The sequence below is a fragment of the Marmota marmota genome, unplaced genomic scaffold (assembly GCF_001458135.2).
Source record: "Marmota marmota marmota unplaced genomic scaffold, marMar, whole genome shotgun sequence".
Taxonomy (NCBI): Eukaryota; Metazoa; Chordata; class Mammalia; order Rodentia; family Sciuridae; genus Marmota; species Marmota marmota.
In genome coordinates, this window is record NW_026000080.1 from 2,339,335 (window position 1) to 2,404,939 (window position 65,605).

Below are 65,605 nucleotides of genomic sequence, written 5' to 3' on the forward strand. Positions count from 1 at the left end.
TGTAACTTTCATTCCAATGTCTCAAGATGCCTTTAAGCCATCACTTAATATTTTCAAGGAAGAAAGAAGATGAAGACTAAAGGCAAAGGTACATGCTTTCTCTTTTTTAAATCAAGATATCACTTTTTCCTAAGTCCCACTGAATAAATTTTTATTGATATCATACTAGCTAGCACTGGATCATTTAGTTTCCCATAAATGCAATAGTTTGGTAAACACAATCTGCCTTTTTAAGAGATAAGAGTATCTATAAGAGTATAATAACTCTTATTTTTTTTAAAAAACTATATATTGTCATTTTGAACAAACTGGGATTTCTTTTAGCAAGGAAGGACAGAAGAGTTACAGGTTAAGCAATATCAGCATCTGCCCTGCTACTGTAAAGCAAGAAATGAAAATGTCCCATGCTCACTGAAATTTCCTTTCAGTTTTTAGTCTGATAAACAGAATCAACTATATAAATTTGCAAGGACCAGTGCAAATGAAAATATGGAGCCCTTTGTAGGAAAAAAGTGCTGTTAAAAGGTGCTGAAATGTAAACAAACAAAAAAACCCAAAAAAAACCCCACTTTCATTTCTACTGTGATCTCAGAATTTATCATAGTATTTAAAAAATTTGCTATTTAATGCCATTCTAAGCAAAAAACAAAACAAAACAAAAGCAAAACCAAAAACTTAAATTATTAGCCTGGATTTTTACTACACATCTTCATATCACACAATGCCAGTTGTAATATGCCAATACAAGAATAGTTAATGTGTGTGTCTAATCACTGAAATACATAATGCTGTTTGTTTGTTTATTGGTATTGGGGATTGAATCCAGGGGTGCTTCACCATTGAGCTACATCCCCAGCTATCTTATTTTTTATTTTGTAACAGGGTCTTGCTAAGTTTCTGAGGCTTACCTCGAACTTGCTTTCCTCCTACCTTAGCCTCTCAAGTAGCTGGGATTTACATAATGTGTATTTCATACTGTATATGCATATGTGTCTTTTTCTTACCAACATAGTAGAAATGCTGCATAGAACTCACTTGATTTTTAAGTTTCATTTCTTGATATGTGCACATTCTACCAGTTATCTCAACCTTTGACTTGCTGATGATTAAGGTAAGATTGAAAGGAGGAGGAACTATGGACTTGCCCTTGTCTTCTAATATCAGTTCATTGTGTGACAGCTTCCATACAACACTTACCTTGTACTCTCATTGATCTGCTGAAATTCTTTACTCTTAAGTGTATTGCAAAAACTGTATGTGAATGGGGCCTCAAGGAATGGCAGCAGATATGTATCTTCTGTAAGTGTTGATGTAGAAAGATGTTTAAGACACCATATTTGCCAGCTGCAGTGGAACATACTTGTAATCCCAGCAACTAGGGAAGCTGATGCAGGATGATCGAGAGTTCAAAGCGAGCTTCAGCAACTTAATGAGGCCTGAAGCAACTTAACAAGACCCTGTCTCCAAAAAAAAGGGGGGGGGTGGATTGGGGTGGGGCTGGGGATGTGCCTCAGTGGTTAAGCACCCTGGGTTCAATCCCTAGTACCAAACAAACAAGTGAAAACAAACAAACAAATAAATACCATATATATATGAAAAAGCAAGGTGCAGAACAGTGTGTGTCCTTTTATGTAAGTAAAAAAGGGATATGATTATAAATATATTAAATCCACATATATCTGTATAAGCAGAACTTTTTAAATAAAAAGAATTTTAAGAAACTATATACAGTAGTTGCATTTGTGAAGAAGAGCTGTGGGGTAAGGAGTGGGAAGGGGAGGAGATTTTCACTTTCTATTTTATATTTTTCTATACAGCTTGGATTTTCAACCTGTGTGTGTTTGTGTATATATATAGATACACATATTAACACATTTTTTTATACTTTTATTTTTGGAGTTTAACATAAGAACTTAACTGATTTAGTAATCATATTGCATTATCATTAAAAGTATTCAAACACCATACAAATGAACAATGAAAGAAGCAACCAGCAATCCCAAGTACCACCACCCAGAAATAACCAGTGTTAACTTTTGGTGACTGTATTTCTGCACATAAATACAGACAAAGAATGAATGAGAGAGAACGCTCTACCACAGAAAACAAAAAGAAAGTCGTAAAAGATATAAATTAAATATACTTGAGTTTAACAAAAACAAAAAAACTAGAGTGAAAAGTGGATAGCTAAGTTTCATATTTCTTTCTGACAAGAGATTTTAGATCCTAAAAGACCCCTCTCAGAATCATTTTGTATGAAGTTTTCTTTTTAGCTCTCCTTTTCTAAACTATCTGTTTCAATCTTATACATCATCTGTTAACTGTTAAAGATGAGATAATGGGATCTTTTGTTTCTTGATCTTTCCTTTATCTCCCTACCAATTTGGTTTGATTTGATTATCTTTACTTTTGGTAGAAGGTTAAACAGGGAATCAGCAATTCTGTGTAATTAGAGGGTATTAAAAAAAAAAACAAGCATTCTCAAATGCTGTTGGAGGAGGTATATGCATTTACTAAGATATTTGGAAGGGTAATTTGGTATACTTATCAAAATTATAAAACATATAAGCTTATTTGACCCAGCAATTCTACTTGTCAGAATTTATCCAGAAGCAAGTTTGTACAAAGATAAGTATATAAATATATTTTTGTGACATTGTTTTTAAATTTTTTTTGGACATCAAGTCAGATTTTATTGTCCCTAAATAAAAATTTTTTGGAACATAGCCACACTGTTTTTTTTTCTTTTTCTTTTTATTTATTTATTTTAATTTTAATTTTAATTTTTTTAGTCATACATGACAGCAGAAAGTATTTTGACATATAATAAAATTTTTTAAATTTATTATTTTTACTTATACATGACAGTAGAATGTATTTTGACGTATTTTACACACATGGAGTATAAGTTCCTATTCTTTCGGTTGTACATGATGTGGAGTTAAACTGGTTGTATATTCACATAGTGACAGTGTTTTTAATACCAGAAAATTGGAAACATGTTAATCAGTAAGGAAATAATTTTATGACTTATAGCACACACACAATGTAAAATATCATGCAACTGTTAAAAGAATTATGGAGACAAATACATGTTGAAATGCAAAAATTGTGAATTTATAATGTTGTCTTTTTCTTTTTTTGTGAATTTATAAAGTTAAGAGAAAAATTCATTAACACACAGTGTAATTCCCTGGATTATAAAAGTGTGTGTGTGTGTGTGTGTGTGTGTGTGTGTTTTCATACATTTACATTGGCACAGAGTGGTGAACATAGAGAAAAACTGGGGAGAAGAAAAGGACTGGGGAGATAAACAAAAGTCATTTTCATATTAATCCTGTATACTTAAAAATCTGCTTTAGTATTTACAATGGAAATATATACACTGTATAAAAGAGGGAAAAAGAGGAGAAAGGGCAGGAAGAAGAGAAAGAGCCCTTCAGTCTCTTCTTCCTCAAAGTTTAATTTGTGAAAGTAAATCTAATTTTATCTTGTATTTCATGTTGAAAAATTGACATAATGATTAAGTCTGCAGTATTTTCAAATGTAAAGTAAAACAAAGCAACTTTGCCTTTAACACAATCCACACAACTTGCCATAGATATTAACCATCAAACCCCAATTTTTCCTTACCTCAAAATTACATAGTTCCCTTCCTATTATGCCTACGATCCTATAATAATTTAGTTCACCACATCCTTGATCCTGAACAAAAGTGCTAGGCTACTGGCAATGCTCTTTTCTTTCAAATGATTTCTAGAAATATCTTGTCCTTTATGTCCATGTTTTCACTGGAGTGATTGAATTTTCATTCCAGTATAGAATAGAGCTCCATTATAATTTTATTTTAAACTTTAGTTAGTGATATTATCTTGTGACTTAGAATAAAGACTAAAAAGAAGAGTAAAATAACAGGTTGGCCCACATTGTTGTAATTTAGGTTAATATGACTCATACTAGTAATAAGCTTCCTGTATTGAAGGGCACATATATTTTACTGGTGCTTTGAGTTATGGTAGTAAGGAAAAAATATCATCAAATAAAGTGGTATGTGTTTAAACTCTTAAGTTCTCAAGGAAAAGTTTAAAAAGACACAGTTATCAGTTGCTTACATATCCGATGAGCTAAAAAACACCTATTATGAGCAATCTCTACGCTAAATTCCATGGAAGACACCAATCAATATAAGATATGGTTCATTCTGCTGGGACTGGTGGCACAGGCCTGTAATCCTAGATACCAGGAAGGCTGAGGCACAAGGATAACAAGTTCAGGGCCAGCCTAGGCAACAGAGCAAGATCATTCTCATAGTAAACTAAAGGGGCTAGGATGTAGCTCAGTAGTAGAGCACTTGCCTAGCATGTGTAAAGTGCTAGGTTTAATCCTCAATTTAAAAAAATATAGTCTTTTCTGTCAAAGGACACCACATTATCAGATATTATGGAAATCTGAATCTAAGAAAATCAGGCTTGGAATACATTCATTCAAATTATTGTGGTAAAGTTAAAGTTAAGGATACTTAGAAGTCTTGCTAAGAAGGACAAACCATGACCCTGTGCTCAGAGCACATAAAGTTTTAGACACACACACACACACCCACACACAGACAACCTAAATGGTAAGGCTTGTAATGCCAAGGATTGATGGAGTTGAATGAATAAGTTACAGAAAGGACATATTATTTGGGTGGAGTAGTTAGATAAGCCTCATGAGATGAGACATTTAGTGTCCAATGTCTACAATGGAATTAGAAATATGTGATTAAAATTGGGGGAGACCACCAGGTTAAAGATATAGACTTTGGAGTCATTTGTGTAAATGTGGTAAATAAGATTCCCAGCAGGAGATAAACAGAATGAGAAGGTAAGAAAGACTAAAATCTGAAAAGATAGAAAGATACTGTGAAATTAAGGACAGATTAAAAAATTGAATATCTAGAAATTTAAAATAGTCATTATAATAAAAAATTTAATGGACTGACTAATAGCATGTTGGGTACAGATGAGATTATTAAATACAAAATAATACAGATGGCAGCATGGAAAAACAGAAAATGAAAAATATGGATCAAGAAAAATGAGAACAGAATGAGAATGCTAAATATACTATAAGATTTCCTGAAAAGAAGATATAAGAAGTTTTACAAAGGGACTAAGAGAGATCTGAGCTTGCACTCTTGCTCTGTCCTCTGTCAGTTATGATGTATCAGGAAGGTTCTTGCCAGATGCTGGTCTTCAGAACTGTAAGGAATAACTTTTTTATATGTAAATTATCCAGTCTCAGGTATTCAGTTAGAGCAACAGAAAATTTACTGATTTTTCCTCAGCTTCATGAACTTCTGGCTTCTACTTTTGTTTTTGAGAAATCTGTTGCTGCTCTATTGCTAATCTAATAGTTATTTTTTTCTTGTAGGTAGTCTGTCTTTTATATCTGATTCCTAGGCACATTGGAATCGTCGTTTATATCTATATGCCAGGTACACTGTAGTGAAATTATAGTATTGCAAAGACAAATTATAATTTTCACTACAATGTGCTTAGTGTATACTTCTTTTTATTTTGCTTTATAGAAATTTCTGACTCTTGACCTCTAGAGTGTCTAGTTTCTTTGCTTGTCCTCATCTTTCTAATTTTTAATTAAAGTTCCTCAAGGTATAATTCATTTTCACTATTCCTTTTACTCTATAACACAGATAATTGCCTCCACTCAAATATATCTATTTATATACAGATGACACCCAATTCTCTTTTATTTCATTCACTAATATTTTAACATCTACATATTTAAAAGATAAGAACTTTTTTGGTAACTATAACCACTATACCATTATTACACCTAAAAGAAAATTAATAATGATTTCTTAATGTTAGCATATAGTCAGTAGACAACTTTGTAATTCTTATAAATACCATAAAATTTACCAAATTTTAAAAATTAAGGTTTTAATTAAGTTCCTTTCTTGATTTCAGCTGTTTAGTGGTTTCTTTTTAGTGGTTTCTTAGGGTAAAGAACAAAAACTGTTACTGGTTTATAGGCCCTGCATGATCTCTCATTGCTTATCTTGTCACCCAGATAGATGGAATGCAATCAGCAGATCTTAGCTTATCTTGAGTTGATATATAAGTAATAATAATATATCAAAGAGCATCTGAAACCTTTATGGTGAAATTTGCATTTCTTGGAATTTGTTTTGACCAAAAAGGAGACAGTTAAATACTGATGTGGGAAATGGTGCAGGCCTGTCTCAGCTAAGGTGGATATGCTACTGAAAGGGTCTTGGTAGACATCAAACTTTGACAGCTCATCCCATAGTGCTCCCCAGCAAACTCTCAGGGTTTGGAAAGAACCCAATACAACTGAAATTGTTTTCTTTGTTACAGCAAGGACAAGCTTCCCAAGGACAGACTGCCTAGATTCACCTCTTGGCTGCCAGCTAGTCAATTTATTTTGAAAAATGTAGAAATGAGGATAAGTGTTCCCAGACTTTCTGTAGTTTTTATTTTCTCTCATAAGTATAATTTTTGCCCTTGTTTCTTTGTGTCTTTATATGTGAAAAAGTTTGTTTACAGGTAAATAACCACATGTCTTTGAGTTTTTCTTTGATATTAAAAGCTTGGTCTTACTCTTCAAATCCATCCTCTCTATTCTTTCTCATCTCCCTACTTCTATCCACTTTGTTGTTCAAGATACAAATTTGGGAGTGTTTTCAGTGTGTCCTTATCCCTCACCCCTAGCTCTTTTCCAATGTCCATTTCATCTTCAAGATCTGAATAGATTTTCAAGATACATCTTTTCTTTTTTTGTACTGGGGTTTGAATCCAGGGGTGCTTTACCACTGAGTTATCCTCACTCCTCTCACCCCCAACCCTGCCAGGCTTTTTTTTTTTTTTTTTGAGAGAGAGAGAGAGAGAGAGAATGAATTTTAATATTTATTTTTTAGTTATCGGCGGACACAACATCTTTGTTTGTATGTGGTGCTGTGGCACTCATGCCAGCGCGCTACCGCTTGAGCCACATCCCCAGCCCCCTGCCAGGCTTTTTTGAGACAGGTCTTGTGAAATTGCTGAGGCTGGCCTTGAACTTGCTATCCTCCTGCTTTAGTCTCATGTGTCACTGGGATTATGGGCGTGTGCCCTGTGCATGGCTCAAAATACAACTTAAGCCTAATTTTTCTCCCTACATTTAAACTTATTTTCCTCCATTTCATTTTATTTTAGGAGCTGCGATGTTCTTTTAAAACCATGTGTCTCATCATATATCTCTCCCTATTTAAGCATTTCAAATGATTTCCACAAAACCTTCAATGCTTAACGTGGCCAAATCTTGCACAGTTCTGTTTGTTCTGGCTCTTATCTACCTCTCTAAACTCATCAAGCACAATTGTTTTCCTTGCTTATAATCATAGCCACAAGGTGTTTCTTTCAATTCCTTCAGGCAACAAGCCTTTTACCACCTTAAGAACTTTAAGTATTCTATTCCCTTGGCCTAAAAACTCCTTTTTTACTTATTCTTTACAAGTTCTTCAGAGAGGCCTTCCAAAACTCCTACTAAACAAACTAAATTGAGGATTCTCTTATAAATCCATTATAGTTATAAACACAATTTATAATTATATTCATTTATATAATAATTTATTTAATAGCTTAATCCCTGCTAGTCTATAACTCCAAAAGTTATCTGCTTTAAAAAATTTTGTGTAATACATGCTTAGCACATAGTAGATAATACTTAATTTGAATGAATGATTGAGAGAAGTCATTTGTGGAAGATTTCAGTCTAGTGCCTAATACATAGACAATACTCAAATTGGTTTTTCTTTTCTATGTTAAACATATCTGCTATTAGTCTTTTACTTAATAGCATATTATTAGGTTTCTTTTCTTTTAAAGGGTGTATTTTAAATTTTTTGAATGATGTAGTTATTCCACTAGATGTCAGGCTAACCTAAAAATATATTAATTGCTATAAAATTAAAACCATGTGTCTCATCATATATCTCTCCCTATTTAAGCATTTCAAATGATTTCTGCGGTGTTCAGTTGAGCTAGTAGATGATTCTCATACTATAATTTAATGAAGAGAATGTTTTTGTAGATACCTTTGAAATTGAGATTGTGGATGCTCCATGATTGTATATTAAATAAGAAGAATGTATTTTTCCTGTGCTATAGAAGGTTATAGAGATTTTGAGTTTCTCATTAAAAACTTGAACTCTATCACTAATAATACTTTTATGAAATACAAAAAAATTAGCTTCTCATATTTTCATATTTTGCTTAATACAAACTATATGCCAGACACTTTGCTAAATGCTTTATCATATTTAATCATAATTAATGAGTTATATCAATAAATGTATCTCCATTAATAAAGCAATCCTGTGAGGTAAGCAGTATTAGTCTAGTGCACCTCACAGACCTAAAAGCTCTACCTCTGAAACTTGCTGCATTGGGAACCATGCTTCCAACTCATGAGCTTTTAGGAATATTCCAGATCCAAACCATAACATTCATATTTCTAAAAAGTAAAGATATTTTAATAGTCTTGTCAACATCCATGCCTCTTGGAACTCAGTTTTTTTTTTAATGAGCTAGCTAAATAATGATGTTGATTAGGAGAGGTTAAGACAGTCATGGAAAGAGCATAGGAGCTGGAATCAGAATTTGGTTTGCATCTCAGCATCATTGTTTTCTAGCTTTAGTCTGAGAGTTGGCAAGTTATTTCACATCTTCACTGAACCTCAGTTTCCTTATCAGTTAGGTGTGCATTCAGAATAATGTCTGTCTTGTAGTGATGAAATAAAGATTTATTTATTTTATTTATGTAATCGATTTTATTTTTTAAAACACACAACTGCGGAATGCATTACAATTCTTATTACACATATAGAGCACAATTTTTCATATCTCTGTTTGTATATAAATTGTGTTGACACCCAGTTCATGTCTTCATACACGTACTTTTGGATAATGATGTCCAAGAAATGAAGATTTAATGAGAAAATATGTGGCAAGTTTCTACCACAGTGCCTGCTGTCTAATAAGCTTACTTAGTTCAGTAATTTTTGTTTTTATTATAGTTACAAATTTCTCAGTCTGACAGCAAAAGATATTACTTTTGTAAGTACTATGGGTTAAAATCCCTCCTATTTGGGTCATGTATAAAATAGCAACATCACATTCATATCTAACTGACTTAAAATATCTATTGACAATGTAAATACAGAGGCTAATTAATTTTCAAAATGAGAATATATCCACTGAGGAGCTAAGAATTAAAATATCTTATACTTAGTCAACGTTTTTCAAGTACCTTTGATGCTTGGATGTGATAATAAAGCTAGAGAAATTTATTTATATTAATCTGTTCTTCTCTAGACTCTAATAGATCCCAAATTATCTCTCAATTTTAGCTTTCTTTACACGGGCTTTCAAGATGAATATTCCTAAAAGTATGGCTCAAACTGTATTACAACTTGCTCAGGCATCTGCAGGTTTCATTGCCTGTCAAAGTAAGTGTACAGTAATCTTGGTTAGTCATGTCATAGACTATTTCCCCCACTTTTTCTATATAGTATACCTCTGTATGCATGCAGAGCTAAACCAAGATACGTGGGTACAACACTTGATGTCCGTAATTCAAGTTTATATTTTGAAAATATCTGTAAATTTATTTAATGGGCCTGAAATTAGATTTTTATTTTACATTTTAAGAAATTTAAAAAATCTGGGAGAATACAAAGGACAGTATAACAAAACACTCTCATTCTCCTGATATAACAATTAAAAAAATCATATCAGTTTTTTTTCAAGGGCTAAAACATTATGGTTTAAACTTAAGACATAGGTAACAAAGTCAACACCCTCAGTCTCATTTACCTTTCTGTCCACCACCCAAATCTTCCTCTATGAAGTGTTTGATGTGCCTCCTGCCTAACCAATTTTTCAAATACTTATTTATGCTTACAAACAAATATAGTACAGTTTGTTTTAATTTATGTACATTATATCATTCTGAATTTTTCTTAATGTTATATATTTTAAATTTGTTTAATATAGATTAAATATTGATATTATTTCTTTTAGCTATTGTACAGAAGTCTACCCAGTCCCCTACTTCTGGATGCTTAGATTTTTCCAGTTTTCACTCTGAAAAACATTTCTACAGGGAATGTCTTTCTTTACATATCCTGGAACACAAACATATGTAGGAATATACCTGTAAGTAACATGCATGTTTTTAAATCTTACTAAATATAGCCAAGTTGCCTCCAGAAGAAAGTCCTATTTCCTCCCATTTTTACTAAGTAAAAGTTAATAGATATAATTTGGTGGAAATAGTATCTTTTTTATCTGCAGTTTTGGTACCTTCAAGATTGAGACATTTTTTTTCTACATTTTTTGGTCTTTTAATTTTTCCTCTATAAAATTGATTGTTTGTGTGCTTTTGCCCATTTCTTTGTTGTTGAGTTGTTGATATGTTTTTTTTCCCCTCTTTTTTTTTGGTCTGGAAAATACCTGCTTCTTACTGTCACAAACTTGTGTGTGATTTAAATTATTACTATTATTATTTTAAAAAATATTTTTTTTAGTGTTGATGGACCTTTATTTTATTTGCTTATTTATGTGTGGTGCTGGGAATTGAACCCAGTGCCTCACAAGTATGAGGCAAGTGCTGTATCACTGAGCTACAACTCTAGCCTGTAAATTATTTTTTAAAAAATATTTTTTAGTTGTCAATGGACCTATATTTTATTTATTTGTATGTGGTGCTGAGAATTGAACCCAGTGCTTCACACATGCTAGGCAAGTGCTCTATCACAGAGTCACTAGTCCAGTCCTTAAATTATTTTTTATTATGCTCTCATATGTATTAATAATCAAAATTCAAATACTTAAAAAAATTCAAAAGGCTAAAACATTATGGTTTAAAACATATTGGGTATTTTAATATATGAATATGATACGTTTCTCCTTCAGATCTTTTTGAATGGTCTTCAGTGATATTTCATAGTTTTTCTCTATCAATTATGCATTTTGAGTTAGATCTTTTTTTTTTTTAGGTACTTTATGTTTTGTTCCTAAGTGAATGTGAATTTTATAAATTATAATTTCTGGGCTGGGGTTGTGGCTCAGTGGTAGAGTGGTTGCCTAATATGCTTGAGGCACTGAGTTCCATCCTCAGTACCACATAAATATAAAATAAAGGTATTGTGTCCACTTAAAACTAAAAAATAAATATTAAAAAATTACAATTTCTAAAAGACTTACTTATAAATAAGGACACTATTAAGTTTCATACATGGAAATTTTCATATTCATATTGTTTGGTTGCATCTTTTAGTATTTTCTATGAAGATAATTATGGCTTCCAACTAATTGGATTTGTTACTCTATAATAGTCATACTTTTGATTTATTATCTTATCTTTTTATATTGGTTAAGGCCATCAGTGTAATACAGATTAATAATAGTGCTCCCCGCATCTTGTGGAATACCTAACTTTAATGGGAAATCTTCTAATGTTTCCTTGATATTATAATGCTTGGTATAGTATTGTCTTGGTAATCTGATTAAAATTCCTTTAAATATCCCAGTATGATAAGTTTTTCTTTTCTTAAAAAAATCATGGATTGATCTGGAGGAGTAGCTTATTCTGTAGAACACTTGTTTAGCATGCATAAGGCCCTAGATTTGATCCTCAGCACTGTTAAAAACAAAAACAAAACACACACACACAAACAAAACAAAACAAAACAAAAACAACTTTCAGGCTAATTAAACTAGGTACTGTGGTGCCGTTCTGTAGTCCCAGCTACTTGGGAATCTCCAAGTAGGAGGATTACTGGTTTGAGTACAGCCTAGGCAATTTAGCAAGATCTTGTCTCAAAACAAAATAGAAAGGAAATTTTCAGTTAGAAATATGGCTCAGTGAAGGTGCTTGCCTAACATGCATCAGGCCCCAGGTTCACACTCTAGTTCTAGGGAAAAAAATCATGAATGGGTAGTTCAAAATATCAAATGTCTTTCCTCTTTTATACTCATTACTTTATTTCTTAATCTGTTAATATGGCGAATTTCATTGATAGGTTTCCTTATTAGTAGTAGTAGTTTTTGTTTTTGTTTCTTTCATTTGAAATTCAGGTATAGAACTGAGTGAATAATTCTTCTCAATGGATAATACTCTATCATCATTGATCCTTGGCCTGCTATTGTACTATATTTTTATTTTTACTATCTATATTCTATTCCCTGTCTCTTAAATTCAAAAGCTTTTACTTTAACACATTTGTTATATATTCTGGTAAAATAATTTGTATGTCTGTGTGTGTGTGTAAAATATACATAAGTTTTGTGTATATTATAAAAAAGTTGTTTTTACAGATCTTACTTTGTTTCCTGCTTTTTAAATGGAGCACTATATTTTTAATATCTATTTTATTATGGTATACACATCTACTGTATTGTTTCTAACTGGATTATAATATTTCAAATTAAGCATTCATTGTATTAACTTTTCTGTTCTAGTGATTGACACCTAAAGTTGCTTTCAAATTTCTGTAACTACAAAATAACATTATCATAAATATCCTCATGTAAAGTTGGCTTTTGATTTGTGTGCTGGTTTCTCTGATACTTATGTCTGAGTATGTGATTGTTGGGAGGCCAAGGTAGGGTGTATATTGAATTCATTAAATACCACTATTTTTTTTCCCATAATGTTGTTTCAGTTATACTTCTGACAATAGAAGATAAGAATCATTATTTTTTCATTTTCTCACCTCCAGTTGGTATTATTTGTATTTTAATTTTTATCAACCTGATGAATGTTAAGGTATTATTGCAATTGATGTTTCCTCTAATTAATAGTGCATTTCCTTTGTTTCTACAGTTATTTGCCATTGGGCTTTTGCTGTGGTTTAAATATGGTTTGCCTTCTTTGAAACCTAAGTTGAAATTTGCCACTATGGTGGTGTTGGTAGGTGGGACCTTTAAGAGGTGATTAGATCATTAAGAGGGATCAATTCCTTTCTTACCAGAGTGGGTTATCACTCTTTCAGGTCTGGATTAGTTATTGTGAGAGTGGGTAGTCATAAATAAGGCTGTCCTCATGTTTTATTTCTTCCACATACAACCTCTTTCTCTTCTGTTTTCCATCTATCTGTATTTCTGTCAAGAGTTGAGGCAGCCTGAAACCTCAGTAGATGTGGCTGACTAATTTTTGGACTATGAGTCAAAATAAACCTTTATCTTTTATAAATTTCTCAGCCTCAGGTATTCTGTTATAGCTAAGATTTACTAATCTTCTTCAAAATTAGATCAATGTTTATAAACCTTTATTTCATATAATTTAGATTATTAGATAATTTAGTTATGTAGCAATAGATAACTAATTATGCCATGACTTAGTGGCTTAAAACAACATTTATTATCTCTCAACTTTTGTGAGTCAGGAATTCAGATGCACCTTAGCTTCCTTGTGCTGAGTTGAGGTCTCTCATGTGATTGCAGTAAAGATGTCAGTTGGGTCTACAGTCATTTGATGGCCTGACTGGAGCTGGAAGATCCTTCTCCAAGATGCTCACTCACATGGCTGGCAAAATGACACTGGCCATTGCAGTGTCATCACTTCTTACCACATGAATCTTTTGATAGAGAAACTAGTATTCTCACAACATGGCAGCTGACATTTCCTAGAGTAAGTGAGTAAGGTAGAGGCTGCAATGCCATTTATAACCTAGCCTTGGAAGTCACACTCCAACATTCCTGAAATAACCTAGTTGTACAAATAATCTTACCTAACTGTGGTAGAGGACTATATAAGTAAGTAAGTGTGATTGGGGGGCCCTCTTGGAGGCTGGTTATCTCAGTCAGTCCTCTGGCTACCAGTAATTACTGTTCTTCCCACATATATAATCTACTTATCCTTCTAACAAGGCTTCCCAAAGTTTCATTCCATTATAGCATTAGATTGAAGTATAGATTCTCATATAAATTATGTTTAGGGGCAGATGAGGCTCCTTGGGTGTAATTTCTCAAGTAAAGTTCTACTTGATCTGAAGACCTGTGAACTGAGAATAAGGTTCATACAATGGTATATATACCAGGAGGCAAGAGTCATGGGGGTATATCTTGAAGGATGCTACCACATTTCTTACAAAGCAGGTCTTCCAGAGAAAAATTTCCTTGATTGTTTTTCTAAAAAATTTTCTATTTCTCTTTTACTTTTGAATTTTTCTGGGAACAGATTTTTTTTAATTTATTATCTTTTATTTTTTATTTTTTTCCTTTAATTTTTATTGTTGGTTGTTCAAAACATTACATAGTTCTTGACATATCATATTTCACACTTTGATTCAAGTGGGTTATGAACTCCCATTTTTACCCCGTATACAGATTGCAGCATCACATCGGTTACACATCCACTGTTTTACATATTGCTATACTAGTGTCTGTTGTATTCTGCTGCCTTTCCTATCCTCTACTATCCCCCATCCCCTCCCCTCTGGGAACAGAATTTGATGGTGGTTTTTCTTTCAACCATTAAAAAAATTTATTGGTACTGGAGATTAAACACAGGGGTGCTTTACCACTGAACTACATCCCCATTCCTTTTTATTTTTTATTTTGAGATAAGGTCTCACTAAATCACTGAGAGTATCCCTAAGTTGCTGAAGCTGTCCTCTAGTTTGAAATCTTCCTGCTTCAGCCCTCGGCATCACTGGAATTACAGCCATATGCCACAACACTGGGCTGTCTTTCAGCATTTTAAGAGTTCACTTCAATATCATGTGCATATACAAATATATAACAACGAATTCCATCATTATGTACAACTATAATGTACCAATTAAAAAATGTGGGAAAAATGTCTACTTCATTCTCTTTTTGCTTCCATGGTTCCTGAAGAGAGTCTGATGTAATTCTTGTCCTTATTTTTCTATAGGTAATATTTTTTTAATTTATATTTTTTCAAGACCTTGTCTTTATCTTTACTTTCTCAAGTTTTAATGTGATATACCTATTTATAGTTCTTTATTGTGCTTGGTGTTCTTTGAGTTACTTGGATCCATGGTTTAATGTCTTTCATTCACTTGGGAAAATTTTTAGGTATTATTACTTTAAATATTTATTCTGTTCCTTTCTTCTTCTTATTCCCATTTCATGTATGTTATACATTTTTGTAATCATTCCACAGTTCCTGAAAATTCTTTTCAGTTTGTTTTTTTCTCCTTTTTTCAGTTTTAGAAGTTTATACTGATATATATTAAAGCTACTAATTATTTTTCAGCTGTGTTATGTCTACTGATTAGCTCACCAAAGGCATTTTTCATTACTGTTACAATATTTTATATTTATAGCATTTTTGATTCTCTCTTAGGATTTCTATGTCTCTCCTTCTTACGATTACCCATGTCTCATTCTTGCATATGGTCCCCTTTTCCATTAGAAGTTTTCTCACATTGACCACAGTTACTTAAATTCTTGGTTTGATAATTCCAAATTTTTCATTATATCTCAATCTGGTCATAATGTCCTTTTTCTCCCACTTTCTTTTCAGATTTTTTTCTTTAATATGCCTTGCAATTTTTCATCAAAAGTCAGACATGATGTTTTAGGTAAAATGAACTGTGGTAAACAGGCTATTGGTGTGAGGTTTTATATTACCTGGCTAGAAGTTAGATTGTGTTTATTGTTTGCCGTAGCTTTAGGTGTCAAAAATTTTCTTTAGGGTACTTTTGTTAACTCCCTGGTTATCTTTGAGTTTCCTTAGAGGCACTGTCTTAGATTGGGTTTTAGGTTTCTAGTTCTTTCATCCATAGTCTCCTTTTCATATATAGCAGCCTATTAATGTAGTGGTATGTTGTGTGTGGAGGACTATCATGTAGTCCTAAACCTAGGTCTCAGTCTTTTAGTGTGCTTGTCTCTCCAGGGCTGTGACTTTCACAAGTGCTTTTCAGCCTTTTATTCCCCTTTGATGAGAAGGAATACTAGAGGACTCTTAAATTGGGTATTTTCCTCTTTCATATGGAAGAATATAAGAGACTGGAGTTGAGTATTTTCCCTACTCCAACTTGGTTAGGCACTAACTAACCAACTAACCTAAGGCAGTTAGGCTTCCTTGAGGACAGGCTTTTGTTAAGGTGAACAGAATTCTCTAGGCATATCTCCAAATTGTTATTATTCTTCCTTCCTTCCTGAAAGTCTCTCATTTTTCCTTAGTGCTCACTCTAAGAATGTGGTGAGGCTCCTAGACATGTTTTAACTCTCAAGCTTATCCACTCAGAGTTGCTTGCAATTCATCATTTACAGTTTCATCATACCAGTTTCTACTGGTATTTTCACTGGCAGGTTTCTGTTCCTGATAATCTACGATTTTCTGTATTTGCCTGTCTCTCCAATTTTCTGGTAGCAGATTGCAGTGTGATTTCAGTTCTCTGATAGATCTAAGAAGAATTGGTGATTTTCAGTACACCTTTTTTCTTGTTTTAAAGATGAAAGTAATGACTGGGTGCTATTGATTTTTTTTTATAATTTATTTTGTGCCTGGCAGCTTTTCAGTTTAGTTTTGTTTAATTTAAATTTTTTATTCTATTGTATTTTTATGTCACCTGCAAAAATTAATATTTTTTTCAATTATTATATCTTCTATTCCTTTTTTTTCCTTATTGCATGGGAACTTTGCTTTTTTCAGTACCTGCTAAAGCTCTATCATTCAGTATACTGGTCAAGTATAGGAACATAAATTTACCATTTCCTGATTCTATAGGCTTTCATAATTTTATAATCTATAAGCTTTCATATAACATCGATAGAATTTTTTTATTTTCCTGGAATTTAGAATTATTACTTTTTGATGTCTAATTTCTTATCTCTACCTGAAGATTTAATGCCCTTTTTCTTTATTTTCAAATGATCAGAGTTTGGACTTTAAGGTTAAAATTTTAGCCTAATAATTTTCAAAAATTTCATTTTGAATGAAGAATGATGGTTGAATTATAATATACTTTTCTATGTGTATTTAGATGATAATCTAATTTTCCTTATAATCTGTTAATTTGGTAAAATATAGTAATCTTTTAACTTTTTTTAAAATCTTTTTTTTTTGTTGTAAGTTGACACAACAACTTTATTTTATTTATTTATTTATTTATTTATTTATTTATATGTGGTGCTGAGGATCGAACTCAGGGCCTCACACATGCTAGGTGAGCACTCTACCACTGAGCCACAACCCCAGCCCCATGATTTTCTAATATTAAGTTGTCTTTGATTTTTGGGATAAATTCAACTTGGTCATGATATATTATTATTTTTTATATTTTCTTAGGGGTTTGGTTTGCTAATATTTTATGATTTTTATATAACTTCTTCTTTGTATGTATTTGAAAGCTTTTTGAAATTTTGCCCATAAACAAAGGATTTTCCTTTGATATAAAACTCTCTCTCTGTCCCCCTCAGAAAAATCCCACCATTGCAATATTAATAGCTTAATTTATATTATTAGCTTATAAATTCCATTGAGGTGATATACAATTAATTTTATGAACTTTATATATTGGCTCAGACAATGTTAAGTGGCTAGAAAATTACATGAAGTCCTCACAATAAATAACTATGTGCATTGATATTATATGAGCATTTTTGATGTAATAGGATCAAATTTGTATTTCTTTTGAGAGGATGAAAATATTCATTAGCTTATTTAACAAGTATTATTGAATATCTACTACATATCAAGTACCATTCTGGATGCTAAGCACAAAAAATTTCCTGTCCTAGTGAACCATCTTGGTAATACTTTTAGGACCTCAGAATAAAAATAGAACTTTATTATGATGTTCCACAATTTATATGAAATAGTACTGTTGCCAGTTATTTCATGCTTAAGGCTGAAACTTTGATACACTACTTTTAATCAATGAAAAGAAAGTAAATTTTACCTCCTAAGGTCAAAGGATTTCTTTTTCTCTTTTGAATCAGAGTGTTTCCCAGGCTGACTTTGGATCATTTATCATTGAAAAATTATCTTTATAGTCATTTTGGATTATAGTTTATGTAAACATGAAGTATTCACTCATAATCAAGCATATATACATCGTTCTAAAAAATTCTATACTACTGTGTATACATAAATATTTTTTAAATAACTTGTAAAAATTTTGATTTTGTTAATATACTATATAAATTTGTGCATACTCTGAAAATGTTTCTTATGAAGCCCATAATTACAAATATGTATTTTCTTTAATATTAAAAAATATTGGATGGATTGTTTGAAGATAGGAATTATTAATTTTGATGTACATTTAGTAACTTGATTGGTATTAACTCAAATAATTAAGAAATTTATAATTTTTATACATATATATACTACAAAGAATTTTGTATAGTTTAGTAAATTACTTCTAAATAGATGTTTACCAAGTATATGTAACATTGAATTTTAGTTAGAACAAATTTTTAGTTTAAAATACAGATAAAATTGCAGCTAATCCCAAAACTGTTAAACTGATTGCAGAGATATTGGTACCCAAAGCTGGGATGCTAGTTTCCTTTGGAGGAATAAACTTGGTTGCTTGTACAATGTTAGAAACCTCTGAAGTGAGATTGGCTTCATTGATAGCTTGAATTGCAATATAGAACTTGGTGCCATTTTCTATTTTAAAATGTTCTGGTTTAAATTCAAAAATTTCTTTTGAGCCAGCCTCCTTAGGTATTAGAGCAGAAGTATTTACTGAAGCAGCAATATCGAAATCTTTTTGGAGATCCAGGAAACATTTACTTATTCTTATATTGTAGCTCTTAGCTGAAAAACAAACACATGTCTGTTCAAATCACCAGGATGCTTTACTGCCGTCGCACTACCTTACGTTTAGGAGCTATCAAAAATTCACAGTAGGTTTTAGTTGTGGAAATCATATATATATATATATAATTTTTTTTAGTTGTAGATGGACACAATACCTTTATTTTATTTGTTTTAATTTTTATGTGGTGCTAGGGATCAAACCCAGTGTGTCATGCATGCTAGGCAAGTGCTCTACTACTGAGCCACAACCCTGGACCCTTAGATATATTTTTTATCTGGTTATTTAAGGACAAATATATGTAAAGTTTTTTTAGGTATAGTTATCTAGTCACAGAAAAATTTAATTCATTATCATATACTACTTACAGAACCAGAATCTAAATTTCTTTTTTAAAAGAGAAATATATAGAACTGAATCCACTTTTTAATTTAGAACAAGAAATACAATAATGTTCAAATATATTAAAGACCTTTAGTACCTTGCATTTATGTTATTTCTTAAGAGAGGGAATATTGGGAGTAAGAAAGAAGATAGAGAAGGAAAGAGAGACAAGGACAAAGAGCAAAATAAGGTAGAGATTTGTACTAACTAAATATGTGCTCAGAAACTAGGCAGACCTTGATTAGGACCAGAATTCTTCTATTCTCAAACTGTGTAATAACAACAAGATAAAAAAATAACCTTTCTTGTCTCCACCTGTAAAATAGTTATTCAATAATTCTAGTGGTGAGAATGGTAAATGATAATGCATGAAAAGTGTTTAGCATAATTTAATAAACATTAATGAATTCAAACATTCATTAGCTATTATAATTATTAAAGAAAAGGAAAGAAGATGCCTGTGTAAATGTTTCATGCCACACTGCTTTTAGATATACACCAGTAATTGATATAAAAATATCTTCCAACATTCTGAAACACGAGAGTAAAACATCAAATACCCTTTTCTGAAGTGAAGACTTTATGTTTTCAGGAAATATTGAAGATATTTCAAGTGTATGAAGAATATAACTGATTCAGTTTTTTTCCATTCAAACCTTCTATTTAATAATTTCTCCATAGATAGGCCTAATTGAGTCATTCTACCATTTACACAAATCCCATGTTCCATTAAGGTGGATCTAGGTACCAATCCCTTACTTTAATTCTGCTATTCCATTGTGAAGTTTTGCTTTCTTGACCTTGATCATGTAGTGTGAAGGTTCCTTCTCTTCCTGCAGTGTGCTTCTCTCTTGCTATATGCAATTTATACTCATTTTTTTTAAGGTCCAACCGAGGACCAAGTTCTCATGAAGTCTTGGTCAAATACTTCATGCACCCTGATGATTGTCTCCCATGAACTCATATTACATGGAATGGAGTTTTCCAGATTGTTATGTGGAAGTTCAATTTTTTTACTTTCTTTCTTTTTTTTTTTTGGTACCAGGGATTGAACTCAGGGGCACTAAGCCACATCCCCAGCCCTATTTTTGTATTTTATTTAGAGACAGGGTTTCACTGAGTTACTTAGTGCCTCGTTGTTACTGAGGCTGGCTTTGAACTTGCTATCCTCCTGTCTCAGCCTCCCAAGCCGCTGGAATTATAGGCATGTGCTACCATGCCTGGCTCGGGTTCAATTTTTCATTCAGGTGAGGTCCTGTTATCGAAGGTCAAAGGTTTTCTTTTTCTTTTTTGAATCAGAGTGTTGCCCAGGCTGACATTAAACTTCTGGGTTCAAGTGATCCTGCTTTTTGAGCCTTCCAAGTAACTGGGACAACAGGCATACACCACTGTGCCTGGCTCAAAGACTATTTTTTATACTTCTTTTGTATTATCTAAGGCATCTGATACTGTAATGGGCATGTATTTGGTCACCTTAATTACTTATTGTCCAACATTACAGTTGTTGACACTTGAAATGATTGAAGTAGAGTATCATAAAATACTAGAATTATATCTACATGTTTTAGTAATTTTGAGATCATCTGGTCTAATTTACATATTTGACAGGTATGTAGTTTTGTCCCATTGGGTTTAAGTGCCTCATTTGAGATTATATAGATGTTCATTTATTTATTTTATTTTTGTGGTGCTGGGGATTGAACCCTGGGCCTTGATGCATGTGAGGCAAGCACTCTACCAACCGAGCTACATTCCCAGCCTTCATTTATTCTTTAGGATACTGCTACTACCTTACTTTTGTAATGTCTGAAGGTAATATTTGATGGTTACTTTTACCTCTTCCTGTATGTCACAAGAAAAGAGGGAGATTAGATCCCACCAATTTAGGCACTTTCTCTTATGGATCTCAGTGTCTATAAGTAATGCATTACTTCTAATTCTAGTTCCTATAATAAGCATGAGGGACATTTATTAAGACACAATCTTACTGAAGGTTTGGTCTTTACTGAATTGAATTTTGAACTAAATATTTGGTTAGGTAATTTCATTTGTGACTTTTTTAGTGCAAGTATTAGTATTTTAATTTTATTTGATTTTGCCATATGTTTAACAATCATTATGAGAAAATAATATATTTTAGAAGCTGTCACAGTTGAGTTTTCAACATTGAAGTACAAAATATCTATTTGTGGTTGTATTATATTTTCTCTGACTTGTGAAAGATTTTGTTCCCTGGTATAATATTGCTAAAAAAGAAATACAGCTTTAAAAATGCTGTATAAGTTGGTATAAGATTAAAAAGCATCTTTTATTTTGAGAACCTTAATATAGTAAGCATTTTATTGAAACCCAAGAGAAAGAGTTACTGACTACCTGGTGTTTCAGCACCTACAGACCTTGAGATAGAATGTTTATCAACATCATATATTGCTTTCATTTTCTCACTGTACAGGGGAAATAGCAAGATTCACTTTGTCATGTAAAAATCTACTAGTCTATATAACACTGGAATATGGCAGATATTCAATAAATACTGATTGAATTTAGCTAAGTGTAAAGCAAAGATAGAAGTGATATAAACTTTTTGAAATTAGGGCAATTTATTATTAGGAATTTGAGTAAATGAGATATTTCGGTCTTGAACTTTATTCAAATTCCATAGCCAAATCTCCTGAACTAGTGAGTTTCTTTGCACATGAGCGTCTGTCAATGGGTCATCTTCACCTAACTTGGTCTGCAAGTTTCATTATTCAAGACTCAGGTCAGAGATAGACGCCTCTGGTATGCCTTTTAAATATATATACTCTGTGATCCTAATGTCAACTGGACGTTTGTAGTCCACCAAAGAGATGCCATATCGTTCTGTGTTTATAATAACCTCTCTCTTATTTCACTGTATGAAATTATCTGTCTAATTGTGTGTCTTCTGTATTTGATTAAATATTGAAAGTTGAGACTGTTTCTTGGAATTTAATAGTGTTTGAAAACTCAACAAAATTATCAGTAAATAAATAAAATTGTGCAAGTATGGAAATACTTTTAAAAATTTTCCCTTGTTTGGGGGAAAAGAATTTAATAGAAAACTGCTCAATCTTCTCAAACGAATTTCAAGATGGTTCCAATTGTGAGAGGGAGTTTTTGGCACAACAGAATCTGACAAGAGGGGTTTAGAATTCTGTTTCTAAATATTATAGAAGTGACCTGGGCTAGTTCTTTATTTCTTGGAGCTTCAGTTCTCACATTTGAAAATAAATGAATACTGGCCTATAGTAGACATTCTATAAATATTATTTGTAAATGGGACATTAGGAAATTTTCAGTAAATTAAAGCCAATGGTATTTCTTTAGTATATTTTATTAGTATCAAACTTACCTTTTCCTTTATCAAGAACATTGCCGGGAGCAGTCCATAAAAGTTGAATATGATCTCCTTTAAACCCAGCCTCAAGGTCTTCAATTTTACCAGGTGGGAACACATGAGTTTGGTTACCTTTGGGTGGCACTCCTAACACAGTAAACGACCCTCCAGAAGTTAGTCTGCTGAACTCTTCCATTTTGGATTCTGCCACATCATCTTTGACTTCAGGTCTGAGTGGGTTCAGTATAATTTTACCTATCACCCCCCCAATCAAAAAAAAAGTAATTTAAAAACTTTTCATTTTGCCATGTCTATTCTTTATCTTGTAAGCCGATCTTGCAACTATAGAGGATTAATGTTGTTTGATAGCAGATTTTGAAAAAGTAACAGCTTTTAGTGGAAAAAAACTTGTTTTAATATTATTTTGAAATGAAGAAGGAGACATGGTATGTTAAAACTATCTTTTAACTTATCTTTCTCCATTATTTGACTCAAATTCTTTGAGGATAAGGATTATTTTATTTATCTTTGTAGCTCCTGTTTTATTCATCTTTGCTTGCTCAGTGTGTTGAATATACAGATGATTACATAGTTATGTACTTAGGTTTTTCAGAGTACATTATATGTTCAATGTTTGCCATTTGAAATTTAGGTAAACAAGTGACACATTTCTATTTTAATGATACTTACCATTTTCAACATAGCCAGGTATATACAGAGCCTTGTTGGGTTGTTGTCTTAAACTTAGTCTAGCTGTGTTTTTTCTTGCCTGAACATGTACTTTTAAACTGTATCTACCATTTCCATGGTAATCTGTAAAGTACCTTGAGTAGATGCCATCATTTTTCACCGTATCAGCACCTTGATATTGAAATATAATAATTAATTATTCAGTAAAGTAAAAAAAATGACAATTACTACCATTAATGAGCACTATTGATGTCAGCAATTTGGGAGGTAATTTAGCACAGTATTTTAAGTACGTGAACCCTGGAATCAGAATGTTTTGGTTCAAAGCTTGGCTTGGCCATTTGGTAACCTGGTGATTTTGGGAAAAGTATAATTCATGGTAGGCATTCAATTAATATTAGCTAATTCATAAAAGAAGCTAATCAAAATAAGGAAAATATGCTAGAGAAAGAATATGTGAAACACTAATGAAAATGGAGAATAATTGCATTCTTAAATTCCAGAGGTAAAGTAAAACTGTTCATGAAATTTTAAGAAGATAAATGTGCTTATGCCTGTGCTTTGTCAAGATTACTGACAATTACAATTTAAAATTAATTTTCTTTAAAATATGATTCATAAGCATACACGGGAAATATTGACTTCTAAGTCATGGAATCCAATAGGAGAATTTCAAGTTCAATGGAAGTTAATGCAGATTTCTATTACCTATACCATTGTCCCAGAGCTCCAATGTTACTTGTTGTCCATCTTGAGTTTCTATAATGGCTGTTACATTGACTCCCAGAACAGGCAGAAACCCTTGACTGACTCGAGCATAAACAATCATTGGACTAGGGTAATGTGCTGTGTTTTGATTCATGTGAGCAGTTGCAATTATTGGGAGTGTGGCAGGACTTCTTGCTCGAGTGGTCATTGTTACTGTTAGCAATTGAGAGTTGGGATGATTATTTAGAAGGCTGTAGGTCCAAGTGCCTGTCTGAAAAAGAAAGTTTCCTTGAGAGTTTTGGTAATGATTTCCTTTTCTTTGTTTGAGATGTAAAATTATTTAGAAATTTAAAGAGTAATAATAAGGATTTTTAATATCTGATTTTATAAACTAGCAAATAGTATGAGTATGCATCCCTAATTATTCTATTTGACTCTTTTATGACAGATGATCTGTCACTGTTTTAGTATTGACAGCATATAATATATTGTCTTTATTTTTTTAACATAGAAATTGATTAATAAAACAGTATAATTTGATCAATTTCATTTTCCAGTGCCTCCTCTTTCCCTCCCCACAATCCACTCTTCTATTTGACTTGTCTCCCTTCTATTTTTTAAAAATATTTGTTTTTTAGTTGTAGGTGGACACAATAACCTTTATTTTATTTTTATGTGGTGCCAAGGATCGAACCCAGTGCCTCATGCATCAAACCCAGTGCCTCGAGCATGCTAGGCGAGCACTCTATCACTGAGCCACAACCCCAGCCCCTCCCTTCTATTTTTTAAAATTTGTTCTGATTAGTTATACATGACAGTAGAATGCACTTTGACACATTGTACACAAATGGAGCACAACTTCTCATTTCTCTGGCTGTACATGGTGCAGAGTCATACCAGTATTGTAATCATATTCTGTACACATATGAATCTATTATAACAAATTAAAAAAAAGGATACAAGTAACAATAAATGTTGGCGAGATTGTGGTGAAAAAGGTACATTCATAAGCTGCTCGTGGAACTGCAAATTGGTGCACCCACTCTGGAATGCAGTATGAAGATTTCTCAGAAAACTTGGAATGGAACTACTATTTGACCCAGCTATCCCACTCCTCGGGATGTAACCAAAGGACTTAAAATCAGCATACTACAGTGATGCAGTCACATCAGTGTTTATAGCAGCTCAATTCACAATAGCTAAGCTATGGAACCAACCTAGGTGCACTTCAACAGATAAATGAAGAGGAAAATGTGTTATATATACACAATGGGGTAGCCACAAGGAATGAAATTATGGAATTTGCTGGTAAATGGATAGAACTGGAAAATACCATGCTAAGTGAAATAAGGCAATCCAAAAACTAAAGGCTGAATATTCTCTCTGATATGCAAATGTAATACATAATAGGGAGGGGGGAAGGGAAGAACAGAAGTTCACTGGAGTAGACAGAGGGGAATGGTGGGGGGAAGAGAGGGGAGATGGGAATAGGAAAGACAGTAGAATGAATTGAATGTAACTTTCCTATGTTCATATATGAATACATGACTAGTGTAACCCCACATCATGTACAACCACAAGAATGGGAAGTTATACTTCATGTATGTATGATATGTCAAAATACAGTCTACTGTCATGGATATCTAAAAAGAGCAAATTAAAAAATGCAAAACAAAAAGAATTTGATTAATAAAACATGATGAAGATAAAAGATGTACCTCTGCAATGTCTGGTATTCGAAGTCGGGCAGAATGAATATTTAGTTTATCATCTTTGAAATCCGAGGTTTTATATATTTTCCCTTTTGGATCCTGAAGAATAATTTCTGGCTTTCGTATTGTCCAGGTGACAACAAAGAAAGTGTCATTTCCAATTGTACTGTCCACGGGAACTGTACCATTTATCCATTCCCTTCTTGTAATATTCAAGGCTTTACTTTCCAACTGTTACATAATTAAAAGAGACACATAAAATCCATTTGTTATTATAGGTAATGACATTTCAAAGTTTATTCAGTTCAAAGTAATTTTAAATTTGGTTTTAATATTTCAACTAAGGAGTGGGTATGTGGCACAATGGTACAGTACTTGCTTAGCATGCATGAGGCCCTGGGTTCCATCCCTAGCACAAAATACACAAAAGATTTCAATTAAAATAATTAAAAATGAAAGAATTTTCCAAATAAAAGCATATGTAATTATAAAGAATAGAAGAATGGAATAGATTGACTGTAAGTGTCATGGAGAAGCAAACACAGTAAAGATATTTTTCTTCCATATACCTGATAAAATTTTAAGCAAAAGATTTGTTATTAGAGAAAGAAAAGTAAATAATTAGGACAACAGAAATTTATTACAGCTGTGAGAAAGCAAAGACTTTTCTTAGTATACCAACCTGAAGAGCCTGTTGAGAGATGTTACCACTTCTAGATGAAATTCTACTGAATGCATCTATGAGGCCATTTATGTCTTTATTGGCATAAAAACGAAGTCCTCCTAAATGGAATTTTAAATGGGTAAATCATATTTGTTATTCTGCTGTCATCAGTATACTTTAAAATCAATTTTATATTTCTTCTTAAACTTATAAAAGATGAATTTCCAATAAATTTATGAAATTTTCAGTGTATAAGTGTTCCAACTGTAATCCTACAATAACTAAAACCTTACTCAAATAAGTTAGAATGAAGGAAAATTTAAATAAAGTCAAGTTTTATTGTTTTTATATCAATTTATTGTCAAATGTAGCTATATACCACATTAGTAAAGCTGGCCTAAGCACTAAATAATGTTGTAAAATGAAATCTAATATAGTTTATATGAACCAGTTGCTTATTTTCTAGTTGGCCCCAAAACATACTGAAACAATCAGAGGATGACAGTTTAGAATTAAGTAAAAACTGATTAATTGCAGAAGTAAATAATATAGGATTTAAGGAAGAGAGATTACTTGGTGTGAAGAGTCAGGAAAGAATAGTTGGAGAGGGCAAGAATTAACACAGTGACTGCTAAAAAAATGTGACAATGCATATTTATTGAATTAATAAATGGAAGAAAGGCCAGCTGGAATATTATTGAGTTAGCCTAAGCAGGAGGTTGGCAGGGTTTTATTAGAATGTAGTAGCAGGACTAACTAAAAAGGGGAAAACCAGAAATATTCCAAACAGATTTAGCAGGATTTGGTGAGGTGGGAGCAGGGTGGGATAATGAAAACAGGCCTCAATCAGTAATCAGGACTGTGTCCTTGGGCAAATCATTTGTAGTCCCTAGGTTACTATTTCTTCATTTATAAAATGGGAATTTCTAAATTTTTGCTGTGGGACTTAATGGTATTTTGGAATTGAGCAACAATTTTGGACTTGCAGTTGAACAGCCATAGAGAAGACAGTGGTAGTGACAGAAAGTAGGTGAGGAATAAATGAAGACAGCAAATATTGAATAATTTGAGAAGCTGATATATGAAGAACTAGAGGAGGGGAAGAAGAGCTTAATTTGATGGACAAGGAAGGGACAAAGATTAATTTTAAGATGGGAAATTTTTGAGTAGTTTTACTGTTTAGGGAGAAGGAGCCTTTGACATTGGAGAGATTAGAAATTTATTTTCTATCCAAACAATATTCCAAAGGTTTACCTGTCATATTTGACAGAGTCTCCAGCTCTTTGGCAGCAGAAGGTCCTAGAGCAATGGTGTGGATGATTACACCACTCTGTTTGATGTCCTCAAAGCATGAGCTTATTGCATCATCTTCCCCATCTGTTAGTAATATGATTTCAGCACCAAAGGTACTCAGGTTACTGTAGGTAATTGCCTGGTAGTGAAAGCCAGATTTTAAATTATAGAATGTCATTTCTGAATACATTTAAATTAAGAATAAACCTGTTTTCTACTCTTAGAGAAGTCTTTAGTCTTATACATCAGAGTAAGCCAAAGGAAATTTTTTATATTATTGTTCCAGAATGAGTGGTATATGGAAATGATGTAATGAATAGATTTTTAAGCTAGTCTCAACACTTCTAACTCTCTAATATACATACTCCTGCTATCCCAGAAAGGAAGAATAAAGCACTTAGAAGAATTTCTGGAACATAGTAAATACTCAGTGAATGCTAGCCATTGTTATTATTATCTGAGGAGATACTTGGGATAGAGGCTAATGATCCAGGCAGCTCTGGCAGGCTGCAGATTAAGTAGCATCTGTAAAATCATTATAAATGGTGGGTAAGCAAGATTGAATGATGTGGTATATGCCTTTTTAGTGCATTTTATTCGATTATTACTATAGAATCTTAGGATTTCTCAGAAAAAAATTTTTGATTTGCCACGAGGAAGGATGTTTATAGATTCATCAAATATCACAAATATTTTTTCATCTTTTTTTTTTTTGGTACCAGGGATTGAACACAGGGGCGCTTAACCACTGAGAGCCACATCTCCAGCCCCTTTTAGACAGGGTCTCACTAAATTGCTGAGGCTGCTTTGAACTTGCGATCCTTCTCCCTCAGTCTCTTGAATCCCTAGGATTGCAGGCATTCACCACTGCATGGGGCTTATTTTTTTTTTCATCTTTTGCTTATTTCTACCAAGAGTATTAGCTAAGAACACTGGCACTGGTATTAGATACCTTGAAAGCAAATTCTGGCTCTGCCATTTGCTTATTAGAGTAATTACTGTTTAGACTTTCTCAAGACTTAACACATGCACACACACACACACACACAAACACACACACACACACACGAGTTCTATAAACAGCTTAGTGTAAGGATTAAGTTTACAGGCTCTAGAGTCAGAAAGACCAGGTTTCGAATCGTATATCTGGTAATTATTGACCGTAAGACACTGAGAGGTTTGATTACTCTGCGCCTCAGTTTCTTTATGTGCAGAATGGGCATAATAATATTCCCAACTCAGAAAGTAATAATAAGGATATAAAATCATGCATGCAAAGCATTTAAATAGGTAATATATAGTAAAAAATATAGCTACTATTGTTTTGATTTTGTTATGTAAAATTGATTTTATGTATTGATATGATTTCAGCATGTAAATAAAGAAGAACTTTTAAAACTTTGAATGTGATTTGGCATAATATATCAGCAATAGACTTTGTGATTAAACTATCATAAGAAACATGCCAAAATATATTAAGAAAAAACATACAGACCAGTATGCATGAACATTCTGTCACATTCCCAAAATATATAAAACCTGTCATATTTTAGAATAAATAGACATATATAACAAGAATCATGATAATTTTCATAATAGCAAGCCTTTTTTCAGCATTTATTTATCTTACAAAATTCCCACAAATAAATAAGTTAGGCCCTACTTATACCCACATGACCTAGGTTGAGGAAACAGATTTTCTTAGGTCAGTTATTTACTCAAGATCATTTAGTTAATAAAATAATAAAGCCAGGATTCCAAGCTTTTTAAGCTAATGTGCTTTAGGATGAATAGGTACCATAAGGGAAGTTAAGAGATGGGATTAATTAGTGGCCTTGAAAAGAGTAGCACTACCACTTTAACTAAGGTACAGGAATCAGTGAGGGCAGTAGGTTTTTGTCCTTGTCACTTACAACATGACAATAAGTAGGCTTAAGTGGAAGCTAACTTAGGTTGGAAGAAATTCAAATGATACTAGAGGCAATTTGGTATACTACTCAAAAGGTGCACCTGTTTTTTTAAAAAGTGTTTTTATTAGTGTATTATACATAATAGTGGGGTTCATTTTGACATATTTATATATGTATGTAATATAATTTACTGTATTTCAAAAGTAATTCCACTTTCCCTTACCTCCTCTTTTCTCCTACCTCCCCTTCCTTTACCCTGCTAGTATTCCTCTTATTTATTTATTGTTTTTTAAAATTGTACCTAATTTTTTGAGTTCACACTTTTGTTTTTATTAAACTTCCACCTGATATTCATTAGATTTGGTCCTATACTGCCTGTGGAGCGACTCATCTCTGATTTTTAAATGTCAGTTTAAATTGACGAATAGGGCTTTCTTTATCCATAATATAAATGTGTTATTAATTTCTCTCTTCCACAATCTCCCAATGATATTATTTTCTACTCATAGAGAATTGTATTATGAGCATGTCAGAGATTTGGCTGTGCCCACTGGATTTCTTTCCCCCTACCTATCCACTGTCACTTAGTACTTCAGGAGGTTGTTGGTGAAACTGCCCATGAGAGATTTACCACAATGGTGTCAGAATGCTATTTATTTATTTTGGTGGTGTTGGGGATTGAACCCAGGGCCTTGTGCATGCAAGGCAAGCACTCTACTAACTGAGCTATATCCCCACCCCCAGAATGTTATTAAACGAGGAACTTATGAACACATGACCCTTGTTCAAAGATAAATGGAAAAATTAAAAACAATAGTAAATGGCAAATGATATTAAATTAAAAATAATTTTACCTGGAATCCAGCTTTGAGGCCATTGCAAATTGAAGTTCCTCCACTAGCAATTTTAGGCAGATTTGCAGTGAGCTTTAGGTAAGTGTTATCATTAATTACTTTTGTTAGCTTATTTTGGATCTCAGCAGTACTATCAAATGTGACCATTCCAACCATAGATCCCTTTTCAATAATTTGAATTAAGTACAGTTCTGCTGCTTGATTCATTCGAAGGAGACGAGTTGAGACAAGATGGTCTACCTGTAAGAAAAAGATATATTAACTGAATTTTTAAAAATTTTGACAGATTATTGAAAGACAGAGTCTTTTATGGGCCATAGATCATGATAAAAATTGATATATTTTAAAATTTAAGTCCTTTATTTTATTAAAATCTTAAAAAATCAATTGTTACACTTGTAAAAGTCTTAAAAATCGATACATTTTGTTAAAATTTTAAATTTGGGAATTTTTTAAAGGAAATAATTTAAAAGTATATATGAAGATGTACATTGCAATGTGTTTTTTATAGTAAGTTGAAAATCTCTAAAATATCCAACAATATGGAATTGTTTAAATTTCTGTTTTATGTTTATGTATATATGTATATGTGTGTTTGTGTGTATAACACAACCATTAAATATTATGTCATGAAGGTCTAGGGATATAGCTCAGTGTGTGTGAAGCTCTAAGTATAATCCCCAGTACTGCCAAAACAAAACAAAAAGCAAAAACCAAAAACCTCAAAAACCAGAAAACTCCTGGAAACATATTCTATATGTGGAATGTTTAAGGTATATTATGTTAAAAAAAGCAGATTATAAAACATTATATAAAATATACTCACATTAAATAAATTGAAGTTTTTATTAGAGTGACATGTTAAATGGTGGAAATTTATATTTGGTTAGAATTAAAGGTTAAGAAATAAAAAATTATTCACAATCTACTAACCTTAATTTAACAATTTTTAACATTATCTTCTAGTACTTATTTATATAAAATCATTGTGCTAAAATTTATAAGAACATCTATACATATTTTAGCATACTAAAACTAAGATTAAATTATATTTCTATTAAGTATTTAAAAGTTAGCAAAAACTGTCTTACTGTATTCATGCTTCCAGATTTATCAAGTACCAAACAGACTACTCGATGTTTGGATTTGAGCAATGAAAATGTAGGATGAGGTGGTAGATTTGTTCCTGTCATGGGAGATGCATTCTGAAAATCATCAGATTCCTTGATTACATCCCATGTACTTTTGTGATTGCACATTTTGTTTTGTAGGTTTGGAGCTTCTGTGTTGTGTGTTTTTGCTGTGCAAAATTCAGTTACCTGGAAAGAAACCAATTAGGAGACAATATTGCAATAACTTGTGAAATATGACATTCCTTTCCAAATATGCAGTTAGCTGACATATACATCCTCCATAGATTTTATTTTTTGACAGTGAGAGATTTCTTCATAATAAAATATTCTGATATCCATTTTGCATACTTGAAGGGTTGGAAGCAAGGTGAAGCCATCAACATACACTGGTAAAGTTTTTGGTAATTCTTTTAGATATAAGTAGATAATGTCAGTGGAAGATGATGGCAGCTTGCACACCTGCTTGTTAGCTTCTTACTTTCCCTTCCAGATTTTGTGGGGCTCAAGTCTTAAGTTTAAAGAAAAAGAGAGAGTGTTAGTTTGTGGTAATTTTGAACTGTTTCTTAAAAGTGGAATAGAGGAAATGGTCTTGTATAATTGTCTAAGTATATTCCACATTGTCACAGTTGAGTGAAAAACTTGAGGACAGATATTGTAACAATTTGAATTTTTATTGACTCTGGTACGTTTTGACAGAATAAAATAATACCACTAAAAAAACAATGAAGGTATAGGGAGAAATGAGGAATATAATTATTTGTCTTTTAATAGAAAATGGGGAATTGAATCCAATAACTCTTCCAATGGAAGTTTCAGTATTGTAGAATCTGTAAAAATCCTCCAAGTTTTGAAGACTTAGTAACTTAAAAAAAGTTCTCATATTCTAGTGCCATATTCAGGTAGGAAATCATCTTGCAGCCTTAGCATCTAAGAACTACGTTTAATAGTGTCATTATTTTAATGTCCTCTCAATGCAAACACTCTATTTGTAAACTCATTTTTAGAAGAACTAAATTATTAACATTGAATGCCTTTTATTTAAATTTTAAGATAATTTAAAAATTTAAATTAGTTTCTGACATGGCTCTGATTTACATTTCCCAAGTGGGGTTATATTAGATGGGAGAAACTTATAGTTTGCAATTAAAGCAGTGGTTTATGATCAGTTTTAGCTGTTGTGAAATTCCTGTCAGACCTTTCCTTTACCATTGCCACTGTCTTTATTCAAGTCTGTTACCTTCCTATTGCCTTGGCTTCCCAACTGGTCTCCCTCCTCACTTCCTCTCATCTCATGCCATCCTATTCTTCACAATTAGAACTGTGTTCCTTAAAGAATTAAGCTGATAACATCACCAGTCCAAAACTGAGAGGACAAAACCCAAACATCTTAGCTTTGTAGGACTTCATTTCTTGCTTCAACCTAATTTTGGCCAATTTTCTGACTCTTACTATGTATCCTTTGCTTTTACAATAGGACTTCATTCTGTCCCCCTAAAATATGCCAGAAACTTTCACCACGTTCTCTACTAACTTGAATGGTAATTCTGTACAATTAGAAAAAGGCACTTCTTAAGTTCCTTAACACTATGTGCCTGAGATTTGTTCTAGTCAATGTTAAATTCTTTAATTTAGGCAATGTGCAACTTGTGCAACCCTTGCCTTATTCCACTCTTTGCTTTTGTAAATCTCTTTTTTTGAATAGAATATTCTTTCCCTTCCTGCTCTGGAAAATTCATACTTATTCTTTTCAAATCCCAGCTCAAAACACATATCTTCAGAAACCAGTTTTGGATCTCCAGTTGGAAATGTTTGCTACTTTTATAACATTTGGTTCATATCTCTTCTTACTTTGTGTTGTATGTATTTTTCTTGTATCTGTACACTTCTTACTAAACTGAATTCCTCAAGGACAGCTTATCTTTAATTATTTCTGCATTTCTAGCTCCTAATAGAGTCTGGGCTTGAAGTAGGAATAATAAAGATTATGGAAAGGAAGTCATGAAGTTGAATTTTCAATATTTCATACCATATCTCTCCTGGGTCTTACTTTATGCCCTGGATACAAATTTTATGCAATATATTTGGTCTGTGACATGGTAATTGGAAGTTAGTGTTATTCTGGACAAGATGTATCACTAAAACATTTATCTCTGAGCCATATCTTATGTAATTACTCTCCATATTTCAGCTACATAATCTCATTTATTATTATTTAAGTTTTGGGTAGATGCCATAAATCTCCTGATAATCAGTTAATTTTGGAATGTATCATTTGGAACAGGTAGTACATACTCTGATCATCCTCTTGTGTCACATTTAAAAAAAAATCTATTTAGATGTAGAACTTCTTGGCTAGCCTTTGTTGATTAGCAGATACAAGTAAACTTCCCTACTTGTGTGAAATATCTTCAGGAGGGAGCTTTATTAAGCTGGAAACCAATTTTTATTTAAAATTTGGGTTAGTGTAAGCATTTTAGAAGAAAATATCAAGCCTATATTTTTACTCAAGCCTTTCAAAATTAATGCCCTATGCACCAAAATAATTTTAAATTTATGGGATGAAGGAGGTGGCTCAGTGATTGAGTGCTTGCCCAGCATGGGCAAGGCCCTAGGTTTCATCCTCTGCAATTCAAAAAGAAGAAAATAATTAATTTTTTTCAGAAACAATAGATCTTTATAAACTTGCCTACAGAAGTATGTTGCTAGTTATTTCATATATGAAAATCTGCTTCTTTAAATAAGGTGGCCTTACTATTTAGAGGTTGTGTACTTTATTTTGATATGTTGTTTTTGATAACTTTCATATGTTTTGTATTTTAAAATATTTTTGCATGTGTAGAAACTCATTAGGTAGCTACAATAAGTTTGCATTAATTAAGATCGGGCTACACAACAAAGGAAATTATCAGTGGAATCAAGAGAGAACATTCAGAACAGGAGAAAATATTTACAAACTGTCCATCTGACAAGGTATTAATATCCAGAATTTGTAAGGAACTCAACAGCAAAAACACAAATAATCCAATTAAAAAGTGGGCAAATGATCTGTATAGCTATTTCTCAGAAGAAGACATACAATGGCCAATAGATATAAGAAGAAAATGCTTGACATCATTGATAATCATGGAAATGCAAATCAAAACTATGATGTAATATCCTCACACTCTATTTAGAATTGCTATAATAAAAAGACAAAAATAAATGCTGATAAGATGCTTAGAAAAGAGAGGAGCTCTTATATACTGTTGGTGGAAATGTAAATTAGCATAGTCAATATAGACAACAATGAGGAGGTTCCTTTAAAAATTAAAAAGAGAACTATCATATTATTCTGCAATTCTACCATTGGGTATATATCTGAAGGAAATTAAATTAATAGATTAAAGAGACATATGCAGTCTTGTTTATCGTAGCACTATTCACAATACCTAAAATATAGAATCAACTTGAGTGTTCATCAATGGATAAATGGTAAGAAAATATGGTTTATATATGTACAATAGAATATTATTCTGCAATAAAAAGAATGAAATCCTGTCATTTTCAGCAACATGGATGACTCTGAAGGATATTGTATTAAGTGAAATACCCAGACACAGAAAAACAAATACTTTATAATTTCATATGTAGAAGCTAAGAGTTGATCTCATAGAAGCAGAATCTAGAACAGACTGAGAAGAATAGGGGGAAGGAAGAAAGGAAGAGGTTGGGTGACTGCTATAAAATTAAAGTTCTAAGAAATAAGTTCTAATATTCTATAGCTCAGTAGGGCAACTATTATAAACAATAATTTATTCTATAGTTCAAAATAGCTAGGCAGGATTTTGGATATTCTTGCTACAGAAAAAAGGATAAATATTTGAGGTGGTGGGAAAATTAATTACTCTAATTTGATCATTATACATTATATACATGTATCAAAATATCACACTGTTCAGGATGTCATTATATGTGAATAAAAATTAATTATGATGTGTGGATTAAAAATAAAAAAGTAAAAAAGAAGAAAACAAAGATTGGGCTTAATTATCCAGTGAAAGAGATAACTAACTCTTTCTCAAATTTTTTACATGCTTTAAAAATTAAAAATTTGAATTTATTTTGACTTCCCTTGTGCTAAGCTCTGTGCTAATACTTTATGTTATCTCTTGCAAGCTAACAATGACAATGTGAAGTAGATGTTTTAATTCCTATTTAAGAGATGAAAGTACTAAATCTCAGATTTAGCAGTTTGCCCACAGTGACAAAGCTTGAAACTTATAGGCTGGGTTTTTATAACAAGCCTATCTGACTCCAGTGAACTTGCTGTTGTATCTTTTTTGTGGTGATAGAGCCATATGTGTGTGTTTTCATAATATCACTTTACAATAGCTTTGTATGCCTTAATAGGAAGATAATGGGAAATCTAGAATGTCAATCCTTTCCAAAGCTGCATTATGAATTACTTTAGAAAAGTAGTATAGCTAATTCTTAGAAAAGGAATTAAAAGTAAGGTTGTAGCTCTTGACACAGTTCACAGAAGTTAATGAGGGAAGGATGCCCTAGGGATTTATTATGCGACTCCAATGAGAACAGTATAGTGCTACTTGTGAATAAATGAAACAGGTTAATAAGGAGAGGATGGAAAATTTTCCAGATACATCCCGAAAAGCTGGAGGAAATGACCTCTATTTAATTGCCTGTATAATTTCTTCCTTCCTATTGGTAGACATAGTTTCATAGTAAAAATTCATCTCCCCAGTTAACTTTTTCCTAGGGGTTCTATACTTACAGAGTTGAGATTTTGCATGAACATTATGGAGTCTCTTGCAGTCTGAGATTTGTTTGGGATAAATGTACATTTTGCTTCATACAGCCCCGTTTTTGAGTCACGTCTGCATTGCCTTGTTATACAGCTGCCTCCCTTGCATTCATTGAAAACCACATTCATACCAGTAATATGAGTGGAACACCTATGATGAAATAGATTACATTTATATATGAAGACTAAGCAAATCAGGAATAAAGACCAACATCCTAAAATCTTACTTTCAGTGACTACTGCTATTGATCATGCACCAAACATATCATTTTGACAAAAGTAGGCACAACGTTCTATCCCTATTTACCATAGATTTCAATAAAAACAGTGTTTTCAGTATATGTTTATTAAACATTCATTCTTCACTATTGTTATCAATAAATCTATTATATTTGTGACTTTGGGCTAAAGATGACAATTCCTAATTTACAGAGATATTTGAAAATTAAATGAGTTAAAAGATACAAAGGAATTGGTTCTTAGTGGGGAGGGGAAAATCAACATTATGTTTAAGGTCCTTTCAGTTTGCATGTGTGGTACACAAGTTTCATATTTCTAGCACTTGGTAATTTACGTTTTGAGAAATAATAGCCTAGACTGAAGGAAGAAATAAAAAATAAACCCTGCATGCAAATGCATGTGCATTCAAACTATTTCATTTGCATGATGAAAATAACTATCAAGTCACTGGCAGGGAGTGTGTGTGTGTGTGTGTGTGTGTGTGTGTGTGTGTGAGAGAGAGAGAGAGAGAGAGAGAGAGAGAGAGAAAGAGAAAGAGAGAGAAAGGAGAGAAGCTTCTAAAGAATCTGCTTATATGCAGTGTATTCTCATTTTATGTTATTCTTAAATTTCATGAAATTAGTCCTTGTTTGTTTTTCAAGCATTAAAGGAGATGGTGAGTAATATCTTCCAAGAGAATTAGCTCTAGAGTTAGTCTGAAAGTTGAACTTAAACATGATAAGAATCCACTGCCTTAATGTGCCTGTCACACATAAGAGCTCAATAAGTGTTGTTTTAGATATTTGTTTTTACTTTTATATCTTTTTGAATAACTGATTATAAGGAAACTCATTGTTTTTTTTATTAATTTATAAAAATTTACTTTTTGATTATTTGTTTTGCTTTGCCTTTTTAGCAGGCCCAAGGATAGGGGATTAAAAACAAAAGTCACTGTCCTCAAGGATCCTGAAGTGTAGTGAGGAAAATCAAGTTACATGGACAATTGCTATGTGATGTAAGTGTTAAAGACATATTGCTGTGGGACCTCTCCCTAGGTCATATAACCTCAAATAGAAGGAAAGGAAAGGCATTTAGAGAAGCATTTAAAGGATCAATAGGTATTTTTTTTTCCTTTTCCATGCAGGTCACCAGATAAATAGGTATTTTAGGACAAGTTAGGAGTTTTGTGAAATGAGGGTGGGAGGCATGAGTGTTCTGGGCTGAGCACTCACTTGGTCTGTGTGAAAGATTCCAGGCAGCTCAGTGAAGAACAGGTGAACAAATACAGAGCACCAGGGAGAGCCGTTTCTTCTAGCGCCCCTCTTTAATACATTTTTTCTCTCAAAGATTTATTTCTTTATTACATTGATTTTTGTAGTTATTCAGTACTCTTTTAAGTACTGCATATGCTTGATTTTTTTAAAAAAAGCTTAAACATCTTATCTATTTATATATAGGACCTGTTTCTATCCACCCCCAGAATTATATTTCTTAAAAAAACAGATTTACTCACTTACTCTTGTAAAATATATCTATTTTCCTCAAATGAAAACTAAAATATATTTACCATGAAATTGTAGCAGCTTAACTTACCTCCATGAAGCAGATTTCATCTTAAAAAATTATGTCAAGTTGAACAAAAAAGTGGGTAGAGTTGAATTCTAATTTTCTGATCTCTTAGGGTTTGGTTTTTTTTCTTTCTCTTTTGCCAGTAACACACATTAGTACAGTTCTGTGAGTGGTGAAATGATTCCCAGTTCCTGATTGATCTTGATTCCCAGATGGACTCACCAGACATAATTGTATACATTCATAATGGTGCAGGTTGGAAATTGTAATTTACCATATGAAAATTCAACCACTTGAGAGATAGTCTTTGTTTGTGTAGTGTAAAAAAATTGGAAAATCATTAAGTGAAAAGTTTTGAAACTGAAGTTGTTCAATACAGTGATACCTTGTTGCTTCAATAGTGTTCTTTCTGGAAATATAGAATGGCTGGTCCACATTATACTCATCAAACACTCCCCACCGGAGATGGGCCCACTCATGGACAAATACTTTGCCTATGAGAGAATATTGCCACTTATAAATTTATATTTCTAATATTTTCATACAGTTTCCTTATATTTTAAATCTCTCCCTATTTACCAACCTAACTGAGTCAAGATCCTGTAGAAATTAACACTTTTCTTTAGGTCAAAAAAGTTGAAATGGGTTAGCACCAATAAACAACTCATTTTATTTATTTATTTTTTAAAATATTTATTTTTTAGTTGTAATTGGAAACAATATCTTTATTTTATTTATTTATTTTTATGTGGTGCTGAGGATTGAACCCAGGGCCTCGCATGTCCTAAGCAAGTGCTGTACCATCATGCCACAATCCCAGCCCACAACTCATTTTATTATTAAACCCATCACACAAAAGAAATAGGTTAAATATAACTTGCATATTTCCAAACAAAAGTATAACTTAATACTTATTTTTTTTTCTTAAAAATCTTTAAAAATTCTCTTAATCACATTTTATGTGTTTTTCCCCCCATTGGAAGTAAGAACATAAATATAAAATAAATATCCCTACCTCGAGGCCCATAGATAGACATATTATCAGTCAACAGGAAGTTTGGAGTGAAATGTATATATTGTCCTTTCTCTCCACACTGTCCGTATTGAAGAGTATAGGGATCATCTCCATATTTCAGGTAAGGATCAGCAACTATGACATCTGCCTGAAAAGCAAGCAAGCAAGCAAACAACAAACAAACAAAAAAAAAAAAAAAAAAAACAAATGGAAGCAAATTCTAAGGGGATTTTAAAAGCAAGGAATTTTCGTCTACACTAAGAAAAGTTACTTCTAATTTAATTACTAAGTTAGCAATTACAAAAGTTGTTAAGTATGAATTTTTAAAAAACCACAGAAAGCACTTTAAGAACTACACAAAATAGCCTACCTGGTCATATGATTCTTGCTTTGGCATTAAGTACTCAGATTTTGACTCCCAGGTAACTGGAATTAAGATGCTTACATTCCTGAAATAAACTCTTCTTTCCGTGGCATGAAACAGGTATGTAGAAGCTTCAGTTACCATTTCCTGATAAAAAGTACCTCATGGTAACAATTTTGCAGTGAAATAAGCATAAAAATAGGCATACAAACTAGAAGAAGCAAATGTAAACTCCTTTTCCTCAGATAGTTTAAAGACTATCACTGAAGAATAGGCTGAATTTTATTACATCTCTCTAGTCTATAAACTTATTCTCATATGACTCCCAAAGCCAACTGTTTTTCACTTGTCCACAACTGCCATGGAGCATTATGAGTTGAAGATGGAAATGAGGGTGCTGGGTGAGATACAAAGGTGATTAAGACTGGGAGCTAGTTGATAAGTTGCTTATTTAATCAAATGGGTTCTTCTGATTGGGTTGTTTAAGTAAATTGGGAGTTTAAAGTTTGTTTAAAGTTTAAAGATTATTATACTTGTTAATTAAAACTTGCTAGATTTATTTTGAATTTTCTCATAAAAGACTAAAAGTTTTGGGCTGGGGATGTGGCTCAGTTGGTAGAGTGCTTGCCTAGCATGCACAAGACCCTGGGTTCAATTCCCAGCATGGAAAAAAAAATACTGAAGTTTTATCAAACAGCAATATTTACTTTTGCCACTTACGTATGTCTGTTCAAATCACCTAATTTCTCTGATTTATACAAGAGTCATAATCCCAATTCTTGACCTCCTCACTGGGATATTGAGAGGATCAAGGAAGATAGCAGATATTAAAATGTCATATATAAAATGTTTTTTGTTATACTAATACAGATTAAATCAGGAAGATAAATCAATTTTAAAAATATTTTCTTTAACATAAAGTACATAACATTTTTATGTTATATTTTCCAGAGGTAAACAAATATAAATAACCGGGAAATAATGTAAGATAGCGAGCCTCTACAGTTTAAATGTAGATTAGTTTTTTAAACTTGATAAAAGTAATTTTTGAAGACAAGTTATGAGGACATTTCTCTACTTTCTCTTAAGTTTTTCTGTTAGCTTTACTAGTTGAAAAAATCTTTAGTAATTCAGTCTTTCAATAATCCATTAAGGGAATTATATTAATATATAATAAAAACATAAAACTAGCAGATATTAATCTTGAAAGTTTAGATAAATACTACATAAATGATGAACACTGTCAAGCAACTTTGGGAAGCTATAACTGTGTGAGTGTTATGTATGTCTAGGTAAAGATAGTCACTTAAACAAAAATATGTGGATAATAAAATTTTCTCTTACCTTTATGCTTTGAATGAGTGTTTCATTTTCTGGTACACTGGGATTAATTGCAATGACAATATCTTCATATCCATTGTTATTCAAACTTACCATTGAGCTTTTCACCTTAGGCAAAAAGTGCAATACTAAGAACAGAATAAGCTTCAGCCTGAACACCATTTTTTGCAGGAGCTATAATAGCCCTTATGGAAATGTAAGGTGGTATTTATGTGTCTGCTTAGCTCAGAAATTTGAATCCAGACCAACATATTTGCATGACATAATAGAGTAAAATTCAAAAATTTCTTGGTGAACTTCCTCATCTTATTCATCCTAAAGATTTAGTTGTTAAGTGGCAGTTGAGATTATGCTGAACATATTCATCATGCTTTCTAAAACAGCTAAGGCATTAAGTAGGCATTCATTGGATTGTGACATTCTTTTAGATTGTTTGTGTAGTACTCCTCTTAGTGGTGGGTGGATATCATTGCAATCATCATTACCATCAAATACTATTAGAGAAGTCAGTCTCTGGATCCGTTTACGGAAAGACAGTCTCTGGAGGGGTGAGGAAATGAACTCAATAAATTGAACATAATAAAAGAGCACATGAAAAAGGTTTGTATTAAAAAATGCTGAAGTGGGAGTGGCAGGAAAGTAAGGGTTTATATTCTTTCTTTAGATGGGAGTGATACAAACACAGTGTTTGGCAACAACTATAGGTCAAGGGGAAATTTTTTTTTATTACCTTCTGTGATAGTTACTTGTTTATTCAATTTTCAAATAACATTGAATGCTTTAGATCCTTGTGTAACTTGAGAAGTCCGTATGCTTCAGTTAAGATTTCTTTACGGGAGTTAACACAAATGTTCCTTGGTTTGAAATAGTTGTACATATACCATTGTGAGCTTGCTCTGGAATCTGATGAACTAAGCCCAACTCTTGCTTCAGTCATTTAAATAGAAATATGATTCTTTGTAAGAATTGTATGACTGTTTTTTCAAGCCTAGTTTCTTTTCTGTGAAATCAGAATAATTGTGGGATGTTGGAAGAACATTTAGTTCTTAGAAAAGCCCTTCACACAAGACTTCTGATATCTAATAAGTCTTCAATAAATGTTATACACTATTATTAAACATTGTATGGTACAAATACAAAGCTTGTTTTTCTAATTAAATTCTGTTTTCATTGGTTTATTTTGTAAAAGTTTATGTAACCTTCCAGTGTTTAACTGGGGAATGAGAAGTCCCTGAGACTAGAGGAGGAACTGCCTGTTAGAAAGTTTCTTTAAGATTTTGGGAATGTTCTCTATCTCCATCTATTGACAATATCTAGGTTTGGCCTCATTGGTAAAATCATCCCAAATCATTCCCACTAGAACTAATGTTTCCTTTGAACTTACTTGAAACATTATATTACATTCCCATTACATTGTTTTGTTATTAATATACACAGTACATCTCCAAATTAGATTGTAAACACCTTGGAGGAAGAGTGTTTTTGTGAGTTTAACCTCTCTCAACTTCAATTTCCTTAACCAGAAAACAAGGATAGTAATACTTGTTGAGAAGGAATATTGTGAAGGTTGAGTGAAATAGCATGTGTGAAAACACGTATTGTAAATACTAGTGTATTGTAGACCCCCAATAAATGTTTATTCCTTGCTTTTTCTTATTTCTTTTAGCTCATACAGAAAGGTTTTGTGGCTTCTATGTGCCAGGCCCAGTGTTCTGCTCTGTAGCAAGAACAGAAATGAGGAAAACATAGGCATTGCCTCCAAAGAACTTGAAGAACTTGTTGCACAGATTAGATTAGAGTATAAGAAGATTAAAACAAAAATAGAAAAGTTCTATGAGTTACAAACACAGCTGCAGCAAGCCAAAAGTTGGGGAATACTTTCTGTATGAAGAGAGAGTCAGGAAAGATATGGTGGTAGGCCGTTTCTTAGTGGAGAAATTAATTTGCTGTAGATTATATTTTTCAGAAAAGGACAACTACAATATTGAAAACTCAGGTCAATCAGTTTCAGAGTCTATATTTTTTTTAAACGTGTGACATATAACACTTTCAAAAGGATGATAAATGGATATTAATCTTAAAAATTATTTTGAAAATAGTTTCTTTTTATTATAAACAGTAGTTGTCAGTAGAAGATTCAAAATGTGGATTTCTACGATTGATTTTGTATGAGAGGAATTTCTATTTTGTTTCAATTTTAGGCTGAATGATGGAATTTTCTTTGGCTGATTTGCCTTAAGAATTAAGAATTAGATACAAGTCTTTCAGAACTTAATTATTCATTTTTGATAATTTGGAGGCAAAAAAACCTTTCAAGAAGTCATTATTAAATTGTATCTGAAATAGAAGTGGACAAGCATAAAAATCATATTGCCACAAAATTTCAGAAATTTAATATCTAAGAGTTTTTAAAGTGATCTTTATTAAAACTGATTTTTAAAATTCTTTTGCTAGTGCCTCTTCTTCCTAAAAGATATTTTTTTCTGGGTGGAAAGTTGTAAGCTGGGAAGGGTTCAAGTATTGATGCAATAGCAATTCAGTTTTTACACAGTTACACTGCCTTTCAAAGAGACAAATGAAGATCAGTTAAAAGTAAATGACATTCTTTGTAATATGGAATCTAAAGAAGGGAATATTAAGAGCTCACCAATGGATGTGATTCACTGATTTAGAAGAATGAGACAGCACAACTGCACACACCCATTTATGCCTCAGTGCAGTCATTCTTAGATGTCATATTTAATTCCTATAGAGATAAAGCTGGAATTAGCTGTTAAAAAAACTTGAAACTGAAGAATACAGTGAATTGGCAATTTAATTTCCTTGTAAATACTCCTTCAGAATTGCCTTTAATGACTCTTTTTCTTTGCTTCTTCTGTTATATCATCATCTTTGAAACATCATTCTATTTGCTGCCAATAATCATACCCTGAATTTGAGAATATTCTCTCCATTTTTATTAATCTGTTCATTCATTCAGTAAACTTAATGAACATTTAAAATATGTCAGGGGCTCTGCCATGCAGGGTTATAATAGTATTGTTTTAGTTATGGTCATTACCTTTTCAAGGTGCTTATGATCTAGTGAAGATGCTGGACATGAGTGATTATGCTGATTGGTTTTCTGCTTGTTCTTTATACAACACTAAGTATTGTTTCAATTTAGAGAATGCTATGATTGATTATTGTATAATTCTCAAGAATTTTGTACTTAACATTATCTCAAGCAAACTTTGTTAACTTCTAAATTCAGTAGCACACCATGTAAATTGCCTTAATATCTACTCGCCTGCCCTTCTTGCTAAAAACTTTATATTTTTCAGCCATCCTCAATTCGTATATGATTAAAAGGATAGTTGTTCCCATTGCAAGCTCAAGTGTAAATCCAGGTTAGTCCAAGTTCATGGTCTTCAAAGTGTAGTTTGCAGCTCCCTGAAGCCCTCCTAAATCCCCTCTGAAAGTTCAAAACTATTTTAATTATCATGTTAAAAAATTTGCATTTTTTAGTGTGTTGACATTTTTAAATTAATTAATTTATTTTAATTAGGTATATATGACAGCACAATGCATTTTGATTCATTGTATACAATGGCAGCACAACTTTTCATTTCTATGGTTGTACGTGATGTAGCATTGCACCGTTTGTGCAGTCATACATATACCTAGGGTAATGATGTCCATCTCATTCCACCATCTTTCCTGCCCCCATACCTGCTCCTCTCCCCACTTTGCCCAATCAAACTTCTGCATTTTTCCCAGGGTCCCCACCCCCCATTATGGATAAGCATCCACTTATCAGAAAGAACATTTGGTTAGTGTGTTGACATTTGATGATGATGATGCAAAAGATGGCACCTTAGCATGAGTCTAAACAGTGACCCTAAAGTGTACTTACGTATAGTCATTGGATTCTTCACTACCAAGCACTAGAAGTATAAAATGTCTATTTCAATTAAGACTGGCATGATGAAGCAATAAAAATTAATTTTGTTAAATTAAAAAACAACTGTAAGCATTCTTAGTCTATATCCTGTGTTTAATATCTCTAATAGTAACATTTTTTGGGGCAGGTATTGGGGATTGAACTCAAGGGCACTCAACCACTGAGCCAAATTCGCAGCTATTTTGTATTTTATTTAGGGACAGGATCTCACTGAGTTGCTTAGTGCCTCACTGTTGCTAAGGCTGGCTTTGAACACTCCTGCCTCAGCTTCTGGATCGCACCCAGCCAATAGTAACATTTTGTAACTCTTTTTACATATTTTTTTTGTTGTTGTTGGATCTCACCCATGGTGGCTTGTTTCCTTTATGTTTAGAGATGTTTGACTTTCACTTGCTTATTTTCTTTGGAACTTTATTTATAGATCTTTGAAGTCCTAGATGAAGAATTTCTTAGAAGAATTTATGGTTGTGAGTAAAGCTATCTGAGTGCACTACTGCTTTGACACCACTTTTTTCTTAAAACAGATTTCTGCTATGTGAAGTTAACATATAGACCAATGGCGCTTAAGTTTTAAATCTTTGGGTTTACTTCATGGAAATAGTTAAAATAATTTTAGAGGAAAGACTTGCTTGACCTAACTTTAAACAGAGATGCCCCAAGCTCAGCTATTTAACTATTGACAAGCATTGGGGTAATGAGTTTCAGAACTCAAGACTGATCAATCAATTGTAGGTAGAGAGGCTGGATCATGTGAGAATATAGTAGCTTCTAAAGGAACATGGTAACTTCTAAGGGAATAATGAGTGAACAACATTTCTGCTTGTTCTTTCGCGAGTAATGCCCAACTTTTGTAGTACTTGGTTAACAAGGATCTAACAACACACCTGTTTTACTGTTATAGTAGTTTTAGAAAGTGAATTTTGTGACTTAAGTTTTCTGAAAACATGGATGAGTGAAATTTGTTAATTTACTAAACTCTCTGGGGTTCTGTGTCTATATCTTGTCAGTGAAAGTGTTAGATCCAATGGTTGCTAGGGTCCCCAATATGGAAGCACTATTATTTTAGGAGTTACTTCTTCACTAATCAATGAATTAAAATTTTGTCAACAACCATACATCTAATAGACTTTTGTGAATACCTGCTATGTGCAAGATATTGCACCAGGTGTGGTATGAATGATTTTAATCAATTTTTTAATTCTATTGATTATAAACTAATCTTTCTCATTGAAATATTGCTTATATTTTAATAATACTGCTTTATTCATATAGTAACAAAGACAATCTTTAGTATAGTTTTGATTTAAAAAATTCACAAATTTTACATTAATATTACAATAAGTTTTTATGTATAGATATTATGTAATTGACTGACATTAAAGGTAATTAAAAAATATTTGTGAATGAGCAATGAGGTGGCTATTATCATTCCTTTCTAGTGGAAGGGTAAAATTGGTATATCCTTTTGGGAAAGCAAGATGAAAATACATGGTATGTGATTATTTTTAAAATTATATTTGATTCAGCAATCTCATGCCCATGGATCTATTTTAAGGTAATATACAAGGTTATATATTTAGTACAACTATATTTATGACAATATTATTTTAAAATAAAAAATTCTGAACAATATACATATTTATTATTAGGAAGATAGGTAACAAATTATATCTATCAAGAATATTACAGAGTCAAGTTTCTGAAGGTTGTTTATGAAAACTGAATTTAGAATTTGATTTTAATATTTATACATGGATAGAAAATATCTGGGAAAAATAAAACTCTTTAGCATTTTTCCTTTGTTTATTGGTATTACAATTTACTATTATTTTATTCTTTAATTCTTTTCTATATTATCCACATTTTTCATAATAAATATGTTACTTACATAAAACATTTTAAATTATTTTTTGTTTTATTTGTTTTTGTTAGATATATATGACAGTAGAGTGTATTTTGACATATTATACATACATGGAGTTTAACTTATTCTAATTAGGATCCCATTCCTGTGGTATATGATGTGAAGTTTCACTGGTGATATTTTCACATATGAACATAGGAAAGTTATGTCAGATTCATTCTATTGTCTTTCCCATTCCCATTCTCCCTCTCTTTCCTTCATTCCCCTTTGTTTAATCTACTGAACTTCTATTCTTTCCTTCCCTGCCTTGTTGTATGTTAGCATTGGCATATCAAAGAGAATATTTGACCTTTGGTTTGGGGATTGGCTTATTTCACTTAGCATGATAGTCTCCAGTTCCATGCATTTACTGGCAAAAGTCATAAAGTCATTCTTTTTTATGGCTGAGTAATACTACATTGTGTATATATACCACATTTTCTTGATCCACTCATCTGTTTAAGGGCACCTAGGTTGGCTCCAGAGCTTAACAATTGTGAATGGAGCTGCTATAAAAATTGATGTGGCTGCTGGTTTTAACTACTTTGGATATATGCCAAGAAGTGAGATAGCTAGGTCAAATGGTGGTTCCATTCCAAGTTTTCTGAGGACTCTCCATATTGCTTTCCATTGTGGTTGCACCAATTTGTAGTCCCAACAGCAATGTATGAGTGTCCATTTCACCCTACATCCTTACTAACATTTGTTGTTTACTTGTATTCTTGATAATTGTCATTCTGACTGGAATGAGGTAGAATATGAATGTAGTTTAATTTGCATCTCTCTAATTGCTAGAGATGTTGAACATTTTTCATATATTTTTTTGATCATTTGTATTTCTTCTGTGAAGTGTCTGTTCAGTTCCTTAGTCACTTTATTGATTGTGTTACTTATATCTTTGGTGTTAAGTTTTTTGAGTTCTTTATATATCCTGGATTAATGCTCTGAGGTGCAGGAGGGTAAACATTTTCTCCCATTATGTAGGATATCTACATTCTTGATTGTTTCCTTTGCTGTGAAGAAGCTTTTTAGTTTCTTACCATCTCATTTATTGATTCTTGATTTTACTTCTTGCACTTTAGGAATCTTGTTGAGGAAGTCATTTTCTAAGCCGAAATGATGGAGTGTTGGGCCTATATTTTCTTCTAGTAGGTGCAGGATCTCTGGTCTAATGCCTAGGTCCTTGATCCACTTTGAGTTGATTTTTATGCATGGTGAGAGATAGGGGTTTAATTTCATTTTGCTACATATAGATTTCCAGTTTTCCCAGTACCATTTGTTGAAGAGACTATCTTTTCTCCAATGTATGTTTAAGGCACCTTTGTCTAGTATGAGATAATTATGTATATGGGTTTGTCTTGTGTTTTCTATTCTGTTCAATTGGTCTTCATGTCTGTTTTGGTGCCAATACCATGCTGTTTTTGTTACTATAGTTCTGTGGTATAATTTAAGGTCTGCGATTGCGATGCCTCCTGCTTCACTTTTCTCATTAAGAATTACTTTGGCTATTCTGGGGCTCATATTTTGCCAAATGAATTTCATCACGGTATTTTCTATTTCTATGAAGAACATCATTGGAATTTTAATAGGAATTGTGTTAAATCTGTATAGCACTTTTGGTAGTATGGACATTAATATTTTTACAACATTAATTTTGCCTCTCCAAGAACATGGGAGATCTTTCCATATGCTAAGGTCTTTTTCAGTCTCTTACTTTAGTGACTTATGTAACACACTTTAAAGCAGTGTTTAAAATTAAATCATAAATATTATTTTCAGTGAATATATGTAACTCTCATAGCTTTTGGTATATCTGACTTGGACAATATTGAAATTTGAAATTATTTCTTAAAATTGGGATGTTTAATACATATCTCATATGCAAAATATCTCTTTTCAATATGAAATTTGTTATGTTACACACTATGTCTTAGTGAAAAAGATATGCCAACCAGTTGTTGATTTTAACTTTTGACCAATTATTTTCTTTAATTTGTTGGTGTTGCCATTAGCACTGGTCTTGGATTATGATTTTTTTTAAACTTATATATCACCTAAGTTCAGATGATTATTATTTAATCCTTTCCATATCATCAAGCTTATTATCAAGATCAAAAGTCCCAAGCAGATGATGGAAACTTCCTTTAAAACCAAATGTTTATCCCAACTTATATATTAAATTTGTTCAATGATTTTTCTTGTTGTGATTGAATACTTAAAGTTGTGTGCCTCCATTATATAGAATCTTTTTTAAAAAATATAAAACTGCTTTATTGGGATATAATTATTATTAATAGCCGTGCACATCTAATGTCTGCAACTTGATGAGTTTGGGATAAGTATTTAATCATAAAACCATCTTCACCTTTAAAATCATAGACATATCCATAACCTTGCAAAGCTTCCTACTGAACTTTTTTTTGTTAGAAGGCTTTTGATTAATGATTCCATCTCCTTACTTGCTATTGGTCTTTTCAGCTATTTTATTTTTCTTAAATAATTCAGGCTCAATAGGTGTGCTTTTAGGAATTTATTCATTTGTTCTAAGTTATCCAGTTTGTTGGCATTTATTGTCCATGGTAATCCTTTGTAGATCTTTTGTGTTTTCGCAGTATCAGTTGTAATGTCTCGTCTTTCATGTATGGTTTTATTTATTTGAGTCTTCTCTCTTATTTTCTTAGTTTTAGCTAAGCATTTGTCAATTTTGTTTACCTTTTAAAAAACCAACTATTGATCTCTTTTTTTTTTGAGTCTCTATTTTACTTATTTCTGCTCCAATCTTTACTATTTTCATACTTTTGCTAATTTTGGACTTATTATTCTTTGTCTAGTTCCTTTATGCATAATGTTAGGTCCTTTACTTGAGCTCTTTCTTTCTTTCTTTCTTTGTTTTTAATCTCTTTTAGAATTGCTTTTGCTATATACCACAAGTTTCGGTCTATTCTGTTTCTATTTTTATTCATCTTAAGACACACACTCCCCACACTTATTATATATATCTATGTATCTATATATTTACCTTTTATTATAGTTTTAATATGAGGTGTCCTCATAGTGCAGGAGGTAAAATGTCCTCATATTCAGAGGTAAAATGATTAGTTTATGAGAACTGTAATCTAATTAGTTCATCCTAGTTTGAATGGACTGATGGGGTGCTAACTGTAGGCGGGTAGGCATGACTGGAGGAGATAGGTCCCTGGGGGTGGGCCCTGGAAGAGTTGTTATTCCTAGGGCTTCTTCTGACCCCACCATGAACTGAGCTGTTTTCCTCTGCTATGTCTTTCCCTCATGATGAGCTGCTACACCCTGGGCCCAGAGCAATAGAGTTGGCAATCTCTATAAACAGAGAACTGTGAATCTGTGGACTCCCAAATAAACCTTTCCTCCTCTAACTTGTTCTTGTCAGGTATTTTGGTCACAGCAATGCAAAAGCTAATTAAAACACCTTTGATTTTTTTTCAACCATTGGTTGTTTAGCATTGTGGTATTGAAATTCCATATATTTTTGAATTTTCCAGTTTTCCTCCAGTTATTGATTTCCAGTTTCATACTGTTGTGGTCAGAAAAGGTATTTGATATAATTTCAGTCCTCTTAAATGTGTTAAAACTGCCATTGTAGTCTAACATATGTTCTATCTTGGGGAATACGCCAGGTATATTTGAAAATAATGTATTCAGGAGCTCCCAATGATCCATCCTTGTGGCTGCTTCCTTCAGCCTTGTTGCCATTGATTCTGGGGCAGAAACTGTGGACACTGCCTCCCTCCCTTAACTGGCAGGCACCCACTGCAGTGATGCAGTGCTGGGGGCCTCTTTGGTTTCATGGCCTGGACCTCCATCTTCCTTGGGCACATGGGCTCAAGAGCAGGCATGACCCTGGGGATTCCCATGTTTAGAATCATAGGAGAGTTGGTGGGACACACTGAAAGAGTCTCTGGCTTCACATTTTCTCATCATCCTGGTCAATACAACCTCTGTGCCACCAGCTCCAATGATGGGACCGTGAAAATCTTGGATTTTCACGCACTACATCAGTATACCAAATTAACATTGCATTGGTCTCCTTGAGTAAAAGATTTAATAGTATCCCGGGATGAAAAAGGAGTAGTTTTCTGTTACTGGTTTAACAGAAATGACAGCCAGCACCTCTTTGTAGAACCAAGGGCAATTTTCTGTCATACTTGTTCATGTCATCATGAAGCTTTAGTCGCTATCTGCTACAAGGATGGCATAGTGGTTATAATTTACATTCATAAGAAAGGAGAAGTTATTCACAGGTTTGAAGTACACTTCAAGGCCACATTTTGCAACTGCTCTCAAGACAGAGGAGTGATGATTTTGAAACTTCCCTTTCTGATGAGAAGAGGACAGGGTATAGATCCAACTGTCAAAGAATGCCTGTGGTTGACACTCTGCTGGCCTAGGGATCAGCCAATGCACCTGGTGACAAGTTGGTTTTGAGGTGAACTGCTGCTGAGGTGAACTGCTCACTCAGTCTTGGAGTCAGAAATATATCCTCTTTCTCACTTCATCAGAAGGACAGACTCATTCTAGAATTTCATTTAATTTATGTCCCTTGTAAACTGAGGATGACAAACAGCTGCTTCTTTCCACATCAATGGATAGAAATGTAAAATGTCGGGACCTGGCCACTCTGGAGTGATGCTGGACCCTGCTTTCCCTTGGTGGGTTTCCCTACAGCCTGACTTTCTTTCATTTGGATGTGGGCTGTTTGGCCATAGGCACTGGGCATGGCATGATCCATGTATGGAATATACTCTCCATAAAGAATAACTGTGATGTGAAAAACTTTTGGCAGGGTGTCAAGTCCAACGTTACAGTGCTGTGCTGGCACTCAAACAAGGAAAGTTACTTAGCTTTTGGAACTGATGACAGAAAAGTGACATTTACTCTAATAAACATCCACAAATTTATAGCACATATCATAAGAAGACTGTATACACATTAGCTTGGGGACAACAAGCACCCCCAATGTTACTCAGAGGAGAAGGACAGACCTTCCCTCACTTTATACACCTATGGAGGCGAAGGGATTGTTCTATAGCATAAGCCCTGAAAGCTGAGTGGAGGAGCCTTTGATATCAATAAACTCATCAGGGAGTCAATTCCATCAAAATACAGATTGCTGTATACACAGAAATCAGCTGGAAAGCAGATGGCAAAATCATGGCTCTTGGCAATGAATATGGAAGACTGCTTTTTTTGTGTGTGTGGTGCTGGGGATTGAACCCTGGGCCTTGTGCATGCAAGGCAAGTACTCTACCAACTGAACTATATCCCTAGCCCTTGACAATGAAGATGGATCAATAGAAATATTTCAGGTTCCCAACCTGAGACTGATCTGGACCATCCAACATAGTCACAAGCTTGTGAGTATCATTTCCTGGTATCATGTTCATGGCAGCCAGGTGTAGCCAAGCTCTCTGATAGTCTCTGTCTCCAACAATGTGGTCATTTTATGTGAACAATCTGAAAACTGTCCTAGAGAGCAATCTTGAATCTCTAGTGACCATTATAGAGCCTGCTAGGCCCTCTCAGGACATACAGCTAAGAGTACTAGTCTGGCATGGGGCCTACATCATGATGGAAGGCTAGTGTCTGCTTTCTGTGATGGTATGGGATATCATACCAGTATGGGATGTTCTCCAGTAAAAGCCTGTTTGTGTGGCATAGTCCTTATTGGCTCCAGATTGCATTTACTCAGGGGAAGGTGACTTCTGTGTGTACAAATGGCTGACTTCCATGCAAGCTCATTCTTGGCCTCTTCATGACCAAAAAAGTATTGAATTAGAGAAAAAATGGCTCTCTCAACCGAAGCCAAAGTCCAAAAAGAAGAAAAAGCTCATCTTGTGAGTGCCTGTAAAGCAAGAGTCACTTGACAGGAGCTAAGAAAGGAGCACAAAGGAGAACTCAGGATCTGTTAGAATGGCCTGTCAGACCAAGAAGGGATGAAGGAAGCACAGGAGCCAGAGTCACCTTGTGGCCTCGCTTCAATGGTTTCTAAAGAACCAGTTATTAGTACTCCAGTTTCCTCATGCTTTAAAAAGTCAAGTCATGGTTAATGACAGAAATCTCTTTCCTGAAAAAGGAGCCACCTAAAAGAAGCCAGAAGCCTTAATCAAAAAGAGAAAACTTGTTTCATGCTTCCTCTGAGCTCAAGCCTAGGCTACAGGTCTAAAGAGGAGATTTATCAGGACTATTTGGTACTAGCAACTGCAAAGCCCTGCAAAGAGCTAAATGAGGATGTGTCTGCAGATCTTGAGGAAAGATTTCACCTGGGGATTTTCACAGGTAGGGCTGCCTTGTATAGAATGATTGAAACTGAAGGAATGATTGAAACTTGAAAAATGGCCACCCAGAGTTATTTCACCAGTTCATGCTTTGGAAAGGAGATCTAAAGGGTATTTTCTAAACAGTACAGAAAGAAGGGAGCTGAAAAAAAAATCTGTGGCTATGGCACCAACAGCTTGCTACCATGTATGCTATGGGCTGTAGAAGCCTTTGCCAAACAGTTGTGTTTTCAGGATCAGTATCAAGGCTGCCTCTCATCTACTTTCACAAAGTGTATGAAGCTGTGGAGCTGCTCAAGTCAAACCATTTTTACAAGGAAGCTATTGCAGTTGCCAATGCCTGGTTATACCCAGAGGATCCGATCCTGAAGGACCAGTATCTCATCTGGGGATCCATCTAGAAAGAGATGGCCATTATGCCATAGCAGCCAAATGCTATTTAGGAGCTACTCCCCCTTATGATGCCACCAAAGTTTTGGCCAAAAAGGGAGATGCAGCATCACTTAGGATGGCTGCAGAGCTGTCTGCAATTGTAGGAGAAAATGGGTTGTCTGCTTCTCTGGCTTTCAGATGTACTCAAGAGCTGCTTCTAGCCAAGAATTTGGTGAGAACCCAGGAAGACTTGCAGCTGCCTGAAAGTCTACAGAGTCAGAGACTGGTGTTGCCTGCTTGAGCTACTATGAAGGCATCTGGAGGAAAAGCAGTTTCTAGAAGGCAGAAGCTCCTCATTTTACCACTTTTGGGCCACAGGCATACAAGAGTCCTTTATATAGAGAGTGACTGCAGGGTGGAAGAGCATCTTCAGCCTTGACACTCCAGAGCAGTATCAGGCAGTGTTTCAGAAGCTATTAAACATCCAGTATCCATCTGCTACAAATAACACTCCCTCCAAACAACTCCTGCTTCTCATTTGCCATGACTTGACCTTGACAATGCTAAGTCAACAGGTAGCCTCCTGGGATGAGGCCATGAAAGCATTGCTTCAGCTTGTGGTTCAGAGCTACGACTCTGGGAACTTCACCATCATGCAAGATATCTATTCGGCCTTTCTCCCTGATGGCTGTGAATACCTAAGAGACAAACTGGGTGGCCATAAATCCCCAGCCATATCAGCTTTCAAAAGTTTGGAGGCCTTTTTAAATATATGGGTGTCTGTATGAAATCTGGTGGTCTCTCTCTCCAGGCCTTGCCCTGAGTCCAGTGACTGGGTAAGGGCTGGTCACAGGAAGATATTCTCTATAGAGTAGGTGGACAGTGCCAGGGCTGAAAAGACTGACCCTGAAGCTGCTTCTCACCCAAAGCCCAAGCAGACCTGCAGGACTACAACTGAGACTCACAGAAGAAAGTAAGCAAATGCTGAGTGCTTGTAAGGAGCTCTTTTCAGAAAAGCATGCCAGTTTCCAGAACTCATGAAGAACTATTGCTGAAGTCCAAGAGACTTTGCCTGAAATGACCCGACAACACCAGAAGAGTCAGCTCTGTAAATGCACAGCCAATGATCCTGATAAGAATTAACCTGAACAGAAAGAAGAGGACCTTGCTAGTCCTCAGAGCCCATGTAAAGAAGAAAAAAATGAGAGAGTCTCTTTGCCTGAATGAGCCAAAAGCCTTACAGAGACAAATGAAATAATGGCTAAATTTCCTGAGAGTATTTAAGATATGGCCCTTCCTAAATGTGCAGGACTACTGCCTCATCCTGCTTCATATCAGGTCCCAGTGTCCTGCTGTGTGATCCAAGAAATGTTGCAACAGGCCCAAGAGCTCCTTCAGAAATACAGCAACACTAAAGCATACAAAAGACACTGCCAGACATTCCGCACATGAACTTTCAGGGACCTTGAAGAAACCGTGTCACAGAATTATTGACATTGTTTATCTCTGCAGTTACACCTTGCCAGGCATTCACTCTAATCCCTAGGTGTGTTTGCAGTAATCCAAACTAAAACAGTAAGGGTTAAGCTTGAATCAACTGTCTACCCTTAGACACAGTGGAATCTGACTTGGGGCTCAAGATCATGAAAAGCCAGCAGTAGTTGTTCAGAACAAATACCTGTGGAGTAATTGTGTCATCTCTAAAGGCTTATGCAAGTTTCACCCAAAGATGAGAAACTTTTGTAATCACCCAAAGCGTTATGTTCTTGAACACAAGCTACCTTTATAAATATTTCGCCTGGTTGTAAACATTTCATTCTTGTTGGAGGTGAAATTGCCACATTTTATGACTATTGGTATAGATTTAAAAAAAAAAATTTTTTTTTGTGTGTTAACCTAGGCTCTTCTATGTCTTCTCTTTCAAAGACTAAAGTTTGAATGTGACATAGGCCTTCCTCATCATGTTGACTCTTTACCTTGAATTTTAGGCTGAAATTTTACATCTGAATTTTAGGTTGAAAGTTTGATATTGTTTTATGGAATTGCTTATTTGGAAAAATCACTAAAGTTTTAGAGGAACAAATAAGTAACTCATATGTGTGTAATCCTTTCAGTTTTATAATAAACAATTGATGGTGACCAAGTAGCACAGGAAGAAATTATTTCAATGGTTCTTAATCTTTTGGGGTCACAGAACCCTTTTGAGAATTAAAGCCAAAAATACTCTTTGAAGAAAAACGCATATTTCTAGTTTTACATATATGACTTTTGGATCATTTGACTCCTATTTTTACCATAAAGGAACTCTAAATTCTATTTAATTACAAATCCTTAATCTCTCCTCTGTGGTTATTTACACAGTTGAACAATATTTCATATCCAGCTACTAAGACAGAAAAATTAGACAATCTAGGTGGCAGAGGGGTTACTCCTTCCCAATAATTGAACTTTTTTTTTTTTTAAGATTCATTGTGAAGGCTTTTTGGCTGGAGTATCTAGTTTTTCAATTAATTTCTAAGGTTGGAGTTGTGAGCAGCAAGAATGAAATTCATTGACAGGAATTCTCAAAGAAGGAAAAACCTTGCGAGACAGTTTTGTTTAGAAGACATTTATATGTCCTAGCTTTAGCATTTAAAAAATGCTAAATCCCAAAAAGGAAACACAGTAAAATTTAATTCCTCAAAGTTCTTTACATAATAACTGAACTTTCATAAGAGGATGTAGTGCTCCTAGGGGTATGGAATCTTCTTGAATGGAAAGATAAATGGGCATGGCTTAAGTACATACTGGATGGCAGTTCCACAATCTGCTAAGATGGAAATGTTTATTCCCTTTTACATGAGTAAAGAGCAGTTATCAAACTAGAAATTCTAAAAGAAGAAGAAGGAGGAGGAAGAGGAGGAGTAAGAGGAGGAGGAGGAGATGATTGCTCTTGGATGGAATGTTCTGTATAGGTCTGTTATGTCTATTTGATTTAAAGTGTTCAAATCTAATTTTTCTTTTATTATTTTTCTGCCTGGATGGTCTATCCATTGTTGAATGTGGTATTAAAAATCCCTATTATTATTATATTGCTATTCATTTCTCCCTTCAGTTTGCTAATATTTGCCATGCATATTTAGGTTTGCTGATGTTGGATGCAAATATATATTTATAGTTGCTATCTTTTTGATGAATGGAATCCTTTTTATTATATAACATTTTTGTCTCTTTTTACAGTTTTTGACTTCAAATTTATTTGTCTGATGAAAGTACAGCCAATCCTGCTCTCTCTCTTTTTTTTCAATCTGTAAAAGACTTTACTCAAGATACACAAAGAACTCTTAAAAGTCAGTAATTAGAAAGCAAACAACCCGAAAAAAAATAGGCAAAATATCTTACCAGCCACCTCATGAATGAAAGAAGATACACAGATGTCAAATAAGCATAAAAAGCTCAACATTATATATTGTTAAAGAATTGCATATTTAACAACAGCAAAATACCACTACATATAGATTAGAACCTCAATCCTGCTCTCTTATTAGAGTTATCATTTGCATGGAATATTTTGTTTAATTCCTTAATGTTCAACTTATATATTTCCTTAACATTAAAGGGAGTCTCTTATTTTACCTTATATATAATTGGATCCTGATTTTTTTATACATTCAGCTGATCTACATCTTCTGACTAGGTAATTTAATGTACTTACTTTAAAATAATTATTGATAGATAAGGACTTAACTATTACCATTTTGTTAATTATTTTCTGTTTTACAGTTACTCTGTTTCTTTTTTTCCACTCTTGCTATATTCTTTTGTGATTTGATGATATTTTTATAGTGATATCTTTAAAGTTTTCTTTTCCTCTTTTGTGTGCCTACTACAGTTTTTTTGTGTGAATACCATGAGATTGCTTACATTAAAAAACTTTGTTATAAAAGTCTATTTTAAGGATTAAACAACTTCAGCCACATTTAAAAGAAAAAAAACTAATAATTTTACTTTCCTCTTCCACACATTTTATTTATTGATATCACAACTTAAGCCTTTTAATGTGTATCTACTAAGAAATGATTGTAACTATATTTTAATACTTAAAAAAACCTTATGTCAGAGTTAAAAGTGACTTATGCACCATCACTATCATAATAGTTTTCTGAATTTGATAGTATACTTACCTTTACTAGTGAATTTTGTACTCTTATTGTTTTTCTGTTGCTAATTAGTATTCTTTCATTTCAACTTGAAGAACTCCCATTAACACATTTTTTTTTTGTAAAGACAAGTCTAATGGCAATGAATTGCCTTAGCTTTCATTTGTTTGTGAACATCTTTATCTCTACTTCATTCCTGAAGAACAGTTTCATCAGGTAAAGTTTTCTTGGTTGACAGCTTTTTATTTCAGTGCTACATCATCCTACTTTCCTGGTTTGTGAGATTTCTGCTGAGAAACCACTAATAGTTTTATGAGTTTTCTGAATAGTGATATATCTTTATCATTGATTTTTGAAAACTTGATTATAATGTAACTTGGTAAGAACTTCTTTACACTCAACATATTAGGAGTTCTTTGGGATTAATTGATCTGGATATTCATTTCCTCCCCCAAATTAGAGGAGTTTTCTGTCATTATTTCTTTTTTTCATTTTTAAATTTTAATTTGTTATATATGACAGCAGAATGCATTACAATTCATATTATACATATAGAGCACAATTTTTCATATCTCTAGTTGTACACAAAGTAGAGTCACACCATTCATGTCTTCATATATATACTTAGGGTAATGATGTCCATCTCATTCCACTGTCTTTCCTACCCACTGTCAACTTCTTACCCCTCCCTCCCCTTTTCCCCTTTGCCCTATCTAGAGTTAATCTAATCTTCCCATGCTTTGAATCAAAGAAATAATTCAGCATTTGGGTTTTTGAGATTGGCTAACTTCACTTAGTATTATATTCTCCAACTCCATTCATTTACCTGCAAATGCCATGATTTTATTATCTTTTAATGCTGAATAATATTCCATTATATACATATACCACATTTTCATTATCCATTCATCTAGGTTGGTTCCACAGTTTAGCTATTGTGAATTGTGCTGCTATAAACATTGATGTGGCTGTGTCCCTATAGTATGCTATAGTATGCTGTTTTTAAATCCTTTGGGTATAGACCAAGGAGTGGGATAGCTGGGTCAAATGGTGGTTCCATTCCAAGTTTTCCAAGGATTCTCCATACTGCTTTCCATATTGGCTGCACCAATTTGCAGTCCCACCAGCAATGTTTGTGCCTTTTCCCCCACATCCTCGACAACACTTATTGTTGTTTGTATTCTTAATAGCTGCCATTCTGACTGGAGTAAGATGAAATATTAGAGTAGTTTTGATTTGCATTTCTCTAATTCCTAGAGATGGTGAACATTTTTTTCATATATTTGTTGATTGATTATATATCTTCTTCTGAGAAGTGTCTGTTCATTTCCTTGGCCCATTTATTGATTGGGTTATTTGTTTTTTTGTGTGTTAAGATTTTTGAGTTTTTGATATATACTAAAAATTAGTGCTCTATCCAAAATGCATGTGGTAAAAATTTGTTTCCATACTATAGGCTCTCCATTCACCTCACTGATTGTTTCTTTTGCTGAGAAGAAGCTTTTAGTTTGAATCCATCCCATTTATTGATTCTTAATATTAATTCTTGCACTATAGTAGGCTTATTAAGGAAGATGGGGCCTAATCTGAAATGATGGAGATTTGGGCCTACTTTTGCTTCTAATAGATGCAGTGTCTCTTGGCATCGACAAATTTCTAGAGTCATGTGATTTTCCCAAATTGAATCAAGATAATATATCCAATTTAAACAGATCAATTTCAAGTGACAAAATAGAAAATACCATCAGAAGCCTACTAACCAAGAAAAGCCCAGGACCAGATGGATACATAGCCAAGTTCTACAAAACCTTTAAAGAAGAACTAATACCAATACTCTCCAATTTATCCCAGGAAATAGAAAAAGAGGGAGTACTTCCAAACTCATTTTATGAGGCCAATATCACCCTGATTCCAAAACCAGGCAAAGATATATCAAAGAAAACTTCAGACCAATATCTCTAATGAACATAGATGCAAACATTCTCAATAAAATTCTGGCAAATTTAACACAAAAACATACCAAAAAGATAGTACACCACAATCAAGTGGGGTTCATCTCAGGGATGCAAGGGTGGTTCAACATACGGAAATCAATCAATGTAATTCATCACATCAATACTCTTAAAGATAAGAATCATATGATCATCTCAATAGATGCAGAAAAAGCATTGACAAAATACAGCACCCCTTCTTGTTCAAAACACTAGAAAAACTAGGGATAACAGCAAACATATTTCAACATTGTAAAAGCTATTTATGCTAAGCCCCAGGCCAACATCATTCTAAATGGATAAAAATTGAAATCATTCCCTCTAAAAACTGGAACAAGACAGGGATGTCCTCTTTCACCACTTCTATTTAACAGAGTTCTTGAAACACTGGCCAGAGCATTTAGATGAAAGAAATTAAAGGGATATGGATAAGTAAAGAAGAACTCAAATTAGCACTATTTGCCGATGATATGATTCTATACCTAGAAGAGTCAAAAAATTACACCAGAAAACATCTAGAACTAGTAAATGAATTTAGCAAAGTAGCAGGATAAAAATCAACGCCCATTTGAAACCCAAAGCATTTCTGTATATCAGTGATAAATCCTCTGAAAGAGAAACAAGAAAAACTACCCCATTTACAATAGCCTCAAAAAAAAAAATACTTGGGAATCAATAAAAGAAGTCAAAGACCTCTACAATGAAAACTACAGAATGCTAAAGAAAGAAATTAAAGAAGATGTTAGAAGATGGAAAGATATCCCTTGTTCTTGGATAGGCAGAATTAATATTGTCAAAATGACCATACTTCCAAAAGCACTATACAGATGTAATGTAATTCCAATCAAAATCCCAATGACATTCCTCATAGAAATAGAAAAAGCAGTCATGAAATTCATCTGTCATCATTTCTTTAAAAAACTTCCTGCCCTTTCTCCCTCTGACCTTTCTCATCTGATTCTTTTGGTACTCTTATAATACATTTACTGGTTTACTTGGTGATATCCTATAAATCTTATAGTTTTTCTTAATTCTTTTTTCTTTTTCTTTTTTTTCTGATTGAGTGGAAAATTTCAAATGTTCTATCTTTGAGTTTACTGAATCTTTATGTTACTCGATTCACTCTGATGTGGGAGCTTTCTATGTAATTTTTCACTTAAGTCACTGTATTTTTCAGCTTCAAAATTTCTGTTTGATTGTTTTTATGGTTTCTGTTTTGAATGTCTCATTTTTTTCATGCATGGTTTCCCTGATACCAATAATTTATATATTTGTATTCTATTTTAGTATTCTGAGTTTTAATACTATTGTTTTGGATTCTTTGTCAGGCAATTTATATACCTCCATTTCCTTATGGTCAGCCAATGGAGGTTTATTTGTTCCTTTGGTGGTGTCATTTTTTTTTTTCATGTTCTTTGAATACTTACATTGTATTTCTCATCTGAAGAAGCAGCCACATGCTCCATTCTTTGATGAGTAGCTTTGGAGAAGAAATACCTTCACTACTCAGATTGACTAAAGATCTGGAGATGTTTTAGAACTTTTCTACTGATATATCCACTCTACTACTCTTGTTCCTTCTTAGGGGGGGTAAAGATTAGGATTGCGAGCCTTTTCTTTTCTTTTTTAAAAAATATTTTTTTAGTTGTTGATGAAACTTTATTTTATTTATTTATTTATATGTGGTTCTGAGAATCAAACCCAGTACTTCACACATGCCAGGTAAGTGCTCTACCACTGAGTCACAACCCCAGCCCTCGTGAGCCTTTTCTTGATCCCACAAAAATAAGCCAGTTTCTTAGAGCCTCTAATTTATTTCTTCTAATATAGTACCCTGAATGATCAAGATTGTGTATCTTCTTCCTATTCAGCAAAGTTGAGCCTCTACTGATATATATGTGCTGTTTGTGGAGGCTAATTTTTGCCATCTATAGGGGAACACGTGCACTGTCTACAGGATAGAGTTTGGGATGCCATCTGGGAAAGATTGTGGGGATGCTTATGATGGTGAGGGTGTATGTGGCATACTAGGATGTGTTTCAACTATTTGTGTGGGTGGTCTGTGGGTTAGACTCCTGATAGAGTCTGCAAGTGGCCTATAGGGTCTGTGGGCTGTTCTGAGTTTGGAATTCTGTGAGTTACTACCTCATTTTCCCATTCCTAGTTTTCCTCAAATGATTCATCTGTGCTGATCCCTTCAGTCTTCTTCCCTTCAGTGAGATAGAAGTAGGTCTTTTGGGCATTGTCTCACAATGGGGGGAGTTAGGTGCTTACTTCATCTTTACTTTCTTCCCCTGTGGGAAAAGTCCACCAGCAAAGAGATGTTATTGGCACTAAGCTCTGCTGCTTTGGAAAAGGGTGACATGTGTAAAGTAATACTGGTTTACACTTTAATGCATCTATTCCTGGATTTTTTTTCTACACTGAGGTTTTCAAACCTTTCAGTTGGACCCTTAAGCCCTCATAAAGGTATTCTTATCCATGGGTGTTTGTTATAATTGGTATTTCTATGGGGGTTTGAGAGTTGAACTTTCCTATTCCTGTTATGTTGTTATTGTCTAGTTAGAATCTTTTTACCTTTATACCCTGAAGACAACGCACAAAATTTGGTAGGTACACATTTAAAAGACACGTGTTGTAGACTTTATAATTATAAATAATTGAATGACTGATCTAAACATTAAAAAACTTTTGAAATTCATGAACAAGTATTTATCCAGTGCCTGTATGAATCATTCTACACTTTGTAAATGCACTAAATTGCAAGCTGGATGGAGTCCCTATCTTCAAGGTTCTTATCAAGAGGTGACATTTGAGTTGAGGCTTAAATAATGAGGAAACTTAGCAGTTTGAATATCTAGGGAAATAATATTCCAAGCAGAAAAACAACAAGTACAAAGTGCCTGGGAAAAACAAATATACAAGCAAACAGGTAAGTGAAGAAGTGGTAATTCATAAGGAAACTGGGAAGGATCAACATGGCTAAGGGGTAAATCACTGGCAGCTCAAGTATTACCCTTGTTTCCTGTGAAAAGTTGTAGGTTCCTCGTCTAGCAGAAGGATTGGTGACCTTCTTATACAGAGGCTCTTTTATTATATTTTATCACTTCTCATTTCAAAGATATAATGTGGAGTAATGATCAAAAGAAGAATTATTCTGCTAGTCACTGCTATATTCCTTGGGGCTTAGCCATGTTCACCACTGCTTGGGCCTTTCTCATCTGCTTAACTGGCCTTCTTTGGCCTAGTGCACTGACCCTGCCAGGCCTCTGCTGAGACTCCCTCTTTCAGAATCTTTTATAGTTTCTTCTTCTTCAGGGGGAACCTTTCCCTCCATTCACCTGCCTTCCCTTCCCACCACACCCCTTACACAAAATGAAGTGATCATTCTCCTTTCTCAGTCATTAAAGCTTGCCAAACAGATACTACTCATGCATGATAAATTATATTAAGTCTGTTCTCATGGACTAATGTGAGAAGGCTAAGAACTTTGCTCCCATGCAATGAGCATTTGAAACATAAAATTTTTGTGCAACTAATAGGCACTCAAAAAATATTTGTTAGTTCACTTGAACCTGAAGAAGTGACTTTACTAATCAGAGGTGAAAAGGGAGGTGAAAAGGCAGGAGGGGAATAAGGGGGTGAAGGAAACACGATAGGGAACTTTATACAAAAATAACTGCAAGTAAACAACTGTCTTACACCTGTATAATTCTGTGAGGTATTTTTCTATGACAATAATCAGATGACATTTTTGTTAATATTTCTCCTTCACAGGGTCGTGTTCTGTATACCAAGACGGCTAATGTTATCATATATTTGAACTAAAGTAAAGAACCGTTTATTATTCAGATTTAGGAAGTTTGAATGTTGCTACAGCAAAATAGTCATTAATAGACATTTACCTCTTTCTGAAAGCCAAGAAAGATAAAAACTACACAAATGAAAAGACTGAGGGGTGGTCAGGGCCTTATTGAGATATCTGTAAACATGCTGAAAATGGGCTTATTAATTTCTCAAAGCAAATTAAAACAACTATGGAGAACTTTTGTATTTTTAGTGCCTGGCACTGCATTAACAGAGTTAAAAGCCAATTGATAACAAAGGCTTCTTCTCTTCCTCTTTTTAGAATTCAGTTGTAATTGTAATTGATTAATTTCACTTCTTTTCAGTCTGAGATTAATTCTAAGAGAGTGGGGATTACATTTGTCTCATTTATCCTTATAGCTCAGGACCATAGTAGATACTCTGCAAACATTAGAAAGGAAATGATATGAAGACAGGAAAAAATGATTGAGCACATACTAGGTGTGATCATTTTGACAGGTGCTTATAAATTACAGTATCTACTTTATTTTTATTTCCCATGACTATTCTTGAAGAGATTTATTTTTGCAATTTTATGCTTAAGAAAACTGGAAAGGAAAACTTACATTGTTGAATATTTACTATTTGCTAGATTTTATGCCAGGAAATTTATATATATTTTCTACATGTAGATCCTTAAAATACCACAGAATGTGTGTTTTAAATTTAAAGAATGTTGCTACAGCTTATTACAAATTGGATACAAATAATGTTTGATGAATAAATTCATGGATCTTTGGTTCTTATTAGTTTATTTATTGATTCATAGATACTTATTTGTTCATAAAACTCTTATAAAAAGTAACTTTACCCATAACACTTACCTTAAGCAAAAGTAAATGTCAGGCTTCCACCTAAAAAATAAAAACTGGTACTTTGAAAATGTTTTCTATATAACTAACAATAAATGTTGGTGAGGACGTGAGGAAACAGGAACACTCATACATTTCTGGTGGAACTGTAAATTGGTGCAACCACTCTAAAAAGCAATATGGAGATTCCTCAGAAACCACCATTTGATACAGTTATCTCACTCCTCAGAATATACCCAAAGGACTTAAAATCAGCATACTATAGTGTTGCAGCCATATCAATGTTCATAGCAGCTCAATTTACAATAGCTAAGCTATGAAATCAATTTAGGTGCCCTTCAACAGATGAATGGATAAAGAAAATGTTGTATATATATAAATAATGGAGTATTATTCCGCCATAAAGAAGAATGAATTCATGGCATTTGCTGGTAAATGGATGGAACTGGAGACTATCATGCTAAGTGAAATAAGCCAATCCCAAAAAATCAGAGGCTGAATGTTCTCTCTGATATGTGGAGGCTAACACAAAATTATAAGGGGGTGGTGGTGGGAATAATAGAAATTCATTGGATTATGCAAAGGGGAATGAAAGGAAGGGAGAGGGATAGGAGTAGGAAAGACAGTAGAATGAATCAGATATAACTTTGCTATATGTTTCCTATGTTCATATATGAATACAAGACCAGTAAACTCCACATCATGTACAAGAATGGAAAGTTATACTCCATGTATGTATGTCAAAGTACACTCTACTGTCATCTATAGGTAAAAAGAACAAATAAAAAATTAAAAAAAGAAAATCTCTAAAATTGATTTCAGCTTCTACTTATCAAATTTAAATAATCTCATTTTCAATAAAAATCTAAGAAATTTGTTCATAATATCTGTTTTTAATTAAGAAATTTCTTCATAACATACATTGAAACCCATTTTCTCCTCTTTTCTTAGTGGGGGAAAATTCAATGGTAATATATTTTGCAAGTCTTAGTCTTTATGGAGTCTCACTTGTGCATACAATGTGGTTCTATAAATACAACTGGAACTTTAAAAGACTAGCTTTAATAATAAGTATATCATTTGCAGCCTTTTAATTTCATGGCCTTAGAAGGATATTCTAATAATTTAAATCTTTGAAATTTCACATCCTTCCATTTCCTGGCCTTGGGTTGTAAAGTTTTCCCATTTTTAATTTATGCCAGTAGTAAGTCTCCTTTTCTGATATTTACTGATTTGTATTCCTTTTTTTTTTATTTAAAGAAAGAAAAGTGTTTGTTTGTTTTTTTTAAATTTTTTATTGTGGGTTGTTCAAAACATTACAAATTTCTTGACATATCATATTCCACACTTTGATTCAAGTGGGTTATGAACTCCCACCTTCACCCCATACACAGATTGCAGAATCACATCAGTTACACATCCATTGATTTACATATTGCCA

At 33.3% G+C, this 65,605-nt stretch overlaps 1 protein-coding gene and 2 pseudogenes across 1 annotated transcript; 2 read left to right on the top strand and 1 right to left on the bottom strand.

Moving 5' to 3' along the window:
* Positions 1 to 18,389: 18,389 nt before the first annotated feature.
* Positions 18,390 to 41,065, bottom strand: LOC107158240 (calcium-activated chloride channel regulator 1-like). The gene is made up of 14 exons (XM_015504706.2): positions 40,830 to 41,065; positions 39,492 to 39,632; positions 39,122 to 39,269; positions 38,492 to 38,600; positions 36,289 to 36,469; positions 31,476 to 31,703; positions 30,385 to 30,624; positions 27,582 to 27,759; positions 26,346 to 26,446; positions 25,670 to 25,894; positions 23,952 to 24,222; positions 23,244 to 23,414; positions 22,569 to 22,808; positions 18,390 to 18,810 (listed from the first exon to the last, which is right to left on the bottom strand). Exons 1-14 carry the CDS (start codon positions 40,986 to 40,988, stop codon positions 18,470 to 18,472), a joined length of 2,733 nt encoding a protein of 910 aa, XP_015360192.2. The 5' UTR covers positions 40,989 to 41,065; the 3' UTR covers positions 18,390 to 18,469.
* Positions 41,066 to 43,916: 2,851 nt separating this feature from the next.
* Positions 43,917 to 52,368, top strand: LOC125610362 (annotated as a pseudogene).
* LOC107158241 lies at positions 51,979 to 54,807 on the top strand (annotated as a pseudogene).
* The last annotated feature ends 10,798 nt before the right edge of the window (positions 54,808 to 65,605 follow it).

Bases quoted from the DNA above. Each gene is read 5' to 3' on its own strand.
- LOC107158240 (XM_015504706.2), bottom strand. From the start codon at position 40,988: ATGGTGTTCAGGCTGAAGCTTATTCTGTTCTTAGTATTGCACTTTTTG. The intron at 31,704-36,288 runs GTAAGTATAGAA...GTTTCTTTCCAG, and splicing joins TCATGCAAAATCTCAACTCT to GTAACTGAATTTTGCACAGC. The intron at 24,223-25,669 runs GTACATCTTTTA...TTTCTTTTTCAG, and splicing joins GAATACCAGACATTGCAGAG to ACAGGCACTTGGACCTACAG.